The 72089-nt window shown below is 36.8% G+C and overlaps 3 protein-coding genes across 3 annotated transcripts in view; 2 read left to right on the top strand and 1 right to left on the bottom strand.

Annotated features, from left to right (window-relative positions):
* Positions 1-28671: 28671 nt before the first annotated feature.
* On the top strand, positions 28672-31393 carry LOC131164326 (pentatricopeptide repeat-containing protein At1g32415, mitochondrial). The gene has a single exon (XM_058121435.1). It carries the CDS (start codon positions 28854-28856, stop codon positions 31086-31088), a length of 2235 nt encoding a protein of 744 aa, XP_057977418.1. The 5' UTR covers positions 28672-28853; the 3' UTR covers positions 31089-31393.
* Positions 31394-58581: 27188 nt separating this feature from the next.
* Positions 58582-60892, bottom strand: LOC131164325 (expansin-like B1). The gene is made up of 5 exons (XM_058121434.1): positions 60273-60892; positions 60066-60172; positions 59557-59738; positions 59165-59297; positions 58582-58988 (listed from the first exon to the last, which is right to left on the bottom strand). Exons 1-5 carry the CDS (start codon positions 60415-60417, stop codon positions 58785-58787), a joined length of 771 nt encoding a protein of 256 aa, XP_057977417.1. The 5' UTR covers positions 60418-60892; the 3' UTR covers positions 58582-58784.
* A 10262-nt stretch (positions 60893-71154) lies between these two features.
* Positions 71155-72089, top strand: part of LOC131164324 (haloacid dehalogenase-like hydrolase domain-containing protein Sgpp) — an 8930-nt gene continuing 7995 nt past the window's right edge. Inside the window, exon 1 of the mRNA XM_058121433.1 lies at positions 71155-71399. Coding sequence (XP_057977416.1) covers positions 71368-71399 — 32 coding nt within the window. The 5' untranslated portion in view covers positions 71155-71367. The remainder of the gene's footprint in view (positions 71400-72089) is intronic.

Below are 72089 nucleotides of genomic sequence, written 5' to 3'. Positions count from 1 at the left end.
ATTTTTCAATTCAAGTATACAGTTTATACAAATATGGATAACAATCATCTCAATAATACAGTTTAAACAAAACAAACGGTTTTCCAAACAAAACAGAGATGATACCCGAAATCCCCAAATTTTCTCAAAAATTGTAACCCGAAAATCCTGTATTTTACTTGATAGATTTCTCCAAATAAGTTACCAAAACATACATACGATCGTAGCCTACAGGCTTACCTATCCTGATTTCAAAAATAAACTGATATAAACTAAATCCCCTTACCTCAACCCGAATTCCACTACGAACTCTACGGTCCCCAAAACTATGAATCGAGACCCCAAAACCTACAAACCACAATACAACACATGCTTATAATTCGTACTACTACACATATTTTGAATCAAAAAAGAAAATCGAGCCTTACCTTGATTTTAGCCCGAAACCCAAAATCGCTCGAAACGAAATTCTGATCCGCTAGAAACGTAGAGAATCCTTCCTTGATCCTCGTAGTAACGTCACATTTATGAATCAGGTGACGAATAGTGAAGAAATCAAGAGAGAGGGAGAGAGAGAAAGCTCCGAGTTCTAGAGAGAGAGGAAGAGAAAATCAAGCTAACTTAGCTTGGAAGCAACCCTTTTGGGTATTTATAGCCCTTTGACTCAGGTGAATTCGTCGATGAATTGGCGTCCTTATCGACGAGTCCATGATTGCCTTCATTGACAAGATGGTGGCCTCATCGACGAGCCAAGGTTCCAAATTTTCCCCAAATCCCTTGGGATCTCCTCGTCGGCGAGACACTGAATTTCATTGCCGAGAATAGAAGACACTTCATCGACGAACTCTGGCTTCATCAACGAAGCTTGTCCAAATTACCACTTTACCCTTCTTTAAAATATTAAATCCACATACCTCGGTTTGGGTTCTTATAGATACTTTTGGTGGGCCATTAAAGGCTATGGACAGAGGTGTCCTAGAGTTGGGGCGCTATGATGAGGGACATCTTCACATCGTTGTCCTTCAGTAGATAGATAAATAACTAATAAATTATTTTAATTATTTATTTACATATTTATTTATCTTATATTTGGAGAGATGTTAGATTTGAATTTGTATTAGATTTGAATAAAATATAATATAAAATTATATTGAAATTTGTTTAAATCCACTCAAATCCAAATTGAAGATCCAAAATCCATACTCCCAAACGCAATATTAGTTTTCCAATGGGTCGAGATAAATAATTTACATGATGAGATGAGTTGTCTTGCACATGTACATTGTTTGTGTGGAAAATAATTAATGGGTATATACTCCTTAAAAAGAATTCCACTTAGAAAAAATATTCCAAAAGATCATACAAAAGCGTTGTGCATGAAGTTGTTGCTTAGATTATGTGATGTTGATGTGATAGATTGAGTTGGGGTTTCTTAGGAATAATTAAATTGACAACACAATCAATAAAGTTCCCGTATCTCCCAACAATTCACAATTCAGCATATGAATACAATTAAACAACCAACAGAGCGACCAGCATACAGTTCAAATTACGTTTTACATACCTTCTAATGAGAGGAGCCACCCATATCATCTGGTTGAGATTAGCGCATCATTTGTTCGAACTGTGCTTGCCTATTCATCATGGCTTCCAGCTAGGCTTGAAAGGTGGATACTGTGTGTTTCAATTCTTAGTTCTCCACTACAACAGTGGACACTGTGTCTTTCAATCCTGATTCTCCATTTCCACCATCTGCATCCGTCGAACCATCTCCTCTGCATAAGACTCGGTGTCTCGATGCACTCGTTCCACGTTTGCACAAGCCGTCGCACCCATAAATGATGATGTTGTTGGGGTGATGTATCCACTTCCAAGACCTTTCACCCATCCCCCCGCTCATTCCCCAAGCACTTGAGCAGTTATCTGGAAATCCTTTATTTGCTGACTCCCCTCTGAAACAAGTGCATCCCTCAGCTCGACCATCCGTGCCTAATTTTAGTCATGAAAATGATAAAAGGGAAGAAGTAAGAATACAACTTCTATGTTTTGAATCAAGTAGGAAACTAAATATTTTCTTTAACTTACATGTTTGCCCTGCGCACCCTCGCAGCACTCCCCTGATCGCCATTGGTGTGTTCTTTGATAAAGATCCGATAGCAGCTTCTCTGCTCCAGTCTTAAGATCATACTACATTATCATATAATACATCATTAATATTAAGTCTTACCCGTCAATGATTTGCAAATAACCTCGACCCACCGCAATGTGTCATAGGGAGTTTGCTGCGGTTTGCAGCATTTGTTTCACATATAGCCTACAAGAAAGATGTAATGACGGTTTATTAGCGACATTAATGTGAAAAAGTAGCGATTATAATACAAACACATCACCTAATAGTGTGGGTTGCGAAAATGGCGACACACCACCTCCCAATCCTCTTAGGATATCTTATCGTATGGGCGTGCTTCTACTTGATCTCCCATTGCCTAAAAATGTTCGCTCATTTTTTAGCGATAGCTCTTAAATTTACTGCACAATTGGACATCCACCACCCTCTTCACATGGTCAGCCTCGAGGATGTCCACATCGAACTCCTCCTGCGTAGGTAATACAATTAGAATGTTAGACAATTGTTAATTGGCTAGTATATTAAAAGTAAAAAAACAAAACAAAAAAAAAAAGGTTTGGGATTACTTACCAAAATGCGCATGTAAATAACCATGTGCTGCTCTTGAGTCACTTGTGGCCAGTTGAAGGCCATGATTGGAGCATACTGTCGACATATAATGTGGAGCTCTCGGGTCCACGAGGTGCACCAATTGTTAAGTGGGGTTGTGTAGCCTGGAGGAATGTCAATCCAAATCCGCTGCTTAGTCCTCTCTAAGTGCTTCTTCAACGACATGTTCTTCGCTGCGCCACAGTCTGACCTCACCGTGGATGTAGATTCTGAAAGCAGAGTTAAATTAAGAACAACATTATAATCATACACATGAATAACCATCAATAGTTGAAATGTAAATAAATTAATCATAGTCTTACCAACACTGCTCATCATGGTCGGCAACTCACCCTGCATATCAGTTGCATCTGTGGTATCCATGTCTGGCCGAGGTCCAGATAGCTCAGACAATGATGGTGCCGCAGCACCACCAATGTGCTCTGCTAGTCTCAAGGCCACCGGATCAACCTCGTGCGATGACATAGTCGATAGCGTGGAAGGAAGTCGACCACGACGGCCTCTTGGTGCCATATCTGCAAAATATTAGACAAGTAAATATAAAAAGTATAAATATTAGATGGACGCATAATAAATATATTTTTAGTTATTTACACATGTCAAATACATGGCGACAACCTTCACTTGCTTACCCCCTACGCGTCCTCAATATCGGTATCATCCTCACTTTCTAAAGTGTCTTCCTCTTCACTACAGTACACGACCCCTGTTTCACCTTCCCCATTAGTTTCCTCATCATCGATGAAGTGAATGTCTACAAAAGGTTCAATTGTAATGTCAGCAGTCTCTACGGCTTCTACAGTGGCACCAACCCTATGCAATGGTATAAGATCGGGGCCTTCTTCGACAGCATTGAAAGCAGATTGTGGTGCTGTACTGACAGATGGCTTATCTTCTTAGAATGCAACCTCACTAGCACTCATATCCCCATCTACAACTTATGTAATAGCGTACAAACTTTGGGGAGGAATCTTCTAGGCCAAATGTCATTCACCCTTCAATTTTGTGTCTTTAAGGTAAAACACTTGTTCTGCCTGCTTCGCTAACACAAAAGGGTCATTTTGATACCATGTCTTACTAAAATTGAAGCTAGTAATGTAACGACCTACTTATCTAATCATATAATAAAACATAATAAGTAAAATAGTCAATCCAAACCCGTGGGTAGCGAAGACACCTATCATACACAGCGGAATCTAGGTAGCAGTAAATGTAAATCATCAACCTCATTACCACAAAATACATAATACCAGAGTTAACAATAATCCAAAACACTGTGTTTATACACAATCTCCCAAAATATCCAAAAAATGCTAAAAGTATTTCCTAGGATCCTACAACAAGACCATTGATCCTAGTTCAAACTTACCCTTATAACGGGGTGGTACAACAGGCTCAATGGCGGTCACGCTCCGCCGGCCTTTCTGGGTTTCTTGAAAAATCATTTAAGTTCGGGGGTGAGACACTTCTCTGTAAGGGAAAATAAACTAAATACAGCTGTGTGACAACATGAATATTTAATAATAATATAGATATACAGTACATTTTTCATACCAGAAAACAATATTCATTCAATAACTACATAAACGTATACCTTCATATTTCTAATAAATCATACTAATCATAACTGTCTGGTATAACTAATAATACTAAAAACATACCCAGGATGAATAGCTAGCTGATGTCATATATTGCCCCCCATGACGTGTTGTGCAGCCCGAAGGCGGGACCTGACAATGGCTGGCTGACCATTGCTGAGTCAAAAATGTCTGTAAGTACGATGGGCCTGCCACACCATGGTCCGGACTTTTAGATGGACGTATACAACTCTACACTGAAAGTCACATTGACTATCCATCTCCCACCTCTCGTGGGGTGGTTAGCACCAATCTGAACATAAATATCTGATATATATATATATATATATATATATATATATATATATATAGCTACGGTACCGTGCTCCTGAAACTAAACTAAACTAACATTCGGGTTCTGATAACATATAATATATGATAATATAGCGATTTACATAAATGGATTGATAACATTTTCTATAATTTCATAAATATGGCATTGTGCCAAACACTTCATAAATACGGCCTTGCGTCGAAATCAGACGTAAAACACGACCTTACGCTGGCTATCAATTATGGTCTTGCGTCGAATATCTTATACATATCATTCTGAATAAATAAATCAATTATCATGTATATTCAAAATCATAATGTACTGTTTTATTTGATAATCCCTGAAAACATGCTTTACTCATAAAATTGTCATATCATAATACTTTTCATGAAAAATAATATTCATGCCACACAAAGCTAAGTAAATTCATACATTTCATTCTAAAATCACATTTTCTGTATAACAGCAGTATTTTCCCAAATATGCATTTTCTCAATAATATTCAAATATAATACATGTTTTCCTAAAAATTAATTGCTGATAAATAATAATAGTTTGCATGGAAATTACTGCTTTAGTTTATTTCTTTACCTGGTACTAAAGAAAACTCCCTAAAAATTCCACTCGACCTGCACCCGCAGGGTTCCCCGTTCAACACCCTGAATTCAACAATTCCCTTAGCTAAACTTCAATATTTTCACATGAATATCATTTCCTATAACTATGAAAAGACAAAATTTGGCATAAAAGTCTTACCTCAACTCAAGGATGAATTTTAACTCGCTTCCACCAATGATCCACTCCGGCAGATTTGGAGAAAACTTCCCCAGAAGCGTCGTGGTGGCTTCAGATCGTTAATCCGGCAAATGACGAAGCTTAAATCGAAGAAAAAGGAGAGAGAAATCGTAAGGAAAGAGAGAGGGGGAGTGATTTTATGATTTTTGCTGTGTTTAAATTCGAGTTTTAGGCTATTTATAGAATCAGATTCGTTGACGAGACACGTCACCTCGTTGACGAGTCCCTGAAGAGTTTCGTCAATGAACCTTCTCCCTTCATCGACAAAATTCAGATTTTCCAAAATCCTCCTCGGTATTTTCTTGTCGACGAAGTCTGCTGCGCCCTCTTTTCTATTTCCATTTTTCTCTCTCTTAATTATTATCTAAATACCATTATTCCTCTGGTCATTACAAGTAAAGTAGGCATTCGTGTTTATCCCAGTCTTTTTATTGCCAATATCCCACTAGGTACACTTGAACAAGTAGACAAGTTTGTTGGCTCCATAGCTAAACTCTATAATGTCATCCAACACACCAAAGTAGTCAATTTCTTCATCTCCTTCTGTGCCTAGCACCGAAACCCCACAATTTTGGGTTCTTCTATGTAGTTCGAGGGGCTTTGTATGAAATCGTAACCCATTGACAATACAACCGTTGTAGCAGTTAACTCGTTGATCGGGGCCACATGCCAACGCATGCAAATCTTTACTTGTCGTTGGTTCCTTATTGTAATACATGACTTTCATCTATTAAATAAACAGGAGTTTATAAGAATAAACCATCAATAGTGAAAACGTACATTGCTTCGTACTCAGGCAGTATTTGTTACTTACACGACTCTTAAACCAATTGATAAATTCCTTCTTATGTCTTTCGTCAACATTCCTTTGATTTTGGGCTAGAAGTTCAACTTTATGTTTGCTATATGCAACAGTAGTACATGTTAATGTCAACTAAGTATATAAGTATGCATATGTAAATACAATGTAAAGTAAGGAGTTTGGAACTATGTACTCGATATATGGAACAATTTCATCACAATTATTGAGGATGTAAAAATGAGCCTTTTGTAGGTCGTCCATATCAATGGAATCTTAAACTTATGCACCGAAAGGTCGAACATTTTCTCGAAATATAAAGCTCCTCGGTTCTTCATCTTCATCATTAATAGCATGAACGTCTGCATTTCGCTCCTCATGAGTGAACCTTGTGTCAATATCATGTAGATACATTGAGCAAAATGCAAGACATTCACTGTTAATGTATGTCTCAATGATTGAACCTTCCGGTCATGCCTTATTGTGCACATACCCCTTCAAAGTGGACAAGAACCTGTACATTTTACAAAATATTATAGACTTGTAGACACAAAAAAGAAAAAAAATAATAAGGGAATCATGTGACCATTATACAAGGACTTTATAATTTACCTCTCAATAGGATACATCCAACGATATTGAACCAATCCTCCAATTATAGCCTCCCTTGGTAAATGGACGGCTAGGTAGACCATCACATCGAAGAATGTTAGAGAAAATATTTTCTCCAACTTGCATAGTATGATCACGATGTCATTCTCTAACCTTTCAAGTACGTTTACGCTCAATTTTTTTGGAGCACAATTGTCAAAAAAAGATTCCCAGCTCAATCAGCACCGAGTGAACATCTTCAGTCAAGTGTCCACGAAGGAAAACGGGTAGAACCCATTATAGAAGGATGTGACAGTCATGACTTTTCATTCCTAACATCTTCTTTTCCTTCATGATTATACATCGAGCTATGTTCGATGCATATCCATCAGGGAATTTCACTGATTTCAATCATTCGAAGAATTCGTTCTTATCATCCTTTGGAAATGTGTAACAGGCTGATGGCATGAGAATTTTGTCCCTATCATGAAATAGGTGCAACTCAGGTCGTATTCACATATCTTCCATATCCCGACGAGCATTTGTAGTGTCCTTTGTCTTCCCATTTATATCCAGCAATGTACCAATGACATTCTCACAAATGTTCTTTTCTATGTGCATGACATCCAAGTTGTGGCATAGTGGAAGATCTTTCCAGTATGGCAACTTGAAGAAGATGCTTCTCTTTGTCCAATTCAACTCCCTCTCAGCGCGCTTTCTTTTTCTATTGGTCGGTAGTTTCCTAAATTTCACATCATCAATCAACCTGAGTTGGTTTAATATCTCTTCCCCACTTAGTCGCTTTGGCTATGACCTTTGTTTAGGTTTTCCATTAAAGCTTTTGATGCCACGAGTCCTCCAAGGATGTCCAGTTAGTAGAAAACGACGATGACACATAAAGCATAACTTGCGGCCATGCTTTAAGGATAAGGACCCAGCATCCTTATTACATATTGGGCATGCTAAGTAACCTTTTGTGCTCCAACCTAACAAGTTGCCGTAAGCGGGGAAATCATTAATTGTCCACAACACTGCATCATGCATCCGAAATGTTGTCCTGGTTTCCACATCGAATGTCTCCACTCCTTTTTCCCATAGTTCTTTCAACTTGTCAATTAACGGACGTAGGTAAACATCAATATCATTACCAGGTGCCCTCGGTCCGAGAATAAGCAGTGACATATAAATGAAAGGTTCTTTCATACATCGCCATGACGGGATATTGCATCATCATAACTGGCTATATGCTATACGGGTTGTTCATGTTACCAAAAGGATTGAACCTATCAGAAGCAAGGCCAAGTTTGATGTTATGAGGATCACTAGCAAACTACAGATGCATTTTATCAAAATCGGCCCAAGTTTTGGAGTCCGCTGGATGGCTAAGGGTGTTTCCATCTTGAAGATGTTTCTCTTGATGCCATCTCATATCTATTGCAGTCTTTTTGCACATATACAATCGTTACAATCGCGCGATTAATGGACAATATCGCAAAACTTTTTTGGGGATCTTTTTACCCTTCTTCTGATTAGTTGTATATCTTGGTTCACCACATTCTGGACACTCGTTCGCATTTTCATGTTCACTATAAAAGAGTGCATAATCATGCCTACACGCATGTATTAGAGTGTAACCGGGACCCAATTCACGCAGGTATGTCTTCGCCTCATAAAAAGACTTCGGAAGTATTTCACCATCAGGTAGTGCCTCCTTAATGAGGCTTAAATGCATGTTGAATGCTCTCTGAGATAACCCACGCATTGTCCTTTCATAAAGCAACTTTATTAGAACTCTAATTTTGAGAACTTTTTATAGTTTGGATATAAGGGCACCCGTGCATCCCTCATGAGATTAGCAAATGGTTTACCGAGTTGATTCAACGTATTAGGATCGCAAGGTACAGTACCTGCTGAAGTAGATTTATCACCAGTACGTGACACACCAACATCGCCCGTGTCCACTGCAATCCCCCTTTGCAAGTCACCTAATGTTTCAATTAGCCCTTCCAAACATGTATCACCACCAACTATATTTGCCCCCTCATCTTCATCGTTATCATCTTTGCTTTGAACTACATAATTTTCACCGTGGGACACCCATGTTGTGTTCCTTTTCTCCATTCCAAAGTCTAATAAATGTGAATGGACCAAATCAATGTGTTTGAATGTTATGTTTTGACGTTTCTTGCAAGGACGCCTTATTCTACTGGCGTTGTCTGCATGAGGATATGCGCGAACTCTATGAAATCATGTACCCCTTTCACGTATTCTGGAAAAAACCTACCCTGAGCATTCATCCAACTCTTATCCATGTTCATTAATTACCCTATAACATGTTCAAGTAAATGGTGTTATTATTCTGGTTCTTATAATGTTTATAATGCATGCATCGTGAATCCTATAATCAACCATCATACTCTAAAGGGTACAGATCCTATCCCATTCAGGAATGTTGCATTTACATTGCGATCAATCACTCAAATTCCTTCGTCGTAATCGTTATAAATTTCGGCAACATCTCCCCATGTCTCTCCAAGTACACGAGATGGGGGAAGTGAACATGTTGCTAATTTTCCATCACTAAAAAATTGTCACGACTCCCCATTATGCACCCAGAGAACACAAGTAGAGACATGCTCGAAATATATAATGACAATTGACAAAACGTGAACGATGACAACAATGGAAATACAACTTCCTGAACTGTCCACATTAGACAATCCAAGAATTGTTGAAATGCAAACATTACTAATCGTAAGTGAAACAAATAATTAACATGTTCAAGTGATTATTAGTCAACATAGTATGACTAATAATCAATTGAAATATAACAAATGATTTGTCTCACATGTACGATTAGGTATGAATGTATAGTAATCATTCTTGGACGGGTTTAAGCTTCAATTAATACATGAAATGGCAGTAATTAATTTGGCATTTACTTCATAAGACATTTAGTTCTTGACCTTTCACTATACACTTAAGATTGTTGTTCTTAGCCAAATCTTTTTTATTTTCAATTATAAGCCTAAGATTGTCTCTTTTCTTACGAATTTCAACACGTGAGAGGCGTGAGTTAGAATGACTTTAAGTTTTAACTGATCATGCATACATTTCTTTGTACATATTTTTATTATAAAAAAACTATAACAAAAATTTGGCAGCATGTCGTTTGTAAATTGAACATATCACAAAAAATTCTTGCACTAAAACTTGATAGATTCAAGTAATATACTAACAATATGTATAATCATAGCTCTTACAATCGTATGATTCCTGATTTAAGTCATAAATTCATAAAAAGGCATAAATCAGTTCAAATGTATATGAATATCATAGAAGGCTATTGAATAGATGAAACAAATCATACGAATGTAAGATTTGGATATGTCTCCCCCAAAACCCAACTTAAAACTTTCAGACATTTGCACAATGGCCTTCTTTTGCCATTTATGTAGGTTCTGTCCACCAATAGAGAAGAAATAAGTCTGTTGGTCTTCTTATTTTGCACTTTTCTTTTTTGCCGTTAGATATAAAATTAGAAGAAAACGATCTTGAAAAGAAAAAGCAAAGTCGACTGGGTGGGTGAGCTTTTGGTTGGAAGGTTGTTTCTCCACTCTCCACCCAGCAGATTTAAAGGTCTATTTTTATTAGTTTTTATATTTTATTAAGTTCTGTTTATGTTTATTAACTTTTTTTCTTCTTGTTTTAGTTGTTACAGAAAACCCATGCATTAAAACTGACTACTTTTCTTATTAAACACCATAAAGTTCAAATTTTTACTATTTCTTATTGATTCATTCCCTTAAAAACCATAAAGTTCAATTTATCATAAATATTTTCTTAATTCCACTACCTTTTTTAAATAAAACATACACATGAACCTTTTATTGTTAAACATGTAAACTTAGACCACAACCATAAATTCTAATTTACTTAAAAAAAAAAATTGAGTCTTTATCTTAGACTTGGTGCTTTAGTTTTGAGTCACATAACACGTGTTCCATAATTTTGTAGAAACTAGCTTAACTTGATACTTGATAGAGTTGGAATGGTATGATCATGGTATATATCTTGTTTATATGGCCAATCTTCCACTTATATCAATATATGTTTGAGTTACATAGATCATGGTAGGATTTAAACTTACAAAGCTTGCTTTATGACAAACGGGAGACTCGGGATTACAAGTGATTACGTGGCTGTAGTGGGAGCACCAAATGTGGTAGGAATATCATCGACCAAATTAATACTAATAACATGTTGCAACTTAAATATCTAAAGGTGTCTAGAGTCAACAATTCTTACAATTGTTTCACATTAGAAAAATTAAACTATTCAAACTAATTACAGATCTCATTATCAATATAGCTTGAATTTTTATTTATTTTTGCTCATATTAACTAATACATTAATGATGGTATAGTAATTACATAATATCAAGATGGATCGGGGTTAGAAATTTGTCTAAATCGTTAACTGTTTTGTAACAATTATAATCATGTCAATCATAATACGGTTTGGAAAATAGAGAATGAACTATAATGGTGCTTACTTCTACTTTCAGTACCAAACAAGTTTTGACATTGATCTTTAGCAATATATTTAACAAATTAACAAAATAAAACTCCTATAAAGTAATAGCTTTAAAAAAGGGAGGTTGTCACTATTTCATTTCCAAAGCATTTGAAAAAAATTTTGTCTCTAATTCCTACCTTAAACTCCATTTTGAATTTCCAAAGCTATATACCCCATTGGAGGCAAAGCCCCTTTTTTTTATTGGTAAATGATAATTTTATTGATCAAATAGAATATGTACAAAAAACTCCAGACATATACCAAGTAGGGAGGCCAAACTCCCAATCTAAACAAGCAACATCAAAATTAGGAAAAACCTAGTAACAAGCACAATCAAACCTGGGCATAGGCTAAATTCTCATCCCCACATGCTATTGACTTTTTGTGGTTCATCATTTGAAATGAATGTATCACATTTTAGCTTGTTTCTATAATTTTTTATGATAAACGATCTTATAGACATTTGAAATGTATATCCTCATATACTGGGAAAGTGCAAAATCGCCTAGATTTTAATAAAAAAAAACCATACCGGGGGTTGGGATGCAAAGGACTCGACGGCGTAGCGGCGATGGCGGCTGCGGCTGTGGCTCCGAGTGCAGCCGGAGGCGGGGTACTCGATGGCGACTAAGTGGCCAGGAAGCGGCGGCGGTGGCTGTGGCTGCGGCTTCGAGGGCTACCAAAGGCGGGGTACTCGATGGCGAATGGTCAGGTTGCGGCGGCGGCGATTGCGACTCCAAGGGCAGCCGTAGGAGGAAGGAAAAGAGGCGAAAGAAGGGAGGAGGGAAAGGAGGGGGATCGGGGAGGGGAGGATCGGGAGATTGCAGCAGAAGACGAGCGGGAAAGGGATAAGGGAAAGGAGGGAAGAGAAGGAAGATTGGGGTAAATTTAATAAAAGGACTAGTAGTGATGAATCCATAACCGTCACTACTAGTAGGGCAATAGTGACGAATTAATAAATTCGTTACTAATACTCTAAAACCAAAATTTTTATTTTTTTAAAATACGGGAAGTATTAGTGACGGTTCTCAAATCCGTCACTAATACTTTGAAAAAAAAAATGAGATTATTTTAGAATACGGGATGTTTTAGTGATGGTTCTCAAATCCGTTACTAATATTGGGGCAATAGTGATGAATATATAAAGTCGTCACTAATACTCTGAAAAAAAATATTGGGATTATTTTTAAATGCGAGAAGTATTAGTGATGGTTCTCAAATCTGTCACTAATAATTAACAAATTGTGACGAATAAAGAAATTCGTCACTAATTCTTTGAAACAAAAAAAAAATTATTTATTTTTAAATACGTGAGGTATTAGTGACGGTTCTCAAATCCGTTACTAATACTACCCCACTAGTACTCTGAAACAAAAAATTCTTATTTATTTTTCAATACGAGAAGTATTAGTGACGGTTCTCAAATCCGTCACTAATTGTGGGGCAATAGTGATGAATAAATAAATTCGTCACTAATACTCTGAAATAAAAAATTCTTATTATTTTTAAATACGAGAAGTGTTAGTAACGGTTCTCAAATCCGTCACTAATATTGGGGCAATAGTGACAAATATATAAATTCATCACTAATACTCTAAAACAAAATTTTGAGATTATTTTTCAATACGTGAAGTATTAGTGACGGTTATTAAATTCGTCACTAATAATTGGCAAACAGTGACGAATAAATAAGTTCGTCACTAATACTCTAAAATAAAAAAAAATTCTTATTTATTTTTAAATACAGGAAGTATTAGTGATGGTTCCCAAATTCGTCACTAATATTGGGGTAATAGTGACGAATATATAAATTCATCTCTAATACTATGAAACAAAACTATTGCGATTATTTTTAAAATAATAATAGTGATGGTTATTTATTTGTCACTAATAAGTATATTTTAGTGACGGATCTTATTCATCACTAATACTATATAAATTATCACAAATATTTTTCCGGGATAATTTCTACGCAAAAAACTATTTCCCGAAATTTTTTTCAGTTTTTAGTGACGAAATTATTAGTAACGGATTCAGTTTCATCACTAATAGTTCTGTATTTGTGATGGTTCTCAAATCCGTCACTAATACGCACCTTTAGTGATGAAATTGAATCCATCACTAATAATTTCGTCACTTAAAACCAGTTTTTTTGAAGTGACATGAGAGGCGCGAGTTAGAATGACTTTAAGTTTTAACTAATCATGCATACATTTCTTTGTACATAGTTTTTTTATGGAAAAACTTTAATGAAATTTCGGCAGCATATCGTTTGTAAATTGAACATTTCTCAAAAAATTTATGCACTAAAACTTGATAGATTCAAGTAAACAAATCACAACAATACACATCATGTAGATACTAGTGAGTTTGAGCATGCGAGAACCTAATTCCACTACCAGCATGCAATTCACAATGTACTGCATCAGCTTGCAATTGGCGTTCAACATAAGCATGTATTTCAGTAGTTCAATTTATAATTCATGTCACATAGTACCATCCATCAAGACAAGATTTCCAACATTTCAGTGGTCATTTTGATTAATTTTTTATAACTAGTTAATTTCGATTGGAATAAGAATTAAATGTGTCACTAAAACACTGACATTAGTTGATTAATGATGGTGTGGTGGTACCAACAAGTAATATTCCTGCTTGCATATATACTCGATAAGGAAGAATTCTTAAAATCTATTTGGAGTTTGGAAATTTCTAATTAGCAGTTCATAAATTGCTTTTATGAATAGATGCAATCAAGACCTTCCATGACTTATTTTTAACATTTTTTAAGACAAAGTACCAAATAATATCTCAAGGAAAAAAAGTACCAAATAATAATGGCCTAGTAGTGACAAATGTCTAGATTCGTGATGTTCATTTCTTTGATTAAAAGCGAAGACTTCCTATTATTCAAGAAATAATGGATGTGAGGGGTTCAAAACATATCACAGTTGGGATGAGAATAGAAATAGATGGCACTTCGTTTCAAAGATCTCTACCAAATCTTTTCAAAGAGAAAAGAATTGAAAAGAGTGCATAATTAATATGATTATTTTATAAACCTCTAATCAACCAAACAAAGACTAGAATAACCATTTTTTTTCATTAGGAATTTTTTGGGAACTGCATTTTCTAGCAAGAAAATATTTTCACAGAGAAACAAGACCCTAATGTAGATCACAGTTTTTGATCCAATTTAGCAGATGGATTCTTTAGCACTTTTGTAAAGGGAAACAATGCAATTAAAGAACCAATTGTGATTTTGACACAAATAAAAATATGTAAAATAATCTTAACCAAAAATAATAATAAAACAAATAATGCAAAAAAAAAAACACATATTTTCCACTAAAAAATCCAAAGGCATGAAAACATGAAATTTTTTATACAAAAATTTAAACACTTGATTTAAAACGAAAAACCCCTGTTAGTGGACATAATTTTTTTCCAAAAAAAATAAATTCAAAATAGTTCATATCCAAATGCATCAAAACCCTAATTCTATGTCAACACTCTATACATCAAAATCCACCCTAGGAAGCAAGTATTTAAATAATGAATATTCCTAATATTCATAAGGACAGCACTAAGAAAGCCAGCAAATATGGAGTGATACTGAAAATTAAAGCTAGCAACATTCAAACAAGCAGCAACAAGTTGGTTTCCAACTTCAAAAGAAGAAGAAGAAGAAGAAGAAGAAGAAGAAACAAACCTGGCGAGGAGTAGCAGCGGCGGCGGTTGGAGTAGCAAAAGGCGACGGGCGAGCGCTGGGCTGCAACAGCGATGGCGAGCCAATGGCAACGGGTGACAGGCGACAGGCGATGGTGACGGCGATGGGCAATGGTGACAACGACAGGCGACAAGGACGGGCGATGGAGAAAGGAGGATCGGGAGGGGCAACATGCTGGAAACAAGAGATTGAGGGAAATATTAGGGGAAAAACCAGGGAAACAAGAGTTTGGGGGGAAGGGGCCAATAGTGACGAATATTAAAATTCGTCAGTAATAGTATTAAATAAAATATTTTATTTTTTTAAAGTAAGGGAAGTATTAATGAAGGTTCTCAAATCCGTCATTAATAACGGGGCAATAGTGATGAATATATAAATTTGTCACTAATTCTCTGAAATAAAAATTCTTATTTTTTTTAAAGAAGGGAAGTATTAGTGACGGTTCTTAAATCTGTTACTAATAATGGGGCAATAGCGACGAATATATAAATTCGTCATTAATACTCTGAAACAAAAAATACTTATTTTTTTAAAATAAGGGAAGTATTAGTGACGGTTCTCAAATCCGTCACTAATAATGGGGCAATAGTGACGAATATATAAATTCGTCACTAATACTCTGAAACAAAAATTCTTATTTTTTTTTAAATAAGGGAAGTATTAGTGACGGTTCTCAAATCCGTCACTAATAAGGGGGTAATAGTGACAAATATATAAATTCGTCACTAATTGAAATGCCCCAAACCCTTAAACCCGGGTCCGGTGCGTTATACCTGATCATAACCTCATAAATCATATTCCAAAACATACGCAGCGGAAAAACATGATCATAATCTCCATATAACATAATACCAGAGTTTACTAATTCTAACTATAATCTATAATAAATCATCCAACACTTGCATTTTCATAAATCTACATAATTCCTAAAATAATTCAGTATTTTCACAATCATTCCTTCAATAGCCTCAAAACATAAAGATATAAAACTTAAATATTTACTTTCTACAAAAACATCATTAAAATGTTTATACCCTTTTTTCTTATATTTCCCAATAATGCTATAAAAAGCTCGAGCTCTCAAAGCTTAATCTTGAGGAAAACCTGAAAAAAAATAAATAAATTCATATTCGGGTGAGACACATCTCAGTAAGGGAAGAAACCATATATTAAAGCAGTGTATGGCCAACATGAGTTTATATATAACATAATATTTAACATTTGAAAATCCTTAACATAATTTTCAAAATCATTCTCTGATCCTAATCAAACACATGCAAATGTTTAACCCACGAGATTTCTCGATAATAGGGGTAATTACCCGCCCATACAAGTAGCACCCCTCTGCTCTGATACTTTAGCAACCCAAAGGTAGCAACTAAAGCATATCAGGGCACTCACCTTACTCAGTAAGCCCTCAAGTGATAAATTAATCTCGTACTCACACCGTTCAACAATAGCTTACCGGCAAAGGCCCTAAGGATAAGGAAATCTACCCGCCCATACAAGTAGGTTCCCTCTGCCCTAGTACATTATGCGGCTACTGCCACATCTGTAGCTACTAGTGCACTCACCTTACTCAACAAGCCCTCAGGCGAAAGGTACGCCTCGCCCAATCGTAACATGTTCTACGTACATACATACTTCTAATATCATAATACATCATTCTTTCTATCATTATTCAATGATATACATTTGTTCATATTCATGGCTTAACATTGCATTGTATTTCACTTTAAGTGACTCTTTCCCATTTTACATTGTTCACATTTCACATTTCATTTCCATTTCATTCATTTCCCTTTTTTTTCATTTCATTTCATACCCAGCATCTTTCAACTGTTTTATCCAGCATCTTTCAACTGTTTTACCTAGCATCTTTCAGCTGTTTTACATTTACCCAGTCACTTTCAGCTGTGACACATTTACCCAGCCACTTTCAGCTGCGACACATTTACCCAGCCACTTTCAGTTGCGACACATTTACCCAGCCACTTTTAGCTGTGACACATTTACCCAGCCACTTTTAGCTGTGACACATTTACCCAGCCACTTTTAGCTGCAACACATTTACCCAGCCACTTTTAATTGTGACACATTTACCCAGCCACTTTTAGCTGTTTTACCCAACATATTTCAGCTGTTTACCCAGCATCTTTCAGCTGTTTACATGATTGCATTAACACACATAGGTAACATTGTCCACATCATATTTTATTTTCATGGTTTTACTTACTTAACTTGCATCTCATACATTTAACATATATTTGCACAGATTCTCGTGCCACCCAATTTAACATTAAAATTCATACACTGCCTGTAAAATAAGCCAACCAATATTTAATGTTTATATATTAAAAATACCTTTCCTTTCTTACTTAATTATCCTGAAAATATTTCCCACTTTCATCAGTTCATTTTTGCATATACATATCTAATAAATAGCCCTAAACTTAAAAATATATATAATTTAAACAGCTGGCATTTTACCCATATTGAAAAATTACACATACATATAACAAAATTTATTTTTCCATTAAATTCATAAAAATTCTGATTTAATATATATTTTTCCCCTTACCTGGTTTCTTGAACTACGCCAACAGGGACTCCGAAAAATACCTGCGGCGCTCACTCGGATCCTGAAATTAAATTCCTAGTTCCAATAAATTATTCCTGAATAAAATATTAATTTAATACTTCCTAGGGTCATAATTCCTAAATAAATAATAAAATCCTTAAATTTAGCCAAATTGTCAAATTTCCCAAATCCCACTCTCACTTTGGAGTAGGGCCTAGAAAATCCCAATTGACAAATTACCTACGTCAAAATGATGATAACAACGACTAGGACCCCGTGGTGGTGTCCGTTCGTCGATTTAACCACATATTAACGGAAAAATTGAGAAAATGGAAAAAAATTACCTTTCCCTAGAAACAATGCCTAAGCCGTTCCCATGAAAAATCTGCTCCATTAGAAATGTCGGTAGCGGAACCAGGATTCTAACGGCACCTTCCGTTTCCTGATCCGTTGCAAACTCGCCGAGTAATTGTGAAAGAATGAGAGAGACGGAGACGGACGCGCAGGCACGCAGGAAAATTTGCGCCCGGGGGGGGTGCCTGTTCTTCTCCTGCTTCTTCCTTCTTCTTTCTTCTTCTTCCTTCTTCTTTTACTTTTCTTCTGTCAGATACTTTATATATATATATATATATATATATATATATATATATATATATATTATTTTAAATATTTTTTTTTTATAAATCCAATACAATAACATTTAATTTAACAACTAGTTATTTAATTATTTAATTTATCTTAATTTAATTTAATTTCTTTATTTTTATTTTTATTTTTCTCTTTTTTTCCCACCCCATTCCTTTTATTTATTTATTTGTTATTTTATTTTATTTTTTCCAAATTATTTTAATCCTTTTAAATTTCCAGGTCTTTACACTAATACTCTGAAACAAGAATACTTATTTTTTTAAAATAAGGGAAGTATTAGTGACGATTCCAGAATTCGTCACTAATAATGGGCCAATAGTGACGAATATATAAATTTGTCACTAAAACTCTGAAACAAAAATTTTTATTTATTTTTAAATAAGGGAAATATTAGTGATGGTTCTCAAATCCGTCACTAATAATGGGCCAATAGTGACGAATATATAAATTCGTCACTAATACTCTGAAACAAAAATTTTTATTTATTTTTAAAATAATAGTAGTGACGGTTATTTAATCGTCACTAATGAATATCTTTTAGTGATAGATTTAATTCGTCACTAATACCATAGAAATCGTCGCTAATATTTTTTCGAGATAATTTCTGCGCGAAAAATGATTTTCCACGATTTTTTTTTGGTTTTTAGTGACGAAATTATTAATGACAGATTCAATTTCATCACTAAAAATCATTTTTTTTTTTAGTGATACCCAAACACATACCCGACTCTAGAAAGAGCCGGCGGCCACCCATATAGCATCCCCGTCCCAAATACATACATACCCTCACTTATGGTGAAGGAATACCATGATTACATACATACGTTGTCTTGAGAGCTCAAAATATTACAAAACTCTCCCAAAGACTAACCACACATCACTACTACGATAACAGAGTACTACATACATACATATATGCCCATACCGACCCTGCTATCAACACTACTTCTCAGAACAACTACGAATATTTCTGGCATATTTTCGTCTCTAACTCCCAAGAAGCTTCCTCAACACGTGATTCCACCATAGTACTTCACTAACTGTATCTCTTTGGTATGCAGCTTTTGAACTTTATGGTCTAGAATCTAAATGAGTATCTCTTCATACGCCAAAGCATCCCCAATCTCTAAAGACTCATAACTAATAACATATGATGGATCCGGCACGTACCCCCTTAACATAGATACGTGAAACACATTGTGGATCCATGAGAGTGTTGGGGGTAATGCAATCCTGTAGGCCACTAGACCCACTTGCTCCAATACCTCGAATGGTTCGATATACCTCGGGCTCAGTTTGCCCTTCTTTCCAAATCTCATCACTCCTTTCATCGAAGTGACTCTTAGAAATATCTTACCCCCAACCTCGAATTCTAACTCACGGCGGCGAACATTTGCATAACTCTTCTGCCGAATTTGAACCGATTTAATCCTATCATTGATCAATCTAATCTTCTCATAAGCCTGCTGTACAAGTTCGGGACCCAATACCTGCCGTTCACCGACCTCATCCCAATACAACGGAGACCGGCACCTCCAGCCATACAATGCCTCGAACAGTGTCATCCCAGTACCAGCCTAAAAGCTATTATTATAGGTAAACTCCACTAATGGTAGAAACTGAATCCAACTACCACCGAAGTCTAATACACAAGCCCGTCACATATCCTCCAAGATCTGTATCATCCTCTCTGACTGTTCATCAGTCCAGGGGTGGAACGTTGTACTGAAAGTAAGCTTCGTCCCCAGTGCTTCCTATAAGCTCTTCCAGAATTAAGAAGTAAACATCGGGTCCCGATCTAAAACAATGGACACCGGTACCCCGTGCATTCTAACTATCTTCTGCACGTACAAATCCACTAGCCTACTCAAAGAGTAGCTAACCTTCATCGATATAAAATGAGCAAATTTGGTCAACCTATCCACAATTACCCAAATGACATTCTACCAGTGTAGTGCTGGTGGTAGCCCAGTGACAAAGTCCATGGAGATATGCTCCCATTTCCTCTCCGGAATACTCAATGGTTGCAACGGCCTTGCCGGCCTTTGATGTTTAGCTTTTACCTACTAACACATCAGACATTGCTCCACAAATAAAGCAATCTCCTGTTTCATGCCACTCCACAAATAAAGCAATCTCCCGATATATCTTCGTACTACCTGAATGTAGCATATACAAATAACGATGCGCCTCCTCCAGGATCATCTTTATCCCCTCGTCGTTTGGAACACACATCCTAGTCCCAAACCTTAGCACACCTCCCTTGGAGATGTTAAAATCTACGGCCAACCCTTGCTGCACTTTCTCTACAACCTCGACTAACTTCGCATCATTAGCTTGCACGACTTTAATCCTCTCAAGTAATGTCGGCTGGATCACCAAGCTAGCAATGAAAGCCTGATGATTACCATCCACCAACTCCACGCCCAGAATTTTCAGATCCTGTTTGATATGATGTTGACCTACTGCTGTAGATACTGACGCATGCTCTGACTTCCAACTCAACGCATCGGCTATCACGTTAGCCTTCCCCGCGTGATAGTTAATCATATAGTCGTAGTCCTTTATCAGTTCCAACCACCTTCTCTACCTCATGTTCAACTCCTTCTGTTTAAGAAAGTATTTGAGGCTCTTATGGTCCATGAAGGTCTCGCACTGTTCACCATACAAGCAGTGTCTCTAGATCTTTAATGCATATACTACTGCCGCAAACTATAAATCGTGCGTGGGGTAATTCTTCTCATACTCCTTGAGTTGCCAAGAAGCATAAGAAATTACTTTACCCTATTGTATCAGCACACATCCCAACCCCTTCAGCGATGCGTCGCTGAAAATCACAAAACCACCATCCCTAGATGGGATGGTTAAAACCGGAGTAGTGACCAGTTAGTGTTTCAACTCCTGCAAACTCTGCTCACACTCATCGGTCCAATCAAATCTCACACCCTTCCTTATTAATCATGTCAGAGGGCCTGATAACTTTGAGAATCCTTCCAAAAATCGCTGGTAATACCCAGCCAGTCATAGGAAACTGCGAACATCCTATACACTCTTTGATTTCACCCAGTCAACCACTATTTCTATCTTACCAAGATCAATTGAGATACCACCCTTCGACACAACATGCGACCTGATTCAGCCAGAACTCGCATTTCTTTAGCTTAGCATACAACTTCTTCTCCCGTAATACCTAAAGTACCAACCTCAATTGGTTTCCATGCTCTTTCAAACTCTTAGAGTATACCATAATATTGTTGATGAATACAACTACAAACTAATCTAGGTATTCATGGAAAACCCTGTTCATTAGGTCCATAATACTACCAGGGCATTAGTTTGCCCAAAAGTCATGACTAAAAACTCGTAGTGACCATATCTGGTTCGGAAAGCAGTCTTCGTAACATCCTCAGTCCTAACTCTCACCTGATGATACCCTGAGCGTAGATTGTTCTTTGAAAAGACATGTGTTCCCTGCAGTTGGTCAAATAGATCCTCTATATGAGGCAATGGGTATTGATTCTTCACTGTTACCTTGTTGATCTCACAGTAATCAATGCACATTTGCATCGACCCATCCTTCTTCTTCACAAACAATACTGGAGCTCCTTAGGGTGAAACACTAGGTTTAATAAAACCCTTGTCCAGTAGTTCCTGCAACTGCTCCTTGAACTCTCTAAGTTCAGCTGGAGCCATCCGGTTTGGAGCTTTAGAGATCGGTACCTTACCTAGCAGCAACTCGATAGCGAACTCCACCTCATGATCAAGAGGTAAACTGGGTAAGTCTTCCAAAAATTCATTAACCACTCGAATATCTTCAAGTTTCATATCATCTCGAGGTGGTTCCTTCACGCAAGCTAGGTACTCCTGACAACCTTCCAAGAGTAACCTTCTCGCCTGTACGTCTGATAGAATCTGTGGTGTCGAACACACACACTATCCCATGAAATCATACTCCTGCTCCCCAGGAGGTCTGAACACTACTACCTTCCTGCAACAATCAATCACTGCATAACTGAAGAATAGCCAATCCATCCCCAGTATGACGTCAAATCCACACATGTCGCACACTACTAGATTCCCTGGTAACAACCTTTTCTGAATAACCACTGGGCAGTTTCCTAACATCTTACTGCAGATCGTTACACTCCCAGTCAGTGTAGCCACCGACAACCATTCACCCATCACTTGGGTTTCAACCCCACACAGTTTCACAAAATTAGAAGATATAAACGAATAGGTTGCTCCTGAATCAAATAAAACAACAGCTCTATTCAAAAGTAATAACATGGTACTTGTCACCACGTTCCCAACGTGTTTCGCATCTACTAGAGTAAGAGAGTACACTCTCTCCGAAGCCGTATTTTCCTGATAGTTTCCTCGAGGCATCTGATTTCTTCCACGATTCTAGCTCTGTGCACGCATATCGCTCCTCTATGCCTGACAGCTCCGTGACATGTGGCTCGGTTTGCCACAGTTGTAGCAGTTACCCTAGAACAGCGGGCATTCACCATTGTGCCATTTATGGCACATTGCACATGGTGCAGAGGATGGATCCCACTGAGAACTCTGCTGCTTGATATTTTGCCGATAACCTGAACTAAAGTTCTACTTTATCTTCCACTGTCCCAGTTGAGGACTAGTCTGAGAAGCAGAAGATACTGGTCTCTTCCTCTATTCCTGTACCATCTCCTCTCCCTAAAGGTCACCCTCAACTATGGCAACTTTATCCACCAAAACAAAAAACTCACAGATCTACAGCATCCCCACAAGTCTGCATTTCGCGACATCCTGAAGCGTGTGTACCCCAGGCTGGCAAAATAAAAATGGTGGTTTAATTTTCAGGAAAAAATAGGAATATTAGGATCGCCACTAACATTTTAGTGTGTTTAGAACACTTAATTACTACCCAGTTAAGGGTAGAATGGGTCTGTGTTACCAAAGTTGGGATCAGGAGTTCGGTTACGCGAGGGGAAGGTATGAGCACCCCCTACGCGCCCGTTCTTACGAACGGTACCTAATTAATTATGAAATTATCCCTAAGTAAATTTAAAAATTCTTTAAAATTACTCCTTTTTAGTGAATTTTTGATATACCCAAATATATATATATATATATATATATATATATATATATATATATTCCCTCATAACCAAGGTACATGAAGTTTCAAAAGCTTGTACCCTTTTAATTGCAATAATAGGGATTAAAAAAAAATCAAGAAAATATTTAAGAAAATACACACCCAAATTTTAAAATGGTATAAAATTTTTTAATAGGAAAATACTAGTATGGGAGGTTTTTTATCATAGAATATCTAAATGAACACTAAGTAGCAAACATGTCTTATTAAACCTACCACATAAAACTTTGCATATTCACATACACACAAGCAAACCCGAAGTGATAAACCCATCACATGAACCTTACATATTTAAATACATTCAACCAAACCTTGCGTATTAAACACCAGCTAGCCCTACATATTAAACATATCACGTGAGCATTGCACATTTAATAATAATAATAATAATAATAATAATAATAATAATAATAATAATAATAATAATAACGTGTTGATTACAATAACAATGATGATAATAACAATAATACTCCAACAATATTAATAATGATGTACAAATAGTATACTTGTGTTTATAATAATAATACGTAAACAATGTAACAATATTGCCAATAATAATGTACAAATAATATAATATTAATACTAACACAAACCATACAATAGTAATACTAATAAATTAATAATAAAATAAAAACAACAGAATACTCATGCCAATAGAATCAATATAATAATAATTCTAATACAATTAATATAATACTAATACTAATAAACTATATAGTAATATTACTAATAATAGTATACGATCAATATAATAATATTATTAATAATGATATACCAATAGCATACTAATAATAATGTAAAAAAATAATAATACAATAGTGTTATCAATAATAATAATATACAAGCAATATACTAATATTATTAGTACTAATATACCAACAATAATACTAATGTCAATAATAATATACACGTAATAATACTAATATGGTCAATATAAAATATATATGTATAAATATGTATGTATATATATATATATATATATATATATTAACACTAAGAATAAAATAAATAAATATATATATATATATATATATGTGTGTGTGTGTGTGTGTGTGTGTGTGTGTGTGTATGTTGTGTGTGCAACAGTGTATGCAGCGTGTGTGTGTGAGGGGTGTGAGTGAGCGCATGTGGAAGCTCACCTGGGTGCTGCCAGAGCTGGAGAGGATGTCGGAGAGATCTAGAGCAGATGTGGTTGGACTTTCGATTCGTGGCTTCTCGGGTCTGTGGGGCAGTAGCTGGAGAGTTGCAGTAGGGGGAATTTATACAGCTTTCAGTATAACATGATTTACAGTATGTGCACATAAACATATATTATAACAATTACAGAATATCATGATTTACAGTATACGTATAGAAACATATATTTTCAGCATTTTTCAGAATATCATGATTTCATAACCATAACACCTAAATACTTAAATATTCATACAATTATTCAGATATACAGATATTAAATATTCAGTCAGTTATTCAGATTTTTAGATCAATTTTAAAGTGTTATGGTTATTTTAAAATCATGGTAAAACAGTAATATAGAAATATCAATTACATATATAGTATCAGACTCTGATGAACCAGATTTAGCCAGCAAAGTACGGTACCATAGGTATTTTCAGTTTAGAGTGCACCCACATAACTCAGATAGTATGTGAATTTTCAGTAGTCGATTGTGCCTATGTTATAGACAGGCCCCCTATCAGTTAAGGTTGAGGAGGTCGATCTAACTTTTGGAGTTCAATTGACTTATCCTAGCCGGCCAGCTAGTAATAGGTCCCACCTGTGGGCCACACAATCCTATCATGAGGGGTTAAATCACGACTTTCAGTTATCTATCCAGGGAATTTTATCAATTATTATATATATACTCAGATTTACAGAAATCCTAGACATACATATAAATACTAGAAGTATTATGAATAGAATATTCAAAAAAATCAGTTTATGTTAAGCAACATAGCTATAAACTATACTATGTAATATTTATACGTGTTTTCTCATACTCAGTTATTTATGGTATTTCTAAATTAGATTTTACAAACATGTAAACTTACCTACCACACACTAGCAATAATATATTTCGTCTTACTGAGCGTTGTCTCATCCCAGTGATTTAAGATTTTTTAGGTGATCCAGTTAGGCGAGCAAATTAGGCTCATAGATAGAGGGGATTATAGTATTGCCTTATCTGTAGGGTGAGTGTTTTGGGAAGTCATTTTTTAGTAGTCCCTAGGTCCAGATGAGGGTATTTTGGAAATGATTATGTATGCATATTTTGGGAAAAATTCTGACACTCTAGTATTGTATATAATGACATGGTTGTATGTATCCTGCTTTTTGCTGCATAGGTAATTTATTGTGTCTCAGATTCCACGGTTCCTATTTGGACCGTGAAGATGGTTTAGTTTTTATTAGAAGGTGAAATTTTACAATTAATTTGTGTGGAAAAAAAATGGCATGAAAAATTAGGTTGTTACACACGCTCTCCATTCAGCAGTTAGAAAAGCCAGCAAACTCTCATAGAGGCAAATGTTTTCATGAGAGAAGAAAACCCTAACAGCCGCTTATGAGCCCACTCTCTAAGGAGCAAGGCATGGTCAAGAGACACAGTAGAAGATTCCTGGTCGTCTTCAAGAGCTCGTTTTTATACTTGTAGATTTGGGATCAAACCAGACAGATATCGCAGGTATAATCCTAATCACGTAATTAGGGATTGCATGATCTGATTCTTTTTTTTGTTATCTGTATACACTACAACGGGATCTCAGGGCTATTCTGCAAGTTCCTTCACTAACATACAGATGCACTTGCTCAACTCTTGCTAAGTGTTCTTACCAATATCATGCCACAAGAGTTACAGGAATATCCTACCTTACACACAACCCTTTATACATATAAAACATCATATGGTCTTCGGTCGGTTGTGCCTTGTGTATTCCTTGTGTATGCTTTTGCTCATTGCTTCATCATGGTTCGTCTGATCCTTATTGCTTGCTTTAGTATCCACCTGTATATCTGAACAGAACTTGAGGAAAAATATTAGCTAACCCAAGAACCACTAATGGGTTGTTATCATCAAAACTAGCTTGAATGAAGAACCTTAGCCACTAGGGCTAACAATTTGTATAAGAAACAGAGCAATTGTCGACGAATGGGTGTGAATCATCGACGAATTATAAGGACTCGTCAATGAATGGGTTTGACTGTCGACGAATTTTTCCAGTAGCCAATCGAGTTTTTTACCCAGATGACTCATCGACAAAAAGGGGTAATTCATTGACGACTCAGGGTAACTCGTCGATGATTGGATGGCACTCGTCGATGATTAACGTCAAGACCTGAACACCAATAGCTAGAAAACGGTAAGTTCTTGAGTAAATCAATTGGGATTCTCTCCCAACGGTTAGATAATGGCTAGCTTGGTATTTTGGCTATAGATACAAGTCTATAGACTTGATTAAACAAGTTTTTGAGGGTTTACAAGTTTTTAGTGAAAAACATATCTTAAACATCAACCCTGAGCACTTTGCATTTTAGTTCATATTCACAAGTGCTCAATTTCTCTGTCACTCTCTAATCTTGTGAGATTCATTCCTTGAGAGAATAGTGTGAGGTTTGTTTTGTAATTAATATTTGCTCAATCAAGGAGCATTTCTTTATATATCCATCTTCTTGTAAAAGGTTCTTTGTGAACCATTTGGTGAAGGTTCTTGGTGAACTGACTTGCAAGGCTTCTTAGTGAACCTTGTGGCTCTTGGTGAGCGGTGGGATTTGTTCCCATGCGAAGGCTCTTGGTAAGCATTGAGGGATTTCTTCTCTCATTGTAAGGCTTCTCCGCCAGTGAAGGAGTTTATAGTAGATTGTGGAATCCTTGAGTTGGTCTCAATGCGTGGACGTAGGCTTGGTGCCGAACCACATTAAAATACCAGTGTTGAGCTTTCTCTTCTCTATACTCTTTATTTGATGTCTTGTGCATGATTTACATTTTCTATATTATGATACAACTGCTTGAATCTTGTCAAAAATTTTATTTTGTAGAGAAAAGTAAAAATATGCGAAAGAGTTCATTTACCCCCCTCCCAAGCTCTCTCTCTAGCTTAATCCCTCTATTCACATCCCAAGTAAGCTACCCCTCCTCCCCTTGCTCTCCCCTTGCTCTTATTTACAGGCAAGGAGGAGAATAAGCTAAGGCTTCATAAAATAAAATAAAATAAAAAATCAAAGGACAAGAGTGTCTATGGGGGGCAAGGTTAATTACAACCTCGCGCTTAGGCTTCTTTTCTCAAATATATATATTTTTAAAAAATCTAAAAAATATGTGTTTTTTTTAGCATTTTTTCTCAATTTTTAATAAGACCGATGATGATGCCCAAGATTTTCAAAATTCATGCATATTACTACATGTTTCAACTCCAACTTTCTCATTTTCAAACTCACTCATTTCATTCACTCTTTTCAAATACAATAATGCAAATCCTGTCTCTTTTTCTAGAACTTTGATTTTCTTGACCCGTAATACAAGTTCAACATTTTTTACAAATCAACAGTTTTGTTTTCATCAATTAATGTCACTATCATCACCATATTTTCATTAAAACTTAGGGTTTTGAGGTCAATCCCTTTTAAAGCAATATACTAGATTTCTTGGAGTCATGTTGGAGTGCTTGGATAGTGATTGGATCGTTGGATGACCAAAAGCTGTGTTTTCTCTCTTTTATTTTTTTGTTTATTTTCTTTTTGAAGGTAACACCTATGTAATTGCAAAAACCGTTCTGCGAATGGGTGTCATTAGGGGTGTTGAAAGGTTGATTGTCACTGAGATAATTGACTAACCACCTTACCTAGGCACAAATGTACTCTTGAATTATAAATCTGATTTTCGTAGGCCTTTTGTAGGATTTTTCTTTAGTTTTTCCTATGTTTTTTAAAAAAAAAGTGACAAAGCTCATACAATCTATGATTCTGGGCATTCATCCCCCACTTCTTCTTTTCTTTTTTATTTTTACCTATCAAAACCTCTTTCTTTCTTGTTTGAGGACCGATATTCCCTCTTCGTCGGCATCTCATACAAAATCCAATGTCAACAAGCACTATTCACTATCAGAATTTTTTTTTTTTTCATATTCAAAATTTCAAGTAATTGTATAAATATCATTCTATTTTCTAATTTGTTAAACTTGTATAGGAAAATTAGTCACCGTGCATGTCACCTTTGGACAACCCAAAATTTTTATAGGCTGAATAAATAATGAGTAATAACAAAAGACAACCCAAGCACCTGAACGGCGACGCTTCAAAGCTTCTAATGAGCATTGTGGAGGACCGTTCCCTGTTATTTTTGGTTTTTTCCATTTTGAAAAACGGTTAATGCTCGCGTCTTGTTTGGACGCCTACAAAGGCTGTTTATTTAGGTCAATTAGTCTGCGTTCCTGTCAATTTTGTGTTCGTTTCTTTGAAACCCAGCTAGTGTGCTCCACAACCTCTTACCATAAATTTAGCTACAAGGATACCGAAATTCTGCAGTACCTTTCTGAAAGGAAGCTTCAACATGCACGAGACTTGCTCGAGAAAATGCCTCAAAGAGGCGGACAGGGCCGCATTGTTGATTGGACCTCGTTACTCTCAAATTTCTCGAGAGATGGATTTGTCGATGAAGCACGAGCTTTGTTCAATATCATGCCCGAGAGGAATGTTGTCACTTATAATGCCATGCTCTCGGCTTATGCTCAGTGCGGGAGGTTGAGTGATGCGTGTAGATTGTTCGAAGAAATGCCGGAGCGGAATGTGGTATCTTGGACATCAATGGTTTGTGGGTTGGCGAACGGGGGAAGAATTGACGATGCTAGGAAATTGTTTCATGCGATGCCGGAGAGGAATGTAATTTCTTGGAACTCGATGCTTGTTGGGTTGATGAGAAATGGGAATTTAGAGGAAGCGAGGCAGGTTTTTGATGCAATGCCAGTCAAGAACCTGGTTTCTTGGAATGCTATGATTGCAGGATATGCTGAGAGTCATAGAATGGAAGAAGCAAGAGTCTTGTTTGACAAAATGCAATGCCGGAATGTAGTTACTTGGACTAGCTTGATAGCTGGTTATTGTAGAGCTGGTGACGTCGAGGAAGGGTATTACCTGTTTTGTCGAATGCCAGAGAGGAATGTTGTTTCTTGGACGGCCATGATAAGTGGGTTTACCCGGAACTGCTTTCATGAAGAGGCATTGTTGCTATTTATTGAAATGAAGAGTAATTGTGATTCAAAACCGAATGAAGAGACCCTCATTTCACTAGCATATGCTTGTGCAGGTATTGGTTTTTGTTGTCTTAGCAAGCAGTTACATGCTCATCTGATAATTAATGGCTGGTTCTATAATGACTATGATGGAAGGCTATTAAAGAGCGTGATTTTCATGTACTCTATGCTCGGGAATATGGATTTTGCACGCCATATTTTCATGAAAAATTCAACAAACAATAGTCTTCAATCTTTGAATTATATGATAAATGGTTATATTCGAATTGGACAGTTGGAAAAGGCTCAAAATATGTTTGACATGGGACCCATAAGAGATGTGATTTCATGGACTTCTATGATCAATGGGTATTTTGCAGCTGGCCAGGTTGCAAAAGCATGTCATCTATTTAGCAAAATGCGTAACAGAGATGCTGTAGCATGGACAGTAATGATATCTGGCCATGTCCAAAATGAGCTTTTCACAGAAAGTACATGCCTATTTGCTGAAATGAGGATTCAAGGGGTTTCGCCTCTAAATTCTACATATGCTGTTCTTATTGGAGCTGCAGGTGCAATGGCTTATCTTGATCAGGGCAGGCAGTTCCATTGCCTGCTGATTAAGACAGAGTCTGAAATCGACTTGATTCTCAATAATTCTCTTATCTCAATGTATGCAAAATGTGGGGAGATTGATGGTGCATATAGCATTTTCTCAAGCATGATTTACCGGGATTTAATTTCTTGGAATTCCATGATAATAGGGTTCTCACATCATGGGTTAGCAAATGAAGCTTTAGAAGTCTTCGAAACCATGCTGAAGGCCGGGGCCTGCCCCAATAATGTCACTTTTTTGGGCACCTTATCAGCATGTGCACATGCGGGCCTTGTCAATCGAGGGTGGGAGATATTTGAGGCCATGAATGAAGTGTATGGAATTCAGCTAGGCTCTGAGCATTATGTATGTATGATTAATCTTTTAGGCAGGGCAGGGAAGCTACAGGAGGCAGAAGAGTTTGTCTTGGGTCTGCCTTTTGAGCCAGATCATGCCATCTGGGGGGCATTGCTTGGTGTATGTGCTTTTAACAAGAATAATGCAGAGATAGCCAGACGTGCAGCAAAACGACTCCTTGAGCTCGACCCTTTAAATGCACCAGCGCATGTGGTGCTTTGCAACATATATGCTGCTAATGACCAGCATGCTGAAGAGGGAAAGTTCAGAAAGGAGATGGGCTTGAAGGGGGTGAGGAAGTTTCCTGGATGTAGTTGGATTTTGCTAAAAGGCAGAGTTCATATGTTCGTGTCTGGAGATAGATCACGACCTCAAGCCAATGAGATATCCTTGCAATTATTTGGGAACATTGGGGAATCATAACAAGAGAACAATAGGACATACAAAAAGACAGATCAAAATAATTTTTATTCTTCATCTGCAATATTTCTTGGGAAAATTGCCTCTGAAAAAATTAATTTCTGGTCATGAGACAAAGTCATCTCGTAGAGAGCTAGTTTTCAAGACCAAGCATACATTGCATTTTGTGTTGCAGAAGAGAACAATGACATCCTAGTTTAGGAGTAGTAGTACAGCTTTCCTAACTTCAAAAGTCGTGGTGGTATCTTATACATTACCAATTAAAAGACAATCTTATATTTAACTCGTAGAATAATAACAAAACAAAATCTCAACTAGTGTCTAATTATCATAATTTCTTAGAGTTTTATTTGAATTAAGAATAAAAGAAAGGTAGTGTTTGGAAGTATAGAGTTGGATTTGGATATGTATGGATTTGGAAGAAATTAGTACTTTATTTGGGAGCTCGAGTTTCAAATCTCCAATTTGAATTTTACTAGATTTGAGAAATATGTAATTTGAACAAAATCTAATACGACTTTGTATTACATATTTTTCAATTCACACAAATTTAAATCTAAGGTCTCTCCCAAACATAGTGTTAATATAATTTTATACTATGTTTTTTTCCAAATTCACACAAATCCAAATTTAACATAAGAATTTTATGGTCCCAAATGTAAGGGAAAGGAAAATAAGAAGAAAATTATTTATTTTTTTAATTGTATCCCCTCTTTATATCAAATGCTATAAAAGTCATACCTCTTTATATCAAATGCTATAAAAGTCTAGTATGGTTAAAAATTAAGAAAAATAAAATAAAAATGTTAATTATGCGTAAAAATAAATTTGTACTTATTATTTTTTTATATTTGTTATTTTCTTCTCATTTTAATTGATAACCAATGCAAAAATTAATACTTATATATTTTCTTTTTATTTCACTGTTTAAAAGTTTTGTATGGACATTGGGAAAAACCCATTGACTCCATTTAAGGAATCTTCACATTTGAAAATGTTGGAAAAAAAAAAAATCTTAAATGGCTGAAAATTTAATGAAAGCTAATTTCATTAAAGGCCTCTAAAGACACATTGTGGATTTTTTTTTGCTGTGACGCCCCGATTTTCATACCATTTTTTTTCTCCAATAAATAATAAATATTAATCACACATCGGCCACGTCAAAACTCTGATACCATTTAAACATAACCTGACCCAAAGTGGGTACCGGGTAAACAGTCATACAAACATCCTTAACAATGAAAGTCAATATTTATAAACCTTTTAGAATACAAATAACTAGAGTTCTAACCATCTATATATATACACACACACACATATCCAACGCATTCCCAAAAATCAACCAAAAACTCTAGGGGAAACATATATCCCTAACTCAAAACACTCACCCTGTCTATTAGAGTACTAGCTCCCCTCTATCTCGGAGCTCTATCTCTTGGTCTTTCACGGTTCCCTAAAATATTTAGATATTTGGGTGAGACACATGTAAAAACCCAGCCTTTTATACGGGCCAGTACTGTTAACACAAACACAGAATACCTGTACCTGATAAACATTCAAAGACAACCCACACTAAACAGGGACATACGGGTGTAAATCATACATAATTATAATGTAAATGTTGCAGAAAAACATAAACATTCATTGGGATTTCTGCTAGACTTATACCAAAGTTTACCTGTCATGTTTTTAATTACAAACGTTTATACCTAACACATATCCAATACTCACAATCTCCAAAAAGTGCCCCAACTAAGTTCAATACCTTATCAAAACACTACCAACTATAATAACCCAAAAACAACTTCACAAACCCCTCTAGCTACTAGGACCGACGTCTTGATGGACCTGAAAACAAAGGTTAGATACGGGGGTGAGACACTTCTCAATAAGGAGGAAGAATATTATAACAGTGTGTGGCCGCATGTGCTTATTTCAATCAAATTCAATACATATGACGAACATTTTCAATACTGTGTTGCAACAGGTATAATAAAGTAAATACCATAAATTTTTTCCATAAAAGCTTTTAAATCATGTGTATGAATATTAGAACAACGAATAGCTTGGTGTGACATAATTACGCCTATTTACCCTGTGGCACGGGTTGTGCACTAATGACTCTAACATGCCCTGTTAGTGCAGACAATGCCGAGCATCTATTTATAGTCCGACTGCCTCCCCTAGTCTATTATTTCACCAGTGATTTCAAACTCCTGCTAGCCGACTATCTATGTACTCACACTGATTCACATGTGTGATTACACTGTACTTACCAGCTATGGAACCGAGCATCTAGGAGTATTTTTCAACCCCCGCACTGAAGTATATTTCAACTTCTTTAACTGAAGTTTCTTTCAACTTCTTGGTAGCAAGTTGTTTTTCCTTTAATCATATATACAATTTATATGAAACATAATAACATGTGCAATTCCAGTATTTTCACAAACTCATATATCCATATCTAGTATAAACCGGCACCTATTTTTCAACATTTTCTAGCATAACAATTTGGAATTTCGGTTTCCATAAACCATATCAATAGTATCAAATGTTCCCAAGTTCATTTTCATACACACGTCACACTAATTTGAACAAAAACCCGCTATATAGTATATAATATGGTAAACATTATTTCAATAAAAATAAGGGATTCAGGCATCTCCTACATACATAATAATATAAAATAAAGAGATTTCAAAACATTTGGAGACCATACGCCAAAACTCGTATTTTTACCAAAACCATAAAATCACGAAACCCGACATTTCAACATGGTGAAATTTAGTAAAATAGCAGTCAAATCAATCATATGAATGTAAACTATCTTTTTAGCGGTCTAGTTTTACGGAATAACTATTGTAATCAATTTCCCCTTACCTTAAACCCAAAAACGAAAACCCGCACGAAATGGTCCAAATCGACAACCCGGGATTCTCGAAACCTAAAAACCATAGAACGTTTCCTTACTACAATTTGGACTACTATACAACTATCTATTCAAAAACGAGATCAGATCCTTACCTTGATTTTTGGGGAAAACCCGAGATCTTCAAAATGACGATTTAATCCGCTAGAGTTGTAGAGCTTCCTCCCCTGATCCACGCAGGAACCTCCATTTTTAGAAATGGATGTCGAACGACAAAGAATCGTAGAGAGAGAGAGAGAGAGAGAGAGAGAGAGAGAGAGTTTTGAGTAATCTTAGCCCTGAAGCAACCAAAATGGATATTTATAGGGCTTTTGACCAAGTCAACCTCATCGACAAGGTGGCGTCTTCGTCGATGAGGTGGCGTCTTTGTCGACGAATCCGCCACACAGCTCATCGACGAGGCCATACCTTCGTCGCTGAGCCCTTTTTGGATAATTTCTAGGTAGTCTCGGTATTCCCTCGTCGACGAGACTCTGAATTTTATCAACAAGGAACTCAAGGGACTTCGTCGACGAACCCACTACCTTTGTCAACGAACCCTACTGTGAAAAAAAAAAAATCCCTTTTTCCTATTTCTTACGTATTTTTCCTTATTTACGGGTTTGGGTCTCTACAATCTCCCCTCCTTATAAGAATTTCTTCCTCAAAATTTACTAACTGTTGCTAAACACAATCTTTCCTTATAATTTCATTTTTACAAAAGAGTTGACAGTCACCCACAAAGTGACTTCGGTCCACATTCATTACATACCCTCACATATGGCGGAAGAATACCATAGTTACATAAGAAGATACTTTGGAAGATTACATGCATATACAAAACCCTCCCGAAGATGTCATGACATTAAATCTAAACTATCTGTACTACTATACATACTTACGTACTATCAAACAACTGTGGGTACTTCTGGCGTATTTCAGATTCTAATTCCCACGAAACTTCTTTCACTGCATGGTTATGCCATAATACCTTCACGAAAGTTATTTCCTTAGTCCGTAACTGCTAAACCTTCCTGTCCAATACCTGTACTGGTACCTCCTCATATGATAAAGCATTGCTAATCTCAAAAGGTTTGTAACTCAATACGTGCGATGGATTTGGTACGTACTTCCTCAGTACAGACACATGAAATACATTATGGACTCTAGATAGCGCTGGAGGTAAAGCCACTCGATACGCAACCGAACCTATCCTTTCAAGGATCTCAAAAGGCCCGATATACCAAGGACTTAGCTTCCCCTTCTTCCCAAACCTTATCACTCCTTTCATCTAAGCAATCCTCGGGAATACCATATCTCCTATCTCAAATTCCAATTCTCGTCGACGAGTATCAACATAACTCTTCTGTTGACTCTGAGTTGTCTTGATTCTTTCATTGATCAATTCGACGTTTGAATAGGTCTACTGAACTAGTTCTAGACCCAAAATCTGTTGCTCTCCTACCTAATCCCAGAACAATGGAGATCAACACCGACGACCATGAAGTGCTTCGTAAGGTTTCATTTCTATGCTAACCTGGTAACTGTTGTAATATGCAAACTCAACAAGCGGTAGATATTGTATCCAACTCTCACTGAAATCCAATACACAAGCCCATAACATATGCTCTAAATTCTAAATAGTCCTCTCCAACTGTCCATCCATCTGTGGGTGAAAATATGTACTAAACGTCAGTCGTGATCCCAAGGCATCATGTAAACTCTTCCAGAAACGAGATATAAAATGCGGATCCCAATCTGAAACTATATAAATAAGGACACCATGGAGTCGTACCACCTCCTGCACATAAAGTTCAACCAGCCTATTTAGAGAGTAGCTGACTCTGATTGGAATAAAGTGTGCAGTCTTTGTCAGCTGATCCACTATAACCCAAATAGCATTCTGCCCATGCACCGTCGTAGGTAAACCCATCACAAAATCCATCGAAACATATTCCCACTTCCACTCAGGAATGTCAAGTGGCTGAAGTGGTCTTGCCGGCCTCTGATGTTCTGCTTTGATCCGCTAACATGTCAAGAACTGCTCTACAAAACGAGCGATCTCTCTTTTCACATCGGACCACCAAAAAGATTCCCTCAAATCCCGGTACATCTTCGTACCACCAAGATGTACAGTGTAAAGTGAATGGTGTGTTTCCTCTAGAATGACCTGTTTAATCACAACATCATTCGGTACACAAACCTTGCCACAAAATCTCAATATCCCGTCACCAGAGATACTGAAATTCGGCTTCAACCCCTTCTGAACTCCTTCTCTAACCTCAACCAACTCCGAATCCTCCTCCTGCGCTACACGAATCCTCTCCTGCAAAGTTGGTTGTACCACCAAGCTAGCAAAAACAGCCTAATGATTTCCTTCCACCACCTCCAAACTCAACCTTTCAAGGTCCATACAGATCTGATGTTGAACCCCCACTGCTGAGATTGAAGCGTCAACAAAATTTCGATTCAGAGCATCAGCTATCACATTAGCCTTTCTTGGGTGATAGCTAATAATACAGTCGTAGTCTTTTATCAACTCAAGCCACCTGCGTTGTCTCATATTTAGCTCCTTCTTGGTGAAAAAGTATTTAAGACTTTTATAGTCAGTAAAAATCTCGCACCTGTCATTGTACAAGTAGTGCCTCCAAATTTTTAATGCAAACACTGTAACGTCCCTCAATCTCTTAACATAAAATATCACATAATAAATAAAATAGTCAACCCGAACCCGTGGGTAGCGAGGACACCTGTCGAACACAGTGGAAAACCTAGCAGCAATAAATATAAAATCTCAAACATCCAATCATAAAACAAAATACCAGAGCATTCTTTACATCCTCACATACATCAAAATATCTCTAGGGTCAAACACAAAATAACTTTGACCCTATTACAAAATCTTACCCTTCTCACAGGGTAATCTCACTAGCTCAACGGCGGCCCTGACCCGCCGGTCTCTCAGGGGCTCCTGAAAAATTAATTAAGTTTGGGGGTGACACACTTCTCAGTAAGGGAAAATAAACTAAATACAGCTGTGTGGCAACATGAATATTTAATGCATTTGTACGTATACAGTACATTTCATAATTCTATAAACATCATCATATCGTACTAGGTAAACATATATTTTCACATCTGTTAATAAATCATAACATACATAAAATCATCGGTTATAACTGTAGTACTGAAAACAAACCCAGGATGACTAGCTAGCTGGTGTCATGTATTACCCCCCATGACGGGTTGTGCAGCCCGAAGGCGGGACCCGACAATGGTTGGCCGACCACTGCTGAATCAAATATGTCTGTAAGTACAATGAGCCCGCCACACCCTAGTCCAGACTGTCAGGTGGACGTCCACACTCTACTGAAAGCCACATCGATTATCCATCTCCCATCCCCTCGTGGGATGGTTAGCACTAATCTGACGTAGATATCTGATCTACACATATAGCTGCGGTACTGAGCCCCTAAACTGAACTAAACTAACATCCTGGTGGTGATAACATATAATACATGATCATATATTTAACATCATTACGGCCTCGTGCCAAAAATATAATAATTACGGTCTCGTGCTGAAAACATAAATACGTGGTCTCGCGCCAATAACATAAATACGGCCTCGTGCCGATAACATAATTACGGCCTCGTGCCGATAACATAAATACATGACCTCGCGCCAATAACATAAATACGGTCTCGTGCCGATAATATAAATATATGGCCTCGCGCCAAAAACATAAATACGGCCTCGTGCCGATAACATAAATATATGGCCTCGCGCCAAAATTGTTTCAGGTATATATATTCTGAAAATACATCATTTATCACATAATCGTCAAAACCATCACAACATAACTCATATTTTCATAATACCTGAAATCATGCTTTGTTCGTAAAATTTTTCACATCATAATACATTTCACACAAAATAATATTCATGCCACACATATGCTGTCAAAAGTCATACTTCATATTCTAAAATCGTGAATTACTTACATCTCATACATACATATACATTTTAATCATCATAGCAGTATTTTCCCAATCGTACATTTCATTCGTAATACACAATATAACATATGCTTTTCTGAAAATAAATTTACTCATAATCAATAATAATTTGTATGGAAAATTACTGTTTTAGTTTATTCCCTTACCTAACTATTGAGAAATTCCTTAGGACCCAAATCCTACGCCTGTAGCACCCGAAATTCAACTCCTGAAATTTACATTTTTCCCCAGATTAATTAATCTATTTCTCCAAAATAATACTCATCTAGCCTTCCTTAAGCTTCATATACCTCAAATTAATATTTAAACTATTATTTAATATCTCTACTTAATTTTTCAAATTTTGCCTGCGGGTCCCAAAATTACACCTGCGACGCTCACCCGAGCCCTAAATTTCAGAAATCCTACTTCAGTTCCAAATGCTTAATATTTTAGCATTTCTAAATTAATACTAACTAATTAAAAATAAGCCCCTTAATAATCGCCGCACCCCAAATTTGGGGTTTTGGCCCGACACCCCCATGAGAATTCCGTCCCACTAGACTTGTAGAGAATCATCCCTAAATTCTTGTGGTGGTGTCCGTTCGTCAATTGGATTTATATTTTGCAAGAAATTAAAGAAAAAGGGAAAAATGGCTTACCCTAGGGAATACGCTTACGCCGCTCCTACCACCGATCCGCTCCGGTAGAAATGACGGCAGCGACGAATGGAGTCCAGTGGTATCTTTGGATTTTCGATCGGACGAAAATCCGTCACAAAATCGAGGAGAAAGGGAGAGAGAACGTAAGGAGAGAGAGAGAGTTCTGAGAGTTATAGGTAAAGAATAAATAAATAAATGAATAAAGAAGAAGAAGAAGAAGAAGAAGAAGATAGAAGAAGATAGAAGAAGAGATTCAAATTAAAATTGAATCTCCTGAAGCTTCTAGCAAGCTTCAGGAGGAGGAGGATAATAATAATAATAATAATAATAATAATAATAATAATATTAATAATAATATATTTTATTAATAAAAATTAAAATAAATTTTAATTAATTAGTTTTTTTCTTTTTCTTTTTCTTTTTCTTTTAAATTCGATTAATTAATTAATTAATTTTTTTTTTTTTGAAAATCAATCCACTAATATTTTATATCTCTTTTTGGGGGTTTTTACAAACACTACCACTGCTAATTTCATATCATGCATCGGGTAGTTCTTCTCGTATTCTTTGAGTTAAAGAGAAGCATAAGCAACCACTCTGCCCTACTACATTAGAACACAGCCTAGACCCTTTTTAGAGGCGTCATTGTAAATAACAAAGCCACCAACACCGGATGGAATAGTCAGAACTAAAATAGTAACCAGTCACCGTTTCAACTCCTGGAAACTCAGCTCGCACTCATCAGTCCGATCGACCCTCACATTCTTTCGTGTGAGTCTTGTCAAAGGACCTGCTAAACTGGAGAACCCTTCTACAAAACGTCGGTAGTAACCTGCAAGACCTAGAAAACTTCTAACCTCCTGAACATTCTTCGATCTTGCCCAGTCCACTATAGCCTCAATCTTACTTAGGTCCACTAATACACCTTCTTTAGACACTACATGCCCTAGAAATGCAATCTACTCCAACTAGAACTTGCACTTCTTTAGCTTAGCATACAACCTCTTATCCCTAAGCATTTTCAATACAAGTCTCAAATGGACTTCATGTTCTACAGCACTCCTAGAATACACTAGGATGTCATCGATATATACCATGACGAACTGGTCTAGATATTCGTGAAATACCCTATTCATCAAATCCATAAATGCTGCAGGGGTTCGTAATGGCCATACTGAGTTCGAAATGCTATCTTTGGGACGTCCTCCGCTTTCACTTTCAGCTGGTGATACCCAGATCATAAATTGATCTTAGAAAAGATCTGTGTTCCCTAAAGCTGATCAAACAAATCATCGATTCTAAGTAGCGGATATTTATTCTTTATCGTCACCTTTTTAAGCTCTCTATAGCCGATGCACATTCTCATTGACCCATTCTTCTTCTTTACAAATAACACTGGTTCCCCCTAAGGAGAAACACTGGGTCGAATGTATCCTTTGTCTAGCAACTCCTAAAGTTGCTCTTTCAACTCTCGTAACTCTGTTGAAGCCATACGATACAGAGCTTTCGATATAAGCGCCATACCTGGAGCTAACTCAATGGAAAATTCCACTTCACGGTCCGAAGGTAATCCCGACAAGTCCTCTAGAAACACATCAGGGAACTTGCACACTACAACAATCATCTCTAGAACCCATTCTTCTACTAGCGTGTCTTTCACAAATGCCAGATACCCCTAGCATCCATTTAGGAGTAACCTCCTAGCTTGCATAGCCAAAAGGATCCATGGTGCGGAACGCACACACGACCCTAGAAATCAAATTCCAATTCCCCTGGCGGCCTGAATAACACCTCCCTCCTACGACAATCAATATTGGCATAACTCGCTAACAACCAGTCCATCCCAAAGATGATATCAAAGCCAAACATATCATACACCACTAGGTTGACCGATAGTATCCTCCCTTGAATTTCAACCGGGAAGTTATGGACTACACTGCTACACTCGACTGCAGACCCAGACGGCGTAGCCACTACCAGTTCATAATCTAATAATTGTGCCTCTAAACCACATAGTTTAACAAATCCATGGGAAACAAAAGAATGCATTGCCCCAGAATCAAATAATATAACAACTTTATGAGAAAGCACATAAATGATACATGTGACAACATTGCCAGCGTTCTCGGCATCGGCTGGAGTCAGAGAATACACACTAGCCTGGGTCGTACCCCCTTGCTGACCACCATGTTATGCTTGAGTATTTTCCTTGTATGGCTTCTGTGAGGTTTCTCTATTCCCCTGCACTTGACAGTCTTTCATCTGATGCCCTTGTCTACCACACCGCATACACCCCCTCGTAGTCAACCAACACTGCCAAACATGTTTCTTACCACAAAGAGAGAAACTACGGTACGATGTGGAATTATCAGACGTACCACCACTGTTCTTCTTCCAATTACCCTGCCTTGCCCCAAACGAAGAACTAGGAGGCGCTGGCCTCTTCTTCATAACCTAAACCTCATCATCCTCTAGTAAACACTCCTCTGCCACAGTGGCTTTGTCAACCAACGAAGCAAAGTCTTGCAACAGTAGGATCACTGTCTGCCTTCAGATCTCCTTCCTCAGATCCCTCTGAAACTTCCAGGCCTTCTTTGCTTCATCTGATATCACGAATGGAGCAAATTGGGATAGCTCTTGGAATTTGGCAGTGTACTGTTGGACTGTCAACGACTCTTGCGCCAAATTCATAAATTCCTCCAACTTTGCTTTCTAACCATGGCCAGAAAATACCGTTCAAAGAAGAGCTCTTTGAACCGGGCCCACGTCAACGCTACTGGCATCAGTCGATGTTCCTCCATCTTCTTAATAGACACCCACCATCTCTCAGCCTCCCCTGCCAATTTGAACGTGGCAAAGGTGACCTTCTGTTTCTCCATGTAGTTCAAAACATCCAGGATCTTCTCGATCTCCTGGATCCAATTCTCAGCACGAACTGGATCTGCACTTCCCACGAAAACCGAGGGCTTCAACCTGGTGAACTGCTCAATGGAGCAACCCAACTCAGTCATAGAACGATCTTGCCCCATATTCGTTCACACTACTTCAGCCATAAGTTGTTGTGCAAAATCTCGCAATACACTGGTAGAATCACTGCCAAGCTCATGGCCAGCACCCTCACTATTACTGCCTCCCACGTTGGCAATAATATCCCTGGATTCCATCCTGAAAAACAATTACAAGAATCCATTAGAAAGGGTAATAGCCTAAACATCAGCTAATACTATCATACTATATACTTAGTCTCCTAATTTCATATCCTCAATATTGACACACCTCAACAATTTAACATCATCATTCTAACTCAGATTCCACCCTTCCACTTGGAAACAAAACCGTCAATGGATTGTCGTGATTTTTTGAAACTTTTGACTGATCCAAAAAAATACAGAAGTCTATCAATGAATTTCTGTCTCCAGGTATACAAAGCAAAACCTAAGGTCTTATCCTTGTCCTATACTCTGGTATATTCTAGACTACATAACTAGCAACTCCTAAGTCTTGACATATCCCTAACTAAACAGCATGCATTAACACACACTTCTGATTGGTTAAGGGCTTTGATACCATCTGTAACAACCCAACCATTTATACGGGTTAGTACTGTAACAACCCAAGAAAATTATAAATAATTTGAGATAATAAAGAAGATAGAAGGGAAGGAAGAACAAAATACAAAGGTGGCAGCAAACATTCGTCGACGAGTAGACTGGTCTTGTCAACGAATGTTCTTCTGGTCTCATCGACGAATGTTCTTCTTAGCTCTTCGACAAGGGTACGTGTCTCGTCGACAAGGAATTACCGAGACGGGTTTTTCGCATGACTGAAATTCATCGACGAGTTGGCTGTCTCGTCAACGAGCTATGTACTAGAACTCGTCGACGAATCCTCAGACATAAAAAGTGGTTTTCTTTCATTTCAGCGCGAATTTCTGCATGTTCTCCTTCTCTCTCTAAAAACTTCGGCCATTCCACCTTCTCTCTTTGATTTCGGGCCGAATTTTTCTCAGTTCGATGATTGGAAGCTACCACGAGACTCTTGGGAAGATTCTATGTATTATAGGCCGAGCGGATTTTTGATTTGAGAAGTTTGGGAAATATCTCAAAACCAAGGTAAGTGAGTTATTTTGAAATTTCCTTAACAAATATTGTTATTTGGAGCTTAGGAAGTATTATAAGGGTGTTTTGCTAAGATTTGAGAAATTTGGAATTTTTAGAATACAGGGTCTCATTTCGTTGTTTTTGGATCGAATTTCAAGGAGTGGGTAAGGGGAAATATTTTATAATGGATTTTTAATAATTTTAAAATGGTTAATTTTGGGTAAAAATTCCTACATATACAGGTATCACTTTCTGAAACAAACTGGCATTGGAAATATTGATTATATATATATATATATATATATATATATTATATCATATTAGAAAAAATCGTGTGGTTGAAACCATTCTTGTAAATAAAATGATTGTGGACTTTGTGGAATGGTGAATAGTATTCGGCTGTAATTCTTGCCTGGTTGAATATACTTGGTTGGGTTGTGAACTTTGTTTGGGTGAAAATACTGTTTGATTGCAGATACTGATGTTGTGTCTATTGTGGTAGAACTGTGAATATGTTGAATGATTGGTTGGTTTGCTATGGTTCATGTAAATTGCGATATAGCGTTGGCAGTGGTATGAGGAGGTCATTATATGGGCGTTTATACTAGGAGGTAGGCATTGGCAGTGTTATGAGGAGGTTGTTTACCTATTTACCATGAACGGGATATTTGTTTGTCCTGTGTGAACCAGTCCTATGTGGACATATATGTTGTGTGGTTGATAGTCCTATGTGGACAATTACGTGATATGTGGATGTAGACCCTGTGTGGGTATGATTGAAAAGAATATGGTTGACTATGTGTGACTTAATTAATCAAGTATTTAGGATAAAGTAGATCGCTCCACCCGAGGGCTTGCTGAGGAAGGCGAGTACTTTGGTAATTACTTATGGATGCTATGGTAGTGGGAAGCCACTTGTATGGGCGAGTGACCTTCCCTATTCTCGGTGACTTTACCTAGATACATAATCTGAGGACTTACTAAGAAAGGTGAGTGCCCTGGTATTAGCACTAGAGCAGAGGGAAACTACTTATATGAGCGGGTAGATTTCTCTATTCTCGTGGAATTACTAGTAAAATTGTGATGATTGTGGGTATGTCATGGGATGGTAAAGACGTTGACCTTGTGTGATCATAGGCACGATATTTTGAGCTACTTATGGATTATGAATGCATTTTGGATGGATATTTTAATTGTATATTAAACACTTCAGCCACACACCGTTATAAACCGTTCTTCCTTGCTGAGAGATGTCTCACCCCATTTTATGTTAAATCTTTTCAGGTTATCTAGGAGATCGAGCTTAGATAGCTCCACGGCGGGTAGTTTTGTGAGTGAAACTCGAACAGATATGTATTAGTTTTTTTTAATAGTTCTTTGCATTTCTTTCATGGTTTTGTAATATGGTAAACATGGCTATATGATATAAGTTTGTTAATGTGTAGATATAGAAATCTGTTATTTTGTGTTTAAGGTTATTTTTATTATTTTTTCGCTGCGTGAATGGTATCAGAGATGCGTGTAGGTCTCTTAACACTCTAGACCCCACGTGGCTAGTCCGGGGCGTTACAGTTGGTATCAGAGCATAACAGCCTTGCGAACTTAGGCAGATTAATACCAGAGTATAGGTGTCAACAGAATGAGGGTAGGAAAGGGTAGAATAGGGTATTTACAGAAGTTTGAGGTTGTTTTGTAATTTGGCAGCAGAAATCTCTTGACAGACTTCTGTGATTTTTTGAATCAGTCGACGGTTTCAGAAAACCACTGTAAATCCATTGATGGTGATGTTTCCAAGTTATGAAACCGAGATTTGGAATTTAAATTTGGGAGTTCTGATGATGGTGGACAAATGGATGTTGGATGTTTAATTGAGAATATGGATATTAATTTGGTTCACGTTTTGTGATTATGTCCAATATATAAGGATGTGGAGATTCTAAATTGCCTTTGTTGTACATTTATATTCAGGAATGGATCCTAGAGGCAAAGGCGTAGATGAAGGAGGAGGAAGCGAGATGGGAGCTTCCAGCGGAGACAAGGTTGACACCTCTCGACTATTACAAGGTATAGCTCGTCAAGTTAGGGAAGAAATGAGATGGGATTTTGGGGGAACGAGCTATCCACCAGTGCACCAGGGTTGCACCATTGATCAGTTTACTCATCTGAAACCCTCGTCTTTTGAGGGTGGCAACGATCCGATTAAAGCTGAAATGTGGATGTAAAAAATGGAGAAAATACTGGCTGTGTTGAATTGTACCAAGGAGCAGAAGGTCCTCTTCGCCACCTTTAAATTGGCTGAAGAAGCTGAACGGTGGTGGCATGCGATGAAACTATTAGAGGAATAGCAAGTGGTGCCTATAGCAATGACCTGGGGTCGTTTTAAGCAGGTTTTCTACGACCGATATTTTCCCGCCACCACTAGAAATGCAAAGGCAGAAGAATTTTTCAGCTTGACTTAGGGGTGCCTCATTGTTCAGCAGTATGCCACTAGATTTCTGGAGCTATCTCATTTTGCACCTTCCGTGGTTCCAGATGAATATCAAAAAGCGAGGTGGTTTGAAAGGTCCTGAATCAGAGGATCCACGAGCATATGGCGTGTTTGCAGATTCAGGATTTCACGGAATTGGTAGAGAAAGCTATGGTTGTAAAGTCAAGTCTGCAGAGGGGTACGGAAGCATCAGAACGAAGGAAGAGGCCTGCGTCTCCACGATCTCAAACTAATTTCAGGCAAGGGTCGTGGAGGGGAGACAGAGATGCATCGGGCCAGGTGTCATAAAGAAATGATCGGGGACGGCAGGGTGATTTGTTATGTCCCCACTGCCCTAGATGTAACCAACGACATTGGGGAGAATGCCGGGGTAGGAGTGTTATATGCTACAGGTGCAATAAATAGGGTCACATAGCTCGGGAATGTCGAGAACCGCCAAATAATGTACCAGCTTCGAACCAAAGGATTAATCCGGCGCCTTGCGGCGACAGAGGCCTGGCACGTGTCTACATGTTGGGTACACCTGAGGAGGGAAAGACTAAAGGCCCAGGTAATACATTTATGTTAGTATGTGTATTAATGTTGTTTGACTTTATGTGATTTGATGTTGCATATATTTGAATTGTTTGAAATTCGTAAAAATGTGGTTAGTTAGCTTTTGGTGTATAAACTGGTGATTAACGAATTTTGAGGACGAAATTCTTTTAAAGGGGAGAGAATGTAACAACTCGGGAAAATTATAAATAACTTGAGATAATAAAGAAGATAGAAGGGAAGGAAGAACAAAATTCGAAGGTGGCAGCAAACATTCGTCAATGAGTAGACTGGTCTCGTCGACGAATATTCTTCTTAACTCGTCGACAAGGGTACGTGTCTCGTCGACGAGGAATTACCGAGAGGGTTTTTCGCATGACTGAAATTTGTCGATGAGTTGGCTGTCTCGTTGACGAATCCTCAGGTATAAAAAGTGGTTTTCTTTCATTTCAGCGCAAATTTCTGCATGTTCTCCTTCTCTCTCTAAAAACTTCGGCCATTCCACCTTTTCTCTTCGATTTTGGGCCAAATTTTGCTCAGTGATCGGAAGCTACCACGAGACTCCTGGTAAGATTCTCTGCATTATAGGCGGAGTGGATTTTTGATTTAAGAAGTTTGGGAAACATCCCAAAACCAAGGTAAGTGAGTTATTTTGAAATTTCCTTAACAAATATTGTTACTTGGAGCATAGGAAGTATTATAAGGGTGTTTTTCTAAGATTTGAGGAATTTAGAATTTTTGGAATACAGGGTCTCGTTTCGTTGTTTTTGGGTCGAATTTCAAGGAGCAAGTAAGGGGAAATATTTTATAATGGCTTTTTAATAATTTTAAAATGATTAATTTTGGGTAACAATTCCTACATATACAGGTATAATTTTCTAAAACAAATTGGTATTGGAAATATTGATTATATATATATATATATATATATATATATTATATTGGGAAAAATTGTGTGGTTGAAACCATTCTTGTAAATAAAATGATTGTGGACTTTGTGGAATGGTGAATAGTATTCGGCTGTAATTCTTGCCTAGTTGAATATACTTGGTTGGGTTGTGAACTTTGTTTGGGTGAAAATACTATTTGATTGTGGATACTGATGTTGTATATATTGCGACAAAACTGTGAATATGTTGAAGGATTGGTTTGCTGTGGTTCATGTATATTACGATATAGTGTTGATAGTGGTATGAGGAGGTCGTTATATCGTACCTGGTATAACCATTATATAACATTGGCAATGGTATGAGGAGGTCATTATATGGGCATTTATACTGGGAGGTAAGCATTGGCAGTGGTATGAGGAGGTTGTTTACCTTTTTACCATGAACGGGATATTTGTTTGTCCTGTGTGGACCAGTTTTGTGTGGACATATATGATGTGTGGTTGGTTTGTCTTGTGTGGACCATGTAATATATGTTGTATTTGACAGTCCCGTGTGGACATGTATGCAATGGTTGATAGTCCTGTGTGGACAATTACGTGATATGTGGATGTAGACCCTGTGTGGGTATGATTGAAATGAATATGGTTGACTATGTGTGACTTAATTAATTAAGTATTTAGGGTAAAGTAGATCACTCCGCCCGAGGGCTTGCTGAGGAAGGCGAGTACTGTGGTAATTACTTATGGATGTCAGGGTAAAGGGAAGCCACTTGTATGGGTGGGTGACCTTCCCTATTCTCAGTGACTTTACCTAAATACATAACCCAAGGGCTTACTAAGAAAGGTGAGTACCCTGGTGTTAGAACTAGAGCAAAGAGAAACTACTTGTATGGACGGGTAGATTTCTCTATTCTCATAGAATTACCAGTATGTCATGGGATGGTAAAGACGTTAACCTTGTGTGATCATGGGCACGATATTTTGAGCTACTTATGGATTGTGAATGCATTTTGGATGGATATTTTAATTGTATATTAAACACTTCGGCCACACACCGTTATAATTTGTTTCTTCCTTATTGAGAGATGTCTCATCCCGTCTTATGTTAAATCTTTTCAAGTTATCCAGAAGATCGAGCTTAGATAGCTCAAGGGCGAGTAGTTTTGTGAGTGAAACTAGAACGGATATGTATTAGTCTTTTTTTTATAGTTCTTTATATTTCTTTCATGGTTTTGTAATATGGTAAACATGACTATATGATATAAGTTTGTTGATGTGTAGATATAGAACTCTGGTATTTTTGTGTTTGAGGTTATTTTTATTATTTTTTCGCTGCGTGAATGGTATCAGAGACGCGTGTCGGTCTCTCAACCCTCTGAGCCCCATGTGGCGGGTCCAGGGCGTTACAGTTGGTATCAAAGCATAACGGTTTTGCGGACTTAGGCAGATTAATACCAGAGTATAGGTGTCAACAGAATGAGGGTAGGAAAGGGTAGAATAGGATATTTGCAGAAGTTTGAGGTTGTTTTGTAATTTGGAGGCAAAAATCCCTTGACAGACTTTTGTGATTTTTTGAATCAGTCAACGGTTTCAGAAAACCATGGTAAATCCATTGACGGTGATGTTTCCGAGTTATGAAACCGAGATTTGGAATTTAAATTTAGGAGTTCTAATGATTGTGGACAAATGGATGTTGGATGTTTAATTGAGAATATGGATATTAATTTGGTTTACGTTTTGTGATTATGTCCAATATATAAGGATGTGGAGATTCTAAATTGCCTTTGTTGTACATTTATATTTAGGAATGGATCCTACAGGCAAGGGCGTGGATGAAGGAGGAGGAAGCGAAATGGGAGCTTCCAGCGGAGACGAGGTTGACACCTCTCGACTATTACAAGGTATTGCTCGTCAAGTTAGGGAAGAAATGAGGCAGGATTTTGGGGGAACGAGCTATCCACCGGTGCATCAGGATTGCATCATTGATCAGTTTACCCGTCTGAAACCCTCGTCTTTTGAGGGTGGCACCGATATGATAAAAGCTGAAATGTGGATGCAAGAAATGGAGAAAATACTGGCTATGGATTTGGGTTCAGGTGACAATTGTTTATAAAATTGAAAATGGTGATGATGATGTTGGTTTGTTTTTGAGTGAAAATTTTGATGTTGATTGCATTATGTTGAATGATAGTCATTTATTTTTTTGTCCAACTAAATAAAATCTAGTTGAATATATGCAAAATAATTAAGCTCAAATTCAAAGAGAAAAGATTGTAGCATAGGATGCCAACCACTTATTGGGGCCGATTGGCCCTATTTCTCTTCTTTGGTTTTGGCGCCTCCCAATAGCAATCGATCAACCTTTGCAAGTGGTTGACCAAGCCAATTAAATTTCAAAATTTTGAACTTTGATTTACTAATGAATTTGGGCATACTAAGTGTTTTGGAAATTGCCACGTATCATACAATGATCAAGGCAATTAGTAGTTGTTGGTTGGTTGTTGTTAGTTTGAATTTGAATTTTTGAGTTCAAATTCAAGTGATTTTTTCCCTCCTTCTTTTAGGTGGTCTACAAATAATTTTTTTTTGAGGACTTTTATGGCACGTCCAAGTGGGGGTAAGAGTAGAGAGATGCAAAAGAAATTTAAAAGGAACTTTGAGTTTTGAGAAGGAGTTTATGCTTTGGGCTTTGAAGAGACTTCTTGTTTGGGAAATGCCTGGGATATGTGAGTATCCCCTCTTAAAAATATTAGCTACATGTATAACCTAAATTTAATATAATTTCACTATATGTTTTTATTTTAATTAAATTAAACATTTATAATTATTTTTGTATATTTGGTAAACTCATATTCTATTTAGTGTGTACACATGATATACCTAATATATAATTTGTCCAAAAATATGATTAGACTTTTTATAATTACTATCCTTTCTTATGTTTGGACTATCATTTATAAAGGATAGGTTAACCATTCAAAAGACTAAAACACCTAAATCATGAATTTTAGGTTTTGAATTTGAATTAGGATCCTCAGTACCATTTTTATATGCATTGTACCCAAATATAGATAAATTCAAATCAAATATCTGAATTACAAACTATCAAACATAAGACTAACAAAAATAATAATAATATAATGAAAAAAGGGAAACAAATGACAACTCTGATTACTTAACCATTATTAGCCCATAAGGATGGATCGACCAGTCTTAAACCATGTAAATGAGTTAAGTTCTTCCCTTTCAGCCAATCATACCTCACACCTTTATTCTACAAAATATAGGCTGAGGATACTTAACCTAACTTAACCGAGCCAAGCTACCAAAACAAACATACCCATATTCCACTATGTATATTGTACGCATATATTTGATTTTTAATTTTTTTTAAAAAAATTGTGTATAAATTTGACAATGATACCAAATGGCATCGACGTCTTCATCTTTTATGGGTAAAACATGCAATGGAAGTAATTGTTTGCTTGTTCATCTCCAATATTTTTATCTCTCAACTCCACATTTATTCACAAATCTGCTAAGGTAGTGTTTGGGAGCATGAAGTTGACACTTTAAATTTAGATTTGTGTGGATGTAAAAGAAATTTAATATAATTTTATACTATATTTTGTCTAAATTTACATAAATCCAAATTTTAAAACTTAAAATCCAAATCGTCAATGTAGGGTATGAGTTTTGGAAGCCTCATCTGGAATCAACTACTATACCTCACTGCATTTGGAGGCATGGATTTCATACCTTAGATTTGGATTCGAGTTAATTTTAACAAAATTTAATATAATTTTATATTACATCTTATTCAAATCTAATACAACTTCAAATCTAAGATTTCTCCAAACATAGAGCTAGTGACTATTGTCGAATTTTTTACATGATTATTTAAATGATCCCGCTCTTCTCCTCAATTGATTTGCTAGTAAAATTATATTAAATTTTGTTTTACTTAAAATTCTATTAAATTTTTATATAAGGGCAATTAACTTTAATTTATTCAAATTAAATTTGTGGCTTGGAAAATGTAAGAGAGCAGATTGTGAGATTTCATATTGAAGAAGGTGAATGAAATCCCGTTGTGGGATCTCATTTGGATGAGGAAAACAAAAGAAGACAATGAATGTGATTACAAATTTTAAATTTATTTTGCTAATTAAAGTTTGTGTTTCTAGTAGAACTCTAAAAAAAATTTTATGTCAATGTTGAATTAAAAATATGCATATTGTTTAATTTGGAATCAATTATTAAATATTAAATTTATAAAATTCATAAATATTTAAATATACTAGATAGTCATTTATGCATATTGTTTCAGCTCTGTGGCAGCCAAACACGCCGTGACTCTATTTGATCGCCTCGAAGAGTAACATCGTCGTGAGGAGTTCTGTGAATTTCAATGACCCACATGGAGCTCTTGCCATCTACTTTCAGCAAATGGTGGGTAAAGAGGTCCTGCCAAATCATTACACCTTCCTGCTCCTAGTGGAAGATCTCCGTGGAGCTTGGGTAGGTCCTGGTAGGGGAAAAGACTCATGCTCTGATATTTAAGTATGGGCTTAATCTTGATTTGTTTGTTCGGAACTCTCTGATTCATTTCTTTTCTGTTTGTGGAAGAACTTGGGCTGCACGCGTGTTGTTTGATGCAAGTTCCGACTCGGGATTGGTTAATTGGAACTCAGTGATTGATGGGTATGTGAAGAATGGGGAGTTGGGGGTTCTGCACGTGAACTTTTTGATGAAATGTGGGGAAGAGATGTTTTTAGTTGAAACTCTATGATTGCAGGTTATGTGGGAATTGAGGACATGAAGGCCGCGAAAGAGTTGTTTGAGAGGATGCCATTGCCAGCTTGAGATGTTGTTTCTTGGAATTGTGTGATTGATGGGTATGCAAGGATTGGAGATATTGCAGGGGCTCGTGAGCTTTTTGATCATATGCCGCTTCAAAATTTAGTTTCTTGTGACACCATGTTGGCTCTTAAAGATTATGATCAGAGGGTTATTTAAATACTGCTGCTTTTGTTCGCATTTTGTTTGCTTGTACCCATGCTGGAATGGTCTTGGAGGGTTGATGGAACTTCAATAATATGCGTCAAGTATGCAAGATTGTTGGGCACTAGTGCATGGCTGATCTCCTTGCCCGAGCTCATCTGACGAAAAATTCAGAGTACATTATAAGTAAGATGCCTATGGAGGCAGTCTAGAGTTTGGGAGTGCTGAAGTAAATAACAAAATGCCTGTAACTAATTTCCATCGATTCAGAATTTCCTTCCACGCGGTATTGTGCCAAAATAAAGGCTTATATACACATTTGTTGCATTCCTTAGCCACCACTCTTGAGCTGCTGCCATGCTGCTGTTGGTGTGCGGTAGCAATAATAAATCACAATTCACAAGAGCCCATACTGCATGAGCAATAATACATCACAAGAGCCCATATTGTATGTTGGAGTCCTTGGCCATCAGCAATAAAAGAAAAATGTTGGTGTGCTGGCAGCAATAAAGAAATCCCAAGCTATTGGTAGCAATTAAAAAATCCCAAGGAGGCATGTGTTGTGCTCTCTAATTTTCAATGCTTTGAATTTGTGAAAAGTAACATCAGTGTATTTGAGAACTCTCTTTAACACCCCCACCCCCCCGATTCGAGTGGCACCTAACAAATGGAGAGGCTTGATCATAGTAGCAAAAACCGAGAAGTGGAAAGTGGTTTTGTGAAAATGTTAGCTATTTGATTTTGCTGGAAAGAAAGGATACTTGAAGAGTTTTGGCAGCTACACGATCTCGCACAAAGTGATAATCCAGTTCTACATGTTTAGTGCGAGAGTGTAGAATTGGATTAACCGACAGGTAGGTAGCCCCCAAGTTATCACACCACATTGTTGGAGGTTTAGACAAAAATGTTCCAAGCTCTTTTAAAAGAGATTGAATCCATATAAGCTCACAAGTTGTACTGACAACAACTTTATATTCAACATCCATGGATGATCTAGCAATCGTTGGTTGCTTTTTGGAACCCCATGACACAAGATGCGATCCAAAGTAGACACAAAACCCACCAGTGGACTTTCTATTATTAGAGCAACCAGCCCAGTCAACATCGGAGAAAGCAGAAAGATTGCATAAGGATACAACAACAACACAACAAAATCAAGCCTTAGTCCCACTAGGTGGGGTCGGCTATGTGAATCCTTTTCCACCAATTTATGTGATCATAGATCATTTCTTTTGATAGATTCAAGGATATTAAATCCTTACTCACTATCTCCTCTCAAGTTATTTTAGGTCTACCTCTACCCCTTCTCCTCCCCCCCCCAAACAGTAACTAAGTCACTATTCCTCACAGGTGCACTATGTGGCCTACGTTGCAAGTGCCCATACCATCTAAGTCGCTCCTTCCTTATCTTATCTTCTATAGAAGCTACACTTAACTTACCACGAATATGTTCATTCCTTAATTTACCTTTCAATGTTATACCCCTCATCCATCTAAGCATTCTCATTTCAGTAACTTTTACTTTTTGGATATTATGTTTCTTTGTCGCCCAACATTCCGATCCATATAGCATAACTGGTCTTATAGCTGTCCTATAAAGCTTTTCTTTCAATTTTAAGGGTATTTTACGATCACAGAGCACACTTGAAGCACTTCTCCATTTTACCCAACCTGCTTTAACTCTATGCATTACATCATTTTCAATTTCTCCTTTAGTTTGCATAATAAATCCAAGGTATTGAAATCTACAAGTGCTATTTATTTCTTCATCATCAAGTTTAACTTTGTCTCCAATATTCCTCCTATCATTACTAAAATTACATTTCATACATTTTGTCTTATTTCTACTTATCCTAAAGCCTCTAGATTCCAAAGCTTCTCTCCATAATTCTAACTCAGCCTCTACTCCGTCCCTAGTTTCGTCAATTAATACAATATCATTTGCAAACAACATACACCATGGAACCTCCTTTTGAATACTTTTAGTCAATTGATCCATCACTAAAGTAAAAAGATAATGACTCAAAGCAAATCCTTGATGTATACCTATGGTGATTGGAAATTCTCTAGTTTCTCCATCTATAGTTCTTACACTAGTCATTACTCCATCGTACATATCCTTAGTGACATTAGTATGCCTACTACATACACCGTTTTTTTCTAAAACTCACCATAGAACTTTCCTAGGTATCCTATCATATGCTTTCTTTAGGTCAATAAATATCATATGCAAGTACCTCTTCTTTTCCCTAAACTTTTCCATTAATCTTCTTAAAAGATAAATAGCTTATGTGATAAATCTCTCAAGCATAAAACCAAATTGATTTTCTGACACTTTCGTTTCTAACCTTAATCTTTGTTCAATTACTCTTTCCCATAGTTTCATCGTATGACTCATAAGTTTAATTCCACGATAGTTATTACAATTTTGAATATCTTCTTTATTTTTGTATATAGATATTAAAGTGCTTTTCCTCTATTGATCTGGCATTTTCTTAGTTTTTACAATTGTATTAAATAAATTAGTTAAGCATATAATTCCGTTATCACCTAAGCATTTCCAAACTTCAATTGGGATGTTATCTAGTCCCATAACTTTCCCATTTTTCATCTTTTTTAGTGCAAACTTAACTTTGTTAACTTAAATTTTGCGAATAAATCTCATATTTTTAGTATTTTCCTCATTTGACAATTCCAAGTTTATCTATTTGGTTTCCATTAAACAACTTACTAAAGTAACTTCGCCATCTTTCCAAGAAAGATTGCATGAGGATGAAGGAGAAAAATGAAAACCAAAGTTGTGAGTGAGTTTAAGGTAACATAGGATTCTTTTGACTGCTTGCCAATGAGGTAGACGTGGACAATGCATGTATTGACAGACTTTGTTGACAGTGAAAGAAATATTTGGTCAAATGAATGCTAGGTATTGTAGGCTACCTACTACACTACGATAGAGGTGAGGATCCTCAACCGTGGATCCATCAAGAGCTATAAGCTTAGTAAAAGTAGACATTGGGTTGGAAATTGGTTTTGCATTGGACATGTTAGTGCGATGCAATAGATCAGTAATGTATTTGAATTAACACACACAAGAACAAACCATAAGAATTTCGGAAAACTTCAATACCTAGAAAATAATGAAGTTGACCAAGATTTTTGACTGCAAATGATGCACCAAGAGCAAGTATAAAATTAGAAATAAGAGAAGAACTAGAACCTGTAACTAAAATATCATCAACATAGATTAACACTAAGACCACATGTGATGAATTACGAAAGATAAACAATGAAGAATCTGATCTGGACTCGGTAAAACCTAAAGAAAACTTTTTGGTGCTCAATTTTGAAAACCAGACCCGAGGGACCTGTTTAAGGCCATAAGTTGCCTTTTTCAATTTGCATACATAACTGAGGAAGTCAGGATTTACAAAACCTTGTGGTTGTCGCATATACAAGGCCTCCTTCAGATCACCATGTAAAATGCATTTGTATGTCTAGTTGATGTAACGGCCAATTTAAGGAAATTGCAAATGAGAGAAGAATCTGAATAGTAACTGGTTTGACAATGAAGGAAAAAGTTTCATTGTGGTCTAGGCTTTCTTGCTGATGGAAACTTTTGTTAGGGTGTGGCTCGTATTGGTGTCAGCAACCGCACCACCCAGCCGCAATTGTTGAAGCTGGAGACGAACGGCCACCAAACTCTGCCTACCATGTTGAATTGCAGCCACTCTGTTTGACTTCTTCCCCCTCCCATTTGTGTATATATATGTGATGTATGTGTGTGTAGCATGTGTGAGTGCAGCGTTGCAGTGTGTGGGTTTTGGGCTGTGTTGTGTGCGTGCAAAGAGCTGTATTGTGAGAGAGCTGAGAGCTGTGTGTTGCTAAGAGGTGTGGTGTGCTGTGTGTGAGATAGAGTGAATCCTTGTAGAGAGAGTGAGAGAGGAGTTGAGGGCAGTAGCCTCCTCCTTCTCCTTGTATAATTCTCTCGGCAGTTATAGTGGATTTTGTGTGCTCCCGTGGATGTAGGTCACAGTGGACCGAACCACGTAAATCTGATCTCGTATTTTTGTTGCGTAATTTTGCTTGTGCGATTGTTGCTCATAGATCACTTCCCCAACAACTTTTTGGCTACAAGACGAGCCTTGCGCTGTTCCAAGGAGCCGTCAGCCTTCCTTTTTGTTTTGAGGATCCACTTGGGCCCCAAAACATTGAAGGAAGAAGATGGAGGAACTAGATCCCAAGTATGATTTTGTTACAAAGCTTGAAATTCAATTTTCATGGCTTCACACCATTCATGAAATTTGAAAGCTTCAGTGTAAGATTATGATTCTTCTGGAATTGGGGAGGTGGTGAGTGCAAGGGAGGGTTAACTAGAGGGCCAAGGGATTTTGACATTTGTGCGAGTGAGAGGACAGTGAGTATTGACCTTAGACCGGGTAACCATAGGGTGATTTTTCTGTGTTGGGACAGCAGAAGGTGAGCGATCATGGTGAGACGATGAAGACCCAGGAGATGAAGTCAAAGGCTCTAGAATTTGAGTGGGTGAATGTGACGAGGTGGAAGGAGTTGAGGAGAAGTGGGTAGGTGTAGGTGGGCCAGACTCAGGATGTTTTGCATTCCAAAACCTGCGCAAGAACATGATCGGACAAGGAAGAATTGATGGCCGAAATGATAAGCTGATCAAGTGTTCTGGGTGGGGAATATTATCAATCGTTGGTGGAGGGATGACGGAAGATCCATCAACATGACTGTACAATTGGTTGCCTTTAAGGAAGGGAACCATTTGGGCTTTCCAGAGCAAGTAATTTTCAATATTGAATTTAATGGTGTATTAAAATGACTAGCCAAGTTTAGAATTGTGGTGTTGATGGGAGGAGGTGTTTGGGATTTGTCGGAGAAGTCTGAAGAGGCCATAGTGGCTGAAGAACAGAGGAGAAAAAAAAAAAAAAAATGGTGATGGATGTGAGTCCCTTAGTTGGCTCTGGATACCATGCTGAAGTAAATAAAAAAATGCCTCAAATAATTTCCATTGATTCAGAATTTCCTTCCACACGGTATTGTGCCAAAATACAAACTTGTATACACATTTGTTGCATTCCATAGCCACCACTCCTGAGCTGCTGTGTTGGTGTGCAGGCAGAAATAATAAATCACAAGAGCTCATACTGCATGAGCAATAATACAGCACAAGAGCCCATATTGCATGTTAGAGTCCTTGGCCATCAGCAATATAAAGAAATGTTGGTGTGCTGGCAGCAATAAAGAAATCCCAAGCTGATGGCTGCAATTAAAAATTTTCAAAGAGGCATGTGTTGTGCTCTCCAATTTCCAATGCTTTGAATTTATGAAAAATAACATCACTCTGTTTGAGAACTCTCTTTAACAGGGAGAGATTGTGGTCAAGCGACCAATTGATTTGAAACCAGGGGATATTAGGCCCTACGTTTTGTTATGAAACATTTATGCCGCAGAAGGCAAATGAGATGTTGTGGAAAGCGCGAGGAAGATGATGAGGAAAACGAGTTACCAAAAGCCATGGCGCTTAGCCTAGTGCACTACAGAGAGTCTGAATCTGGATTAATTTAGAGAATGATTCGGCTCATAAGAAAAGAATAGTGTATTCCATGTTAAGTGAATTGGGCGCTCAGATGAAATTATCATATAGAGACTATCATGGAGTAGAGGATCTGAGTTATCCATGAGAAACAAACACCGATCGATGAAGATTTGTTTAAAATTAATGTACAGTTGTGAGAGGGCTGTTGGGAAAGGAACTTCTTAGCAGGCATGACTAGTGTACAACGAAGACTTCATCTGACTGGGCTCCAGTGTACTCTCTAAACATGCCACCACTTACAAAGGGTCGTTCTTCAGTAGACTCATGGTCTCACATGCTTTAACATAATATACTACTCTTCGTGTAATGGCAGAGAACATGGCAAGCTTATAGAAAACATTGTAGCTGTAGCAGGTTGTGTGTACTAACTCATGATAACTAATTGCCAAAAGCATTGACAAGGTTATGATGTTGTACATTTGTAAAGATAAGTCAAATCTATGTTTTTGTTTTTGGAAAAAATAAATGCAATAGAGGAAAATTATGGACAAGTAATGACAATGTTGTATGATTTCCCTATATTGATTGTATCTTAAATCTTATTTGAGAAAGTTCATTTTGAATACTTGTGTAAGTCTAATTCTGTGCCATTTAAAAATTACCATGCGTGGATCGTTATTTTCATTTTATTCCTTATTTTTCAAAGTATGAAGATCGAACCGCCTCCTGCTTAGCATGAAGGGTGTTTTTTCCCTTCATTTTCTTGACTTATTTGCCAGTTGTTTTCTAAGGTTGTATTTGTGTGATCATTATCTTTACAATCCCAGGCTTAGAGCATTGGCATCATCCAGCTACAAGTAATACTGTTTCAAATGAAATCCTCAAAATACAACTTTTTGAACTGCTGATAGCCGTATCATGCATTCATGTCCTAAGATTCTTGAGCTATTTTCATCACCTAGGCAAAAAGTATATTTAAAAGGACTCATCTTGAACACAGATTAGTCACTAGTGGATGCATTTAAACCATCTTTACCTGATGCAGATATAGTCACATCAGCTTATTTTTCATTATTTTTTTTGTCATTAATAAATCTTACCCAAAATTGTTTCTTTCCTCTCTTTGAAAATCTTCGGCTGGAAAACACTTAGTAATGATAGCATGGGACTCAAGACAATCATGACTGATTAGGATTAATCACAATAATATGTCTTGTCTGAAGTTGGAATTGCTGAATTACAATGATATACTCCAAAAGTGGCATGATGGCTTTTCAAGGGCATTGGTGCAGCCTGTTTCTATGTTATTTACTGTTGAAAAAGATTGTTTTAACCAAAGAACTTACATGCTTGTTGTATATGAACCTTCAAATTTATTAGTCAACCAATACAATAATTTAATTATGACAATAACACAACTCTCATCATGCCTCTTCAACTCTAAAACAAATGACAAGGATTAACCATTGAATAGAAAAACAAATGAAGGATAGCTGGTAAGGGTTTATTTCAATGGTAGTTATGTAGTTAATGAACATTCACGGAATTGGTGTGGTTGGCTACACACTGACTTGTACTCCTGAGTCGTACACGTCTCCAGCTTTCCAGTCCTGGGGTATGTTATTAACTGGAACAACCCAGGATTCATCTTCTTCACTGCCGCTAAATAGCATTCTTATGGACAGGGGTCCCCTTGGGGGCGAGGTAGTTGTCCATACAGCTCCATAGCTCCGATCCAATAGCTTGCAGACAAAATTCTGTGTCTGAATGAGAAAATGAAATAATACAAAAGGTTAATTGAAGAGTCAAGACATGTTTGGATGTTAAAGATGTACAAATATTGATTAATGCCACTGCTAGCTAGAATAGTTTTGGAGGCATGGCTCTTGAGACATGAAGGAAAAACTTTGGCCAGAGAACCAGGAGACCCAGTAAGTACCTCACATAGCTGCACTGCAGTGATATCCTTATTGCCTTGTTGGTACCATATAACGAAAGCTAAGTAATTAGGATAGTTGCTGTTCTCATCAATCTTGATTGTTATATTGTTGGTTGGGTAGCTGCATGAAACACTGTACAGAGAGCGGGAGAGAGAGAGAGAGCTCCATGAGTCAGCATATCAGTTAAGAATTATTATTTTGAGAAGCAATACTTCAAGTTGTTTTTTTTTTCTGTAAAATTCTGGTCATGGTTAAATATGTGAGTTCTCTGAGAAATCATGACAAATAACCATGTTGCAAATTGAAAACAGAAGTCTGCGTTTAGGAAAGGTTCATCCATGAAGTTGCTTCTTTAGTATTCTTTATGCATCCAGCTTGTACAGCAGCTTACCGTCTGTATTCGATGTCAACTACACCAAGGGCTAAGATAGATGCAGCTGCATCTGTGGTCTGTGCCATCCGACTAAATGCCCGCCTGCTCAAAATAAAGTCGGTGTGATCACTTGAGCCTTGGTCAGTTATAACCACAGTCACTCCATTGTCTGAGCAATATTTACTGTTGGTGCACCTCACCTTGCAAACAAAACACAAGCCTTATATTTCATTATTCAGGACAACATAATGCTGCAAATTAAGTGATGAAATTGCCACAGCTAATGGCATATGCATTTGGAACTGTTTTGTGTTTTGTGTTTTCATTCATACTGTGAACAGTTTTTTGTGTTTCAAATTTTATCCTTTAAGAAAAATCAGACCGAGTTAAATGCATGTTTGGTCACTGAACTTTTTTAAAGTTGCTATTCATCAGTACTATTTTTTATTTCCTATTGTGGTTAGAATTTGAGACCTCCAATAGAAAGTCACATGCTCTAACCATTGGTTGTTTCAATAGATGATTACCTGATAGCAAGCACCACAGCCTACACCACTTCGATATAGGTCGGATGCGGCCGATACATCCCCACCATTAATTGTTGCTCCAAACGAACCGAACCCACATGCCCCAGCTACATGTTAAACAAATAATCAGTTATCTCATATTTAGCAGTACATATAACACCAAAGTATATCTACCCAGTTTTTCATGTAATCAAATTTTTTTCTCACATTCTGTTCCCTTTTCGTCAGAATTCGGGTAGTAGGCTGCTCTAGACTGAACAAAACAATCGCTACATGTTGCAGCATCTGCCAGGGTCTGCACGAGAAGCAAGGATGCAAGAAGGAACAGAACAGACTGCAAAGAGAGAGCCATCTCCTTAGACAAGAAGAGAAGAAGCAAGCAAACTAATTACTTGAAGAAGACGAGGTGGCTGATGCATGGAGGGAACAAGGGATGTAGTATTTATAGTGAACCAAGTGTCACTCACCTAACACTTCCTCTGTTTGGTAAAACTTGCCGACTTTGACATTCTCTTTTTTAAACGGTGGAAAGCTGCTGAAAATTTTCAGCAATCATATTAGACTAATTAGAACTACTTGATTGATCAAATAACTTAAGAAACTGTTCTTCTCCCCACGTTCAAAATGTTGGAACCAAGTTTACACAAGAGTCTTTTGGTGTGAAACATCAAATTTTGGTCTTTCAAAAATTTTTAAGGTTCTGTTGTGTCAACTCTAATTAGCAAACAATATTTTGTTCTCCATTACATGATTCTGACTAATTGTAATTTGTTCAACTGCCGAACCTTGCCTTTTTCAGTTGTTCAAATTCTCCCACTATCATTAGTGTTTACACCAGAAGTTATGGATAAGTATAAGATGGAAAATACTCGAACCTTCGCTCCTTTCATAGCTGTTTTCATTTTCTCCATCAATTATGACACGTTGAGACCACATAGGGAGAGAGAGAGAGAGAGAGAGAGAGAGAGAGAGAGGCTGGGAATCCAAGTGGGCTGAAACGAAATAAGATGCGATGTTTTGGATGAGAAAGCATATACAGTGGTCCTGAGATTTCTCTTTGAAAGGGAAGCAAATTAGGTGCTTCTGCACTTTGATATTTTGTACCAACCCATTTGCATGTTAGTCTTAATCCTTGACCAGCCAGGTTTATTTCATATAGAGCTTTGGAATTATAATTATACTTTTTAATGCGGAAAGTGCGAGGAAAACACGCATATGAATGTTTTTATCTTCATCAAATAAACATGTTCATACCAAGAAGCTAGCACTGACTGCCCAGAATGCATGGTGGCCTATTTTTGCTCAGCCAAAAGGCCTAAGGTGTAGGGTGGGGGGGTGGTGTTTGGAACCAAAAAAATATGAATCCCATGTGAGGTGATTGCCACTAAAATTTTTAAAATAAAGAGATGTTTTGAGTAAATTAAGGAGATTGTTGGACACTCATTTTCAAAGGCAACAAAATGAAGGACTTGAATTTTTTTTCATTAATGGTTTTATTTGAAACAACTGTTGCCAGTGTTAACTGTGAATGTGTTTGTTTTTCAATCAGGGTAAAACAAGCAGCATTTCCTGAGTTTTCTGAAAATGACACTCCACCCCTTTGTTTTTTAAAACTATCAAAAAAACTCTTTAAGGTTTAATGTAGAAACCCGAACCCAGAAAATAAGGAAATATATAAGAAAAGAAGTAAGGAAATTTTTTAGGGCAAACAATAGGATTTGTCGATGAATTCCCTGTTTTCGTCGACGAAGTTCAGGCATCGTCGATAGGGGTGAGCATAATTCGGTGAAAACCGAATTAACAGGCCGAAATTGGCCAGTTCGGTTTGGGTAAAAATCCCGGTTCGGTCGGTTCGGTTATAATTCTACAAAATTTCGGTTAATCGGTTTCGGTTCAGTTAAGGGTAAAAAAAATTTCAGTTAACCGATTAACCGAATTACTAATTAATTAGATTTTAAATATAATTTATGAATATAAATTTTGCTTATGCAAGTGCATTAAGGAGTTTAATTAACCTATTTGGATTCTTTGTTCTATGGTAAAATATTATTTTCATTAATAAAATTAATAAATAAGGTATTTAATTAAGTTGGATTTGGTTTTAAAAAAAATTTATAATTGTATTATATTTCTAGCAATTAATTTTAAATGATTTCGGTTAAAATCGGTTAACCGAATTATTCGAATGGGCAATTCGGTCGGGGTCGGTTCGGTATCCTTCATCAATTTGGTCGGTTCGGTTAATGATATTATTTAACCAAATTTTTTGGTTAATTCAGTTAATTACCCGAATTTAACCGAACCGATCGTTTGCTCACCCCTAATCGTCGATGAGGAAATTCCGGGAGGAATTTCAAGCTTAGGGTTCATCGACGAGCCCCTCCTTTCGTCGACGAACATCCTTTGGTTGTTCGTCGACAAAGGCACCATTTTGTCGACGAATGCGACCGGATCAGCGGTCTATAAAAATGATTTTTCATTTCTTCTTCATTAAGAAACCATATTTCTCTCTCTCTCTCTCTCTCTCTCTCTCTCTCTCTCTCTCTCTCTCTCTCTCTACTATTCTTCGTCGTTCGTCACTCGAATCAATGATCGAAAGTTATCACGAGGATCTGGGAGAAATTCTCTACAAGTCTAACGGAATGGATTCTTGAACGGGGTCTTTCCAGACATCACCCCAAAGTTAAGGTAAGGGTAGAAATGTGTTATTTATTTAGCATTTAACTATTTAAAAAGGGGTGTATGGGCCTGGGGATGGTTAATGATTGATATTCTAGGGAAATGTGTTTTTAGGGTTTTGGAGCCCGTATCGTTGTAGGGTGGGCTATAGGAGTGTTATAGGAATTCTCTCTTAGTAAACAAGTAAGGAGATTAAGTTAAGTCATGAGTTTTATTAAAGTTGAACCGATTAAAATGTGATATATGTATATTTAAGTTTTCAGTTGTTAGTTTGAAAACCAATCGTTGAAAATTGACTTTTCAAACCTAAGATATATAATATGGTATTATGAGTAAAAATGAACGGTGGAAAATTGGTTTGACATTATAAACTAAATATATTGTATTTCATGATTGCCTACGGGTTATGTTTAAAATACTGAAAATGTGTGGGAGGTGAATGATTTTATGATTTATCGTGAAACCGAATTTGGAAATGATTGTGAAATATACTAGAACTGTTCGCAAAAATGCAGGGATTTGATATAGCAGCGGCTAGCTGAGTTTTATATGACGGTTGGGGGCCAAGATTATGTTTAGTGGTTGTGAGCCGAGTTTTAAATGACGGTCGAGGGCCGGGATTATGTTCAGTGGCTACGAGCCGAGATGTATATGACGGCCAGGGGCCGAGTTTTATAATATGACAAATTTTTTTATACGGAATGAGTTTGAAATACAGTTTTTATTACTTAAATTGTATGATATGCTTTAAGAACCCTGAGGACCAGTTATGTTATGAGCACGGTACCATTGCTAGAGATTTAGTATTTGACCATGTGCGCCACACTGTTCTGGATAGAGGTGTAGGGTGGTCTCAACCAATTAGCCTTAGTAGAGGGTGTACCTTCCCTGACAGTCCAGACCAGGAAGCAATAAGGCAATTAGACTTGAAAGTAAGTTGCGGATGCCTAGAGTCAGAGTTAGCGGCAAATGAATGATTTGACTTTGTCTGGATTGATCCCCTAAGACTTAGTCCAGCCTTCAGGCTGCACAACCCGTACCATGGGAGAAGTAAATTGTGTTTAGTCCCTGGATGTGTCTTTTATGCATATCTGTAGATTTATGTAAATGAGGTTATTTATTTACTGAATTGTTCATACCATGGAAATGAGATGAATATTTCCAACTGTGTAAAGTGAGTATAAAGTAAATAGCTATTTTTGGTTAAATAAAGAATGAATGTTTTCTGTAAACACTATATACATGCTAACCACACACTGATATTAACTTAATCTTCCTTACTGAGAAATGTCTCACCCCAATATACAAATTATCTTTTCAAGACCATCTCGAGACCAAGTTTAGCGAACTCCGGGGCGAGGTGATAGCTAGTTAGTTTTTATGAGTGTCAATAAGAACTCTACTATATATAAGTTGGGTTTGAAGCGCTAAGTATATAATATGGGTGTATGGAATGAGTTGTTTTTGTTGTACTATTTTAATGGGTTATAATATGGATAATTGGAGACTATTGTGTATAAAGGTACTTTAAAACTCTGGCAATGGATTATGGAGGATATTCTATTTAATTTCGCTACATTTATATTACTGATTATGGTATCAGGTACATAGACATCACTAAAGTAGCACCCCGGGCCCACATGGCTGGTCGGGGCGTTATAGGTGGTATCGGAGCCTAGGTTTGCTAGGTTCTGCAGACTTTGATAGTTAATAATTACCAGAGTATAGGTTGAGATAAGTTAAGGATATGGATGGGTAGATTAGGTGAGTCTTGGTCTGCAAGCTTAGAGGTGGAATCCTTCGACGATCTTCTGTGTTTTTCCTGGAATGACAATTTCAGGAAAATCATGGTAAATCCTTCGATGGTTTTGTTTCTAGGATGAGAGACTGGAGCTCAGAAATGTAGGTTGAGATGTTAGGATGGTCGAGTACATGCGTAGTGTCAATGTCATAAATAGAGGCCAGTACCTTGATGGTTTTGTAGCAGAATAGTGTAAATGATTTCTTTGAATTCATATGTTATATTATTTCGCCGTTCCATACTTGCATCAACCATGATAAATGTGGAATTTTTAAGTCGGTCTCTATCCTATCTTTAGGATGGATCCCAGGGGAAAGGAGATCATGGTTGGAGGGGATAATCATGTGGATACCTCTAGTGAAGATGACGTCGATGCCTTGGCAGTGCTGCGCAATATAGCACGACAGGCTAGGAAGGAAAACTGGAGAGATTCCCAAGAGCAGAGTCAGCTATCAGCTGATAGGGGATGCACGTTCTAGCAGTTTACCTGGGTGGATCCGCTGACGTTTTTAGGAGGAGCGAACCCGATTGCAGCTGAAGATTGAGTTTAGGAGATGGAGAAGCTGTTGGGTGTACTGGAGTGCATAGAGGAACAGAAGGTGCGGTTTTCCACCTTTAAATTGGTGGGGGAAGAAAAGAGGTGGTAGAGGTTGGCAAAACCAGTGGAAAAACAGCGCCTATGACATGCATTTATTACTTAGAGCTGTTTAAGGGAGGTTTTCTTCGGCAAATACTTCCCTGTTGCCACCCAAGAGGCGAAGGCATAGGAGTTCTTGCATCTGACCCAGGGGCCCATAACTGTGCAGTAGTATGCAATTAGGTTTGTAGAGCTATCCCATTTCGCTCTGCACATGGTTCCATATGAGCCAAAGAAGGCTCGGATGTTTGAGAGAGGTCTGAGGCAGGGTATACCCGCACAGGTGGTGGCGTTATTGACTCAGAGTTTCTCTGAGCTAATGAATAGGGTCATGGCAGTTGAGGCCAATATTCAGGATGGGGAGAGAGCAGTAAACCAGAAGAAGAGGCATTTGCCTCAGGGTTTTCAGTCTAGTACCAGCCAGAGTTCATGGAGGCGACCTGGTAATTTAGGAGCCAACGACAGGAGATGGGATCTCGAGCCCCTCAGGGGAATTTTCAGCATTCTACCTGTCCTAGTTGCCATAAGAGGCATTGAGCTAAGTGTAAGGCTAGATTAACTGGATGCTACCGGTGCAGTGGAGCAGGACACCTATCGCGGGATTGTCAAGTGACCTTGAATTATGCACCTCCACAGCCTCAGTATTGAGGAGGTAACCAGGCACTCTGAGGTGGTCACCAGGGGGGCAACGCCCAAGCGCGGGTGTATTCTATGACTTCGGGTGATGCCGAGCACGCAAGATATGTAGTTACAGGTAACATTTATGTGCTTTCAAGTAAAGTTGTTGAGCTCTTTGATTCAGGTGCGACGCACTCTTTTGTGCCTCGGGAATTTATTAAATTATGCGAGCTAGAAACACAACCGTTAGATGCCAAGTTAGCAGTAGTCACACCGACATGGTTAGTGGTAGTGTGTAACAAGGTGATTGGTTCGGGTCAACCAGTTGACATAAGTATGACAACATAATTCAATTATTATTTAAAAAAATTAAAAATAGATGCAAACTAAATAATTTAATAATTCATAAAAAATACTTAAAATAATTTTATTGTTCAAAAAATTGTTATATACAATTTACATGCAAATTAGATGATTAAATATATCTTTAAACTTAAAATATAGTTTAAAAATTGACTCATATCAATCAGTTGGTCGAATTGTCACATGCTTTCTAAGTCTAGTTGAATTCATATTTAAAAACATAGTATCTTGGTTAAAAATTTTTAAAAAAATTGGTGAATTGGTCATATTAACCAAATATAAATTTATGTGTTTTTTTTTATCTATTTAGCACTCATATTTTTTTACAAAGAACAACTAATATTCAACCTTATAATTTTAATTTACGAAATTTCAATATTGAAATTTTAGTTTATGCTTTTTTTTAACATTATGGTTGATTGGTTACTTGAATTTAAAAATAATGAATTATGTTTTTTTTTTATGATGTGTTTAGTCATTAAATTTTTATGAAATTGCATCTAACAAATATTTTGTAATACTATAATTACTATGCATTTCTATGACTTATTAGTAATTTTTATTTTTTGTATATTAAAAAATTTAAAATAATAATAAAATTATTTATCATGTTTATGTCTATTAATTGATCCAAAGTGATGGGCTAGCAAATTGTTCAATTTGAGAATCGGTTAGATTTCTAATTTATTTATTCAGTTTTCAAGACATTTTTTAAACCAAAATTTTAAATTTAATTTATTTAATTCGATATCATTTTATTTTATTTTTTATATATTTTTTTAAAATTATAAAATAATAATAAAATTATTTTTTCATACTTATGACAATTAATTGATTCAAAACAATTGGACCGGTAAATCATTCAATTCGAGAATAGGTTAAGTTTCTAAATTTTTTATTTAGTTTTTAAGACATTATATTGGCCAATTTTTTCAATTTAATTCATATAAGCCAATATCATTTTAAAATATTATTTTATTAAGAGCAAAAATCCATTTTTGAAATCTTAAGGAAAATTTCTAAGATTTTTAAAATTTTAAGAAAGATTTTCTATTTTTTTGTCAAATTTCAGAAGAGGTCAACATCTTTTACCCAAAATATCTCTACTTTTTTTATTTATACATTTTTTTCACTGATCTAGAAAATTTCTACGTTTGTTGTTGTGGCATAACTTAAAAGAAGTCATCCCAAAAAAGGAAACCATTCCTAAGGTCATTTAGAATATTGTCCCCTATTTGTTTTCTTTAGCCCAAAGAAGAAATGTTATTTTCTCTTTTTTTTATTGCATTGAATTTTTCTCTCAACCCTATCACCATTCAGCACATATTCCTCTTCCGGGCACTTAACTTGACACATAACTTGACGGGACCGACAAGAGAGACTAATATCACACCTGCATGCACGGTGCCCTTCCCGCGTGCAAGAGTTTATGTCATGCAAGGTAGAAATTAGTATCCCGAACATGGATTTCGTGATTTGAATCTTGATTCCTATCACTTTAGTATAAATTTGATGTACTTTTATACTACCTTATCTAAATCATACAATTCTACATTCCATACACCGAACCTGAAAGGACGGGAAGATGCGACGTGAGTCCAGAGGAGAGATGGACAGCCACCAAGAATGCCCATTGAACCAGATAAGCAATGACGTGGAAACCACTTCAGATTTTGGGCCCCACCATTTATTAATTAAATTATTAAAAATATTTGGGTATGTAGTTCCTAATGCGTTTTGGCTGTTCTTTTGACATTCTTGTCGCCCAAGTTGGTGAAATGTTACAATTGCATTCACATCGTCATGCCATGTCAAGGTTTGGTAATCAATTGTTTTTCAAAAGACGCGCATATAGGAAGATAGTGCTTCAATGTCATTTTTTTTTTTTTCCTGAATTTCGCCGGGTATCCACAGCCGTCAACGTCCGTTTTTACAGTCCGCACCGACAGTGACTAATCTCACGCCCCGTAATGGCTACCCCACACCACTACGAGAAGATTTTCTATGTTGATTATTTTTATTTTTTATAAAAATATTCTAAATATATAGTTCAATAATATATCTATGTCTCGTAATTTAAAGTTACACAAGTTTGAATAAATTTTGAAGTAATTTTGTGATCCGTCCCTTTTCGGGACCCTATATACGCGAGAGTTTTGTGCACCGAAATACCCAAGACTAATTAATTATTCCTAAATACTTACACCCTATGCAAGAATATTATCATGTTGCATTGGCCCCTTTCCGGTCAATCATCCATTTCCATTTAATTTGGTGGTTATGTTGTACCAAATGAATATTATTATGTTTCTTATAATGACTTTATGCTTGTATTATGTTGCTTCCAGTATAGCAGTTACTTTTTTTGTTTTTTTTTTTTGTTTTTTGCTTATTACATAGGAAATCCAGCCACCAACGAACCTTCAAACCCCTTGGTGCGGCACCAAACCCACGGATTAGCGTCCTCCGCCCCCAGGTCTCGTTGATCAGGGTAAAGTCCAGAATGCGAACACGACTTCTGTGTATCAGTTGGACATTCGGCCAACTCGACCCCCGGAACACATCTTCATTACCATCCATGATCTCCGCCGGCTCACAGAGAACTCTCACCATCCACAGTCCCCGCTCCCCGCTGGCTCATAGAGCGAACTCTCACCATCCACGGTCCTCGTTGGCTCACAGAGTAAACTCTCACCATTCACTGGCTCCATAAGTGTATTTACCTGGAATTGAACCCCTGATGCTCCTTCTTACTTGCTAATGTCTTTCCACCCAAAGTCAATACACATACTCATGAGGGGATACTGTTACAAAACAACCATTGATACCTCACATGATAGCACTTGAGTTATCTGTAACCCCTGATACGATTACAAAACTATTATTGATATATTACGTATTTACCCTCAAGTTACTTATGACCCTCATAAACATAATAACACACTGTTACAATATGAACTTCTCATTTCCTAACTTAAGTATCAGACTAATCCCTTGAAGTACACTCTAGGTCCCCCAAATCATTTCTGTTTGATTCCTTTCAGGTGGTCGTAATCGAATGATGATTTAACAAAAGTCGAGCAACAACATCCATATAAGTTAATCATATTTTCCTTTAAAATAAAATAAATGAAAGCCTGATGATTGTGGAGTGGTGGGGTGATCATTAGGTACTTAATTGAGTTCCTCATCACCATCTACATCAACTTGGGTTGAACCCACAAGTGACCCAAAGGCTTCTTGAGTTACTGTTCAACTTTTTGTATGTGGGTTTCATGATTGTAGCTCTTTATATCACCCTAACCACAAAAACAAAAGTTAATATATTTAACAAAGACATAAATAGTAAAGACACTCCCTTTTGATTTTTAGTATTAAATATATCACATGTGTGTGTCTTACTTGATTGAAATTGGATAATTTTGAATAAATGTATTTAAACTACCTAATTTTTTGAAGTAAGAACGAAAAGTTATATTTGAATCATTTTTAACCTAATTTAAAAGTTTTTTTTAAAAAAAAAAAACTTGATATGTTATTGTAATAATTAAGTTTGTAAATCAAAATATAAATGTTTGAAGTTACTCATGAGAATTTATATTTTTTGTTTTCTAAAGGATATCTTAAAGTCTAAAATTTATATGTTAGAAGTCCCAAGTTCGTATCCAGAAAAAATCGAAAAATGGAATGGGAGATGAATTACTTTTCATTGTATAACTGAAGTCTAGTTAAATGAATGATATATATCATAGATTATTAGTGAAAAACTTGTTTTAATTAATTATATTTGAGCAAACAAGGTAGTTTAATAAGAATTTATAGAAAGATCAGTGGTCGCTCACCTCCATATTAAGCTATCTAGTGATCCCCTTTTCTTATGAAGATACATAAGGACTTTAGTTACTCCACTTTGATGCGCCAATTGTTTAGCAATATGTCAACGTGCATGGAGCCTTTTCACAATTTTCTGTATCATCAATGAATATCACCTTAAAGTTTAAACTTAGTTTTTTTTTTTTTTTTTACTAAAAGAGGGCGGCACCTCCATTTATTTATTAATAAACCTTCACTTTTGGCGAAGAAATACCATGATTACGAGATAAAACAGGAGGGAGAGTACAGAAAAATCCTCTCAAAAAACCAACACCAGTAACCAACCTAATTAGGACAACAAAACTAAACATATCTAACAAATAAGATAAAAACATAAACACAACCAAAATCAAACTAAAATACACCAAACGAAACTCTAGCGTTGAATTAACGATGAACGGAAACGAGACCCCACCTATCCATCCGAAAAATACCTTTCAGATAACGTGGTAGATGGTGTTTAGGTTCAAACAATATAGCCGATGTACAAACTCGATAATATCCATATCATATCACGAGGAATGAACTAATGCACCGCCCTTTTGGGTTAGTTTCTGCACAAAGGGATCGAGGGGCTCAGCCACTCAAAACCTCCCACTTAATTATAACAAACTTCAAGTGCCTGAGTTTCATTTAGAATTTGAAAATATTAGGTAGAGAAAATAAAAATATATATGAATCGACTTTTACATATTTAGTACTTATCAATTTAAGTGAAAAAAATAAATTATATACTGAATTAATAAGATATTTATTTTTCGCATATGACTATCACTTAATTTTTCTTAATTTTAAATCATCTTAAAATAAGTTTTCATTTTTAATGCTTGATGTATAAAGAAATACAATTGAAAATAGGTTGCATTCTTTTCTTCTTTTCCTTATATTTACTCAAATGAAATCCCCACAAACACAAGAGCCCAACATGCATAAATAAAAATTTAGACAAAAAAATACTAATCTCTTCTTAAGTTTAATAAATAAATAAATAAATGTGACCCCTCCTAAGTTTTTTTAAAACTTCATAGACCTCCCTTAATATTTAATTTTTAAAACACCTATATTCCTTCTATCAATCTAATGAATGCATTTTCCTTACTAAAATTTTTACATGAAACCAAACATTCAGCATTTCTATCTTATTCCCAAAAATGAAATGTTCGTAATTATCATCGTATGAGGATATTATTACTCCGCAAACCAAACGCCCTTAAAAGATAACGTTTTTAAGAGTGGCCTTTTGTTTGCTAAGTGCTCCGGCGTCATAGATTTCGTCTCGCCCACCATTTCTCCCAATCCATTGCTTCGATTCCTTGTAAATTTTCCAACGAATGGATTCATCCGTTGAAAACTCAGTAGAGAGGTGACTTTTTCATCTGTTTTTGTGCTTTGATTTGTTTCTTGTTTGAAGATTCGCTACATTTTTTTTTTTGTACTTGTGGATTTCTTCTTGTTTCAGCAATTTTCTCCGATTGTGCTGTTCACTAAGAGCAGGATTATTTTTTTTGTTTCTTCATTTCTTTTTTTGGATTTTATCAATGCTGTGGAATTTGTGCTCATAGCCTCAGACAGTCATAGACATTAACTGAAATTATCATTTCCTTGAACTTTATTTTTGTTTTGTTGGATTTTGAACGAATCCGTTTAGATTAATTTTGAGTTAAATTCCCATTTCTTTGTGTTCTGTCATGTTTTATATAGCGCCATTCTGAAATCATTTCGTATGCGAACTTATCTGTTTAGAGTTACTGCAAAACAGGGAAAGTTTTTCTTGCTTGAAGATGAAATTTTGGGGGCAGACGTCGAATTTAATCATGCATTGATGCATGACGCCAGTCTTGCTGTTCTGACGGTCGATAAATCTTTTCTGAAAAAATGTGGATCTGCTTTAGATATAGTATTGAATCAATTGGTTTGATTTCTCCTGAATCACGTTGTTAATGTGTGTTTTTGTGTGACTGTTTGTGTGTATCTGTGGGAGTAAATGTAATAATAAGTAGGAGAATACTGCAGATTAGAAAATGCTTCAAGGCACGTTATAATGTCGTTTTCC

Source organism: Malania oleifera, chromosome 9 (assembly GCF_029873635.1).
Source record: "Malania oleifera isolate guangnan ecotype guangnan chromosome 9, ASM2987363v1, whole genome shotgun sequence".
In the NCBI taxonomy this organism is placed as follows: Eukaryota; Viridiplantae; Streptophyta; class Magnoliopsida; order Santalales; family Ximeniaceae; genus Malania; species Malania oleifera.
The sequence above is the reverse complement of the archived record's forward strand: the minus strand, read 5'-3'. Positions and strand labels throughout refer to the sequence as shown.

Coding starts and splice junctions, on each gene's coding strand:
- LOC131164326 (XM_058121435.1), top strand. CDS start 28,854: ATGCTCGCGTCTTGTTTGGACGCCTACAAAGGCTGTTTATTTAGGTCA.
- LOC131164325 (XM_058121434.1), bottom strand. CDS start 60,417: ATGGCTCTCTCTTTGCAGTCTGTTCTGTTCCTTCTTGCATCCTTGCTT. Junction 59,739..60,065: donor GCTGTGGTGCTTGCTATCAG/GTAATCATCTAT, acceptor TTTGTTTGCAAG/GTGAGGTGCACCAACAGTAA. Junction 58,989..59,164: donor CTGCAGTGCAGCTATGTGAG/GTACTTACTGGG, acceptor TTTCTCATTCAG/ACACAGAATTTTGTCTGCAA.